At 46.4% G+C, this 54418-nt stretch overlaps 1 protein-coding gene across 2 annotated transcripts; it reads right to left on the bottom strand.

Annotated features, from left to right (window-relative positions):
- Positions 1-14785: 14785 nt before the first annotated feature.
- On the bottom strand, positions 14786-34067 carry CCSAP (centriole, cilia and spindle associated protein). Of its 2 annotated transcripts, XR_012158145.1 has the most exons (4): positions 33655-34067; positions 23630-23898; positions 20832-21258; positions 18924-18990 (listed from the first exon to the last, which is right to left on the bottom strand). XR_012158145.1 is itself a non-coding variant. In XM_073338057.1 (3 exons), the coding sequence occupies exons 1-3, from the start codon at positions 33992-33994 to the stop codon at positions 18817-18819; spliced, it is 783 nt and encodes a 260-aa protein (XP_073194158.1). In that variant the 5' UTR covers positions 33995-34067; the 3' UTR covers positions 14786-18816. The 2 variants fall into 2 exon arrangements, 1 of the variants encoding a protein (XP_073194158.1); XM_073338057.1 differs by lacking the exon at positions 20832-21258 and having other exon boundaries at positions 14786-18990.
- Between the last annotated feature and the right edge of the window lie 20351 nt (positions 34068-54418).

Genomic DNA, 54418 nt, shown 5'->3' with positions numbered 1-54418 from the left:
ATCCTCACTTGTTAAAGAACACAGGTAGAATATAAATGTTTCAATATTAAAATGAAACTGAATTATAGTGCCAGAGGGTATTGGCAGCACATGAGCACAGCTAGAGTGCTTGAGGTAGATACTAGAGCCCCTCAATGGAATTCTAATCCTACATTTAAAGATAGTGCATCTTGGGGCTTGGTGCAGTTTAAATGTTTTTCCAAAAGGGTGTGGGTCTGTATCTAAACTGAATGTAAAAGCAAAAGGATTAAATTGAATCATCTTACCATGCTTTGTACAGGGAAAATCTAACTTTGAAGTCTTGCAGGCCATTAGTCCAAGTAGCTTTGTATGATGTTCCTTTCTCAATAAAAATGGTCAGCATGCAGCATTAGACTTAAATGGCATGTAGAAAAGACGCTTATTGTATTATTCCTGGGGGGAATTCTGCACCCAAAAAATATTTTTTAATTCTGCAAAATTCTACATATTTTATTTTGGTAATTTATTTCAAAATACCTGTCAGCAAGTATGTCTGTAACAATGCATACTACAAAAAAGATTCAGGAAATGTTTTTTGACAAATAGATGCCTTACTGGGCATATTAATACAGAACTCAGTAATTAAACAACAATACAGAACTATTTCCCATACCCCTCAAAAGCAGTGCAAACGCTTGGGGGAATCAGGGGTAATGGAAGAGCTGAGGGAGAGGGAAGTAAATGGCTGGAGAGGAACCTGGATGTGAACTTAAAGGGTTGTTGGGTATGGGTGGGGAAAGTATGGAACAGGTTGGGTGGGGCGGGGAGGGATTGTTAGGGAGTGTCCCCATGCAGACCTTGAGTGACCCCTAGCCTCTACCATTCTTTCAGGCACATCTGCCCTGTCCCCATGTGTTTCTGTGCCCCCACGCTCCATCCACTTCCCCCCTGTAGCTCTGCATCTCCCTCCCCCATATCCCTGTGCCTCCACTCCCATTCAGCCCCTGCCCCAGTCTGTCCTCCCCCACTAGCCCTTAGGAGCCCCGATCTGACCCGCAGCAGCCCCACGCTGTCTATCTCCCCATATTTCCTGACCTGGTCCAACAGGCACTGTGAAGAAGGCAGGCTCTTTCTCTTCCCTATCCTGGCTGGAGCTTGCCAGGAGCAGCTGCTGTGCTCTAGTGCCACAGCGCCCTCTGGTGGGCAAAACTGCAGCAACTTTTCAGCAGAAGCTATTTTCTACCAAAAAATGTTTAAAATGTGCATGGTACATGAAAACATACACGCGCACAGTGATGCAGAATTCCCCCAGGAGTATTGTATAGCATAGATGTCTGACCATCCATTTCTGGTCTACCTAGCTGACCAGAAATGCTCCCAAGGAATGTTCCTCTCCTGGTATATTTGCATATATTTTTTGGAAACTGCCTAATACTGCATTTCAAAGCCTAAAATAACTCCAAAGAACCATAATATGTAAATATCTGCCTTGATCCCAATTTCTGGGTTGTCTTCTAGCACGTATCATCTGGAAGTGCTTTCTACCACAGCCCCTCTGTTTCTCCTCCCAGACAAGAGAGAGAATATAACTGGTGATTCAAAATAGAGGGAGTTTGCACATCAGACTTGAAAGATGCTGCTGATAGCTTTTAGTTTTAGATCCTGCAGTTGCCTGTCCTTTGATCCCAGACTCCGCTGGAGGTAGTCCAATGGGATATGTTGCCTTCATACCAGCTTCTTTAAGTTGGGAGAATTTGTGTCCTGTTTTCCACATTCCCAAAACAGGAATGAATGCTGGGAAATGAGTGTCTGGTTTTCACCTTTACACCTCCTGTTCAACTTTTTGGTAGATGGTGAAGAAAGGGGAAGGCCGCCTGACCTTCCTAGTTCTGAGATGTAGCACAAGCCGTGGTCTCTCTCCTGCCACTATTGCTGTGATCAAAGTGGGTAGGGCCTTTAATCATCCAGTTTTACTATTACTCACCAAGTTAAGGGTGCTGATAAGAGGAAGGTTTGCTTAATTCCAAGATTCTCTAACCCCAGTGCTACTTGCAGTGTGGTCTCAGGTGACTTTCTCCTCCTTGAGTGATAAACCTCATTCATTTTCCTTCTCTGCAGCTCTTTACTTTTCTCTGTTACAATGTAGTTTTCTTCAGTGTTACAAATGTGATCTTTTTGTTTTTTCCAAACAGTCTGAGAAATAACTGGTGCAGCTTTAGATTTGGAGTGATTAAAAACAGTATCTCTTCCTCCCTCCTGCCGTTCACATACAAAGCTGATAAAGAAGCCTTTTGTTTATATGAGAGTACTTTTTGAATAGTTTGGTCAATTTTCTGGAACTAAAAATAAGCTAAGCACAATTTTTTTCTGTAAGCTTCCAGATTCCCTTCATTGTAGAATAAGTAGCTTTATTACAGTAAGCCTTAGTGTATATACTTGATCTTAACATCTTAGTGTTTCTAAAAATAGTGCATTCAGACAGTGCACATTAACAAGGTTAAAGTGCATGACTTGTATGTTAAGATTTGTACTGTAATGCATATTTCATTTTAATGACCAATTGGTACTAGAGGTAAAGTAATAAGGTGTTTTAAAACTTAATGTAGTAAGCTTTGGGAAAAATGTAATCATTACAGAGGGTAGCTCTCCACAGAGTGTACGTTAGATTATCTATTATTCCACAGTGATAGACTTGAAGATCTCAAATGTTGTGCTAGGAACATCCCGAAACTAGTAGTTCAAGTTTGGCTCTAAAATTTTAATCATACATGTAACAAAGCAGATTGACAAACGTAGTGTTTACCTAAATAGTCCCCTTACCTTCCCTAAACATAGCGCATTCATTCCATGTGTAAAGTTCTTACTCTAAGGCCATGTCTACACTATGAAATTAGGTTGAATTTATAGAAGTTGGTTTTCTAGAAAGCGTTTTTATACAGTTGATTGTGTGTCCCCACACAAATGCTCTAAGTGCATTTAGGCGGCAGTGTGCATCCACAGTACTGAGGCAACTGTCAACTTCCAGAGCTTTGCACTGTGGGTAGCTGTCCCACAGTCTCTGCCGCCCATTTGAATTCTGGGTAGAAATCCCAGTGCCTGATGGGGCAAAAACATTGTCAGGGGTGGTTCTGGATACATATCCTCAGGTCCCCCCCTTCCCTTCCTGGCTGAGTGACTTAGCCAGGTCATTTCCCTTTTAAGTTTCATCTCATGACAGTTCAGTCCTGCCAGCAGTCCTACTGCACCGTCTTCTAATGAGCAGCCAGCAGACGACAACTGTCAGCAGTAATACTTCACCGTCTTTGGCTGAGCACCCAGAAGCTGATGATGGCCAGCAGTCGTACTGCACCGTCTGCTGCCAGCAAGATGTATAAAGATAGATTAAGTGGATCAAAACAAGAAATAGACCAGATTTGTTTTCTATTCATTTTCTCCTCCCTCCCTCCGTGAAATCAATGGCCTGCTAAACCCAGCGTTTTGAGTTCTATCCTTGCAGGGGCCATTCTGTTTCTACTTGATGCAAAGCCACCCCCTTTGTTGATTTTAATTCCCTGTAAGCCATGTTGTCAGTCACCTCTCCCTCTGTCAGAGCAACGGCAGACAATCGTTTCACGCCCTTTTCCCTGGATTGCCTAAGCAGACACCATAGCACAGCAAGCATGGAGCCCATTCAGCTCACCGCAGCAGTTATGACCATTGTAAACACCTCGCATGTTATCATGCAGTTTATGCAGAACCAGCACCTGAAAAACCAGGAGAGGAGGGGACGGCAGCACAGTGATGAGGATATGAACACAGATTTCTCTAAAAGCATGGTCCCCAGCAATTTGGAGATCATAGTGTTACTGGGGCAGGCTCATGCCATGGAAAGCCAATTCTGGGCCTGGGAAACAAGCACCGAGTGGTGGAACCACATGGTGTTGCAGGTTTGGGATGATTCCCAGTGGCTCCAAAACTTTCGCATGCGTAAGGGCACTTTTATGGAACTTTGTGACTCGCTTTCCCCTGTCCTGAAGCACAAGAATACCAAGATGAGAGCAGCCCTCACAGTTCACAAGCGAGTGGCAATAGCCCTGTGGAAGCTTGCAACGCCAGACAGTTACTGGTCAGTCGGTAATCAATTTGAAGTGGGCAAATCTACTGTGGGTATTGCTGTGATGCAAGTAGCCAGTATAATCATTGACCTGCTGCTGTCAAAGGTAGTGACTCTGGGAAATGTGCAGGTCATACTAGATGGCTTTGCTGCAATGGGATTCCCTAACTGTGGTGGGGCTATAGAAGGAATACATATCCCTATCTTGGGACCAGAGCACCAGGGCAGCCAGTACATAAACCGCAAGGGGTACTTTTCAATGGTGCTGCAAGCACTGGTGGATCACAAGGGACGTTTCACCAACATCAACGTGGGATGGCTGGGGACCCAGCCTACCCCTTAATACCATGGCTCATGAAGCTGTACACAGGCACCCTGGACCGTAGTAGGGAGCTGTTCACCTATAGGCTGAGCAAGTGCAGAACGGTGGTACAGTGTGCATTTGGATGCTTAAAGGGTCGCTGGCGCAGTTTACTAACTCACTTAGACCTCAGCGAAACCAATATTCCCATTGTTATTGCTGCTTGCTGTGTGCTCCGCAATCTCTCTGAGAGTAAGGGGGAGACATTTATGGCGGGGTGGGAGGTTGATGCAAATCGCTTGGCCACTGAACACACACAGCCAGACACCAGGACGGTTAGAAGAGCACAGCAGGAAGGGCTGTGCATCAGAGAAGCTTTGAAAACGAGTTTCATGATTGGCCAGGGTAGTGTGTGACATTTCTGTTTTTCTCCTTGATGAAAACCTGCCCCCTTGGTTTCCTCCAAATTCCCTATAAGCCACCCCCTCCTTCCCCCCTTCGATCACAGCTTGCTTGCAAAGGAAATAAAGTCACTATCATTTTAAAAAACATGTATTCTTTATTAATTGATTATAAAAAGAGGGAGATAACTCACAAGGTAGCCCCGGTGGGGTAGGGGAGGAGGGAAGGAAAAGGCCACGTTAAAACTTCTTGAATGACAGCCTGCTGTTTGTTGCTTGGGCTGTCTATTGGGGTGGAGTGTTTGGGTGCCCGGAGCCTCCCTCCCTTCCCCCCAATGTTCTTGGGCATCTGGGTGCGGAGCCTATGGAACTTGGGGAGGAGGGAGGGTAGTTAAACAGGGGCTGCAGCGGCAGTCTGTGATCCTGGTGCCATTCATGAACCTCCACCAGATGCTGGAGCATGTCCCTTTGATCCTGCAGTAGCCCCAGCATTGCCTCATGCCTCCTCTGATCTTCCGGCCGTCACCTCTCCTCACATTCTTTGGCCACTTTCCTTTGCTATTGTGTCCCTCCACACATTCTGCTGAGCTCTGTCAGTGCTGGACGACTGCATGAGCTCAGAGAACATTTCATCGTGTGTGCGGTTTTTTGCTGCCTTATCTGAGATAGGGATGGAGGAGGGAGGCTTGAAACATTTGCAGCTGCTGGAATTAAAAAAGGGAGTGAAGTATTTTAAAAGATACATTTTACAGAACAATGGCTGTACTCTTTCACAGTGAACAACACTATTCATATTACCTAGCACATATGATTTTGGTACAAGGTCGCATTTTGCATCTTATATTGAGTGCCTGCAGCTTTGGTGTTAGAGATCACACACGCAGGGCTGGGCAACACAATTCTGCTTGCAGGCGGCCATCGTAAGCCATAGTCTTTTGGCTTCTGCAACCTTCAAAACAGCAGCGCCCTCCTCTCCCATACCAAGCAAAGCACGTTGAGTTGGTCATTTAGTGCTGCGGTTTTCCTGTTAACATGCAGCAGCAGAAACCAAACTAACCCCCCCCATCCAATTCTTTAGGATGATTGCTTTACCACTCCCCCCACCACATGGCTGATATTAGGGGAGATCCCTGCTAGCCAAACGCGAACAGCTCAGCCACGCGGTGGGGGAGAGGGGGCATTCACGCTAACTGCGGGGAGAATTTCTTTTCAGCCACAGGCAAACAGCCAAGTAGGAACGGGCACCTCTGAATGTCCCTTTAATTAAATTCCCCTATTTCAACCAGGTTACCATGAATGATACCACTCTCCTGAGGATAACACAGAGAGATAAAGAACAGATGTTACTTGAATGCCAGCAAACACCGGGACCGTACGCTGCCAGGCTTTGTCATGCAATGATACCAGTTTACTTGCTACTAGCATGGCGTGGTAAAGTGTCCTAACATGGAGGATGGAATAAGGCTGCTCTCCCCAGAAACCTTCTGCAAAGGCTTTTAAAGTACCTCCAGGAGAGCTTCATGGAGATGTCCCTGGAGGATTTCCGCTCCATCCCCAGACATGTTAACAGACTTTTCCAGTAGCTGTACTGGCCACGAATGCATCCTAAGTCCTCAGGGCTACTTAATCATTAAAAAACGCTTGCTTTTATAACATGTATTATATTTAAAAATGTATACTCACCAGAGGTCCCTTCTCTGACTTTGTTGGGTTGGGAGAGTATTTCAGTCAGGGTGATAAAAAGATCCTGGCTTGTGGGGAGAACGGTGTGCTGTGCTCTCTCCTCAAGCTCGTCCTCCTCATCTTCCCCATCCACAAAATCCTCACACATGGCGGAGAGTACCCCATCATCAGAGTCCACGGACAGGGGTGGGGTAGCAGTGGCAGCCCCCCCACAGAATTGCATGCAGCTCAGCATAGAAGCGGCATGTCTGGGGCTCTGTCCCGGAGAGTCCGTTTGATTCTTTGGTTTTCTGGTATGCTTGTCTGAGCTCCTTAAGTTTCACGCGGCACTGTGTTGCATCCCTGCTGTAGCTTCTGTCCCTCATGGTCTCAGAGATTTTTTGAAATGTTTTGGCATTTCGTCTTTTGGAACGTAGTTCTGATAGCACGGATTCCTCTCCCCATACAGTGATCAGATCCAGTACCTCCCGTTCGGTCCATGCTGGAGCTCTTTTTCAATTCTGGGACTGCATGGTCACCTGTGCTGATGAGCTCGCCTGGCCAAACAGGAAATGAGATTCAGAAGTTCCTGGGGCTTTTCCTGTACACCTGGCCAGTGCATCTGAGGTGAGTGCTGTCCAGAGCGCTCACAATGGCGCACTGTAGGATAGCTCCCGGAGGCCAATACCTTCGAATTCCGTCCACACTAACCCTAATTTGAAACTGTGATGTCGATTTCAGCGCTAATCCCCTTGTTTGGGGGGGGGGGGTACAGAAATTAGTTTAAGAGCCCTTTATGTCGGAAAAAAATGGCTTTGTTGTGTGGACGGGTGCAGGGTTAATTTGATTTAATGCTGCTACATCAGACATAAACTCATAGTGTAGACCAGACCTAATTGACTTACCAAAGCAAAGTGGCTTAGCAAAGCTTTCCTACCACAATGTCAGGTATCTGAAGTCTATAATTCATTGTTCATGGAGGTTTTAGATGGTTAAAGTTTGTAAAGGTTTAAGTATTTTATAAAACCCTCTGTCCTACCTTTTGAGTTTGGTGCTGCACTATGCCATTATATTTGATGCTTGTATCTAATCTTGAATAAAGAACGTTTTCTGAAGAGTATAGGTGGTCTGTAGTGAGTAGTCTTATGTCTTGTACCTCTGTTATAGTGCAGAGCTGGTTTAACTCATTGTTAAGCAAGTTTTGACAGCAATTGTTAAACAAACTCTCGAGGGCAACTCACTTTTGCTAGAGCCAAAGTGGATAAATCTGATTTAAAATAAAAATTTTAAATTCATTTAAGTTAAAAACACTTTTTAAAAATAAATGCATCATTCACCATTTTCTAATGTAAAAATTAATCTGAATAAAGATAAGTTAAGCGTAAGGAACAAGACCGAATTGCAGTGAGAAAGGTCTCATGATAAAGCAGTTAAATGCCATCCTAGGGCATTGGATTCTGTTTCTGACTGAGTTCCTGTGTAGTGTTAAACAATTCACACCAAACTTCTGGTAGCCAGTAGTTGTGTCCCTAATGTTCTGGGTACCCAGCTTGAGATACTGAGAGCTGATGTGCAGAAGAGCTTGGCACTCATCTGCAACTGAGGTCGATGGGAGGTCTAAACTGGCCTGATTTATTTTTTTTCCCACCCACATGTGCTGTCTGATCAGCCTAGTTTGTGAAGACTGTGACAGACACCCACTGGTGCCAACTGGCCAAGGGTTCACTGTTGTAATAACAACTCCTAAAAAGCCTGACAATCTCACTACATTGCTTTCATGGTATATAGCCATAATTGATGTCATGTGAGGTCTTAAATGAAAGTCCATCACTATTGTTTTGTGCAAAGCTAGGTTTGGATAATGAAAATGTTTCTAAGATCATGTCTACACTTCCACTTATGTCAGCAAAACTATTACTTGGGGGGGGGGGGGGGGGAGAGAAGGGAAAAACATCCCTGAATGACAAATTTTGGCAGCGTAAGTGCTCATGTGTATGCTGTTACAGCAGCAGGAGATGCTTATTAGGTGATTTTATTATGTTGACTGGAGAGTTTGCTCCCAGCAGCTTAGAATGGCTATTTGAGCAGTCTTACAGCTGTAAGCTTGCTAGTGTAGACATGGCTTCTAAGTCTCCTGAATCAAGGCAGGGTTGATGTACAGGTTTTGTCCTATCTGTCTCAGTTCATGTGTAAATTAAGAATTGTAAGCCAGCACAATGAAAACCCTATTTAGATACAAAGGACAATCTCCAAGGGCAGACCATGAACTGTGGGGAATTTAAGGGAAAGGTAACAAGACACCCATTTGTCCTGCAGAAGATGACTTTACCTTCATGAAATGGAATCCTAAAGAGCCTTGCTTGGACATGCTATGAAGAAAAGCTGGTTTAGATGGATGGTTAGGCCCGGTGTAGTCTTCAGGAATTTTTTTTTTTTTTTTTTGCACTATAAATGTTATGTAGGTGCTGATCCTGAATCAGCAGAATAAGTTTATACAGTTTCTTTGCAGACAGGATATTAGGTATTTATTAGCAGTATTCAGTGAATGATAGAGAGGGATGTGTCAAAGGGGATTAGGGTACATCTGTTAACCTGCAAGACAAAGTAAAGGCTGCATAGTCTAAAGAGATGGTGGTGGCAGAGAGTGGATCTACCCAGTTAAGCACAAGCAAATCTCTCTTGCTAGAGGTAGAGGGATAAGTGATTCACAGTCCTGGGCACCCCAAAAACCATGCCAAAGACACTGCCACCAGATATTCCTTCCCTGCTTGATGTAGCATTGGTGCATCTGAGATGAAGGATGCTACACTAGTGCAAATGGCAGCAGACTTCTCCATTCTCCCCTTGCATCCGAAGAGAAGAATTCTTACACAAATGTAGCTTTGTGGCCAAGTCATTAGTAACATTTCTATAAGTAGAATCAACACTTGCTTAGGAAAGCAGCTTTTAGGAGTATGATACTGAAGTAAGAACAGCCTCAGGGCAAGAAGTAGGGGGAATGAGACTGATCAGTATTCCCATGAATGTTCAATGTATAAGGGGCTAGACCCTATAGGAAACCTGTGGCTTGGTGTATGTTATTCCCAAACCTATGTAGAAGCACCAAGCAAGGCTTCACAGGTAGTGCTTGTACTGCCCGAAGTGGATGGTTTCAGGGAGCTGATGCACAGAGGTACAGATTAAGACTCCTTCACATTAAGGCAGGTAGCTCACAATCCTGGGGAACATTAGATACCTATTGCTGGCATTTGGTCATCTTATTACCTAAATACGTTTCAACCTACATCTAGAAAAGTAACAGCTTGCTAAGCTCTAAGAACACTTCCTCTAGCCTTTCCTTTTGCAGTTCCCCACGTTGCCAGAACTTTAGTAGGATACCTGCATAAACTTCTGTAACTTCTTGGAAAGTTATCACCAACTGTTACACAGATAAACATCTCTGACTACTTGTAGAGTGGCCCTTCTTGGCAATGAGGATATCAGCATCAGGCCTGAGTAAGCACACCACTGTATTAAGGCCAGGCAGGTTAATGCATCCTTTCCAGAGCTCTCACCCCTTGGCACCAACAGCTACAGGGACCCGTTGAACTATTTACCTAGGCAAAAGAACTGATGCAATTTCTTCTTGCCCTTAACAGTGCAGAGCACTGAAGCCAGTGTTGTCCTGTCTGTTAAGCAAGAGAGGAAATGCTATTTGTGTGATGTAACATGATCCTTAACTGCTGTGGAAACAATAGCAAGAGGGGGTGGGGGGGAGAAAAGTAGAAGAGTCCAGTTCTCCAAAGGAATACTGGAAGGTGGCAAGCAGAAGATGGAAAAGCACCAATTTCATTTTCCATACTAGTACCTATTCCTAATGTGGTGTCAGAGTACAGGGTAGTTACCAGACAGCCAAGCTTACTGTATTTTTACATAGCAATAGGCTTTTTTCACTTTTAGGCCTGCAAAGTGGACCTAGACAAATTGGAGGATTGGGCCAAAAGAAATCTGATGAGGTTCAATAAGGATAAGTGCAGGGTCCTGCACTTAAGATGGAAGAACCCAATGCACAGCTACAGACTAGGGACCAAATGGCTAGGCAGCAGTTCTGTGGAAAAGGACCTAGGGGTGACAGTGGACGAGAAGCTGGATATGAGTCAGCAGTGTGCCCTTGTTGCCAAGAAGGCCAATGGCATTTTGGGATGTATAAGTAGGGGCATAGCGAACAGATTGAGGGACATGATCGTCCCCCTCTATTTGACATTGGTGAGGCCTCATCTGGAGTACTGTGTCCAGTTTTGGGCCCCACACTACAAGAAGGATGTGGATAAATTGGAGAGAGTCCAGTGAAGGGCAACAAAAATTATTAGGGGTCTGGAACACATGACTTATGAGGAGAGGCTGAGGGAACTGGGATTGTTTAGGCTGCAGAAGAGAAGAATGAGGGGGGATTTGATAGCTACTTTCAACTACCGGAGAGGTGGTTCCAGAGAGGATGGTTCTAGACTATTCTCAGTGGTAGAAGAGGACAGGAAAAGGAGTAATGGTCTCAAGTTGCAGTGGGGGAGGTTTAGGCTGGACATTAGGAAAAACTTTTTCACTAGGAAGGTGGTGAAACACTGGAATGCGTTACTTAAGGAGGTGGTGGAATCTCCTTTCTTAGAAGTTTTTAAGGTCAGGCTTGACAAAGCCCTGGCTGGGATGATTTAATTGGGGATTGGTCCTGCTTTGAGCAGGGGATTGGACTAGATGACCTCCTGAGGTCCCTTCCAACCCTGATATTCTATGAAAGTCAATAGGTACTTGGTTAGTGAAGAGGCAGTTACATTCACAAAGCTATACCCCCCCCCCCGCATTTTCTGTCTGTACCACTGTTTAAATCAAAAAGAAAAGGAGTACTTATGGCACCTTAGAGATTAACCAATTTATTTGAGCATAAGCTTTCATGAACTACAGCTCACTTCATCGGATGTATACTGTGGAAAGTGTAGAAGATTTTTATATACACACAAAACATGAAAAAATACCTCCTCCCACCCCACTCTCCTGCTGGTAATAGCTTATCTAAAGTGATCACTCTCCTTACAATGTGTATGATGATCAAGTTGGGCCATTTCCAGCACAAATCCAGGGTTTAAACAAGAACGTTTAGGAAAAAAACAAGGGGAAATAGCCACTCCCAGTATGTATTCAAGCCTAAGTCATTATGCAAGGTAACTTAAGTTAATTGTATCCAATTTGCAAATGAATTCCAATTCAACAGTTTCTCGCTGGAGTCTGGATTTGAAGTTTTTTTGTTTTAGTATTGCGACCTTCAGGTCTGAGATCGAGTGACCAGAAAGATTGAAGTGTTCTCCAACTGGTTTATGAATGTTATAATTCTTAAAATCTGATTTGTGTCCATTTATTCTTTTACGTAGAGACTGTCCAGTTTGACCAATGTACATGGCAGAGGAGCATTGCTGGCACATGATGGCATATATCACATTGGTGGATGTGCAGGTGAATGAGCCTCTGATAGTGTGGCTGATGTTATTAGGCCCTATGATGGTGTCCCCTGAATAGATATGTGGGCACAGTTGGCAACAGGCTTTGTTGCAAGGATAGGTTCCTGGGTTAGTGGTTCTGTTTTGTGGTATGTGGCTGCTGGTGAGTATTTGCTTCAGGTTGGGGGGCTGTCTGTAGGCAAGGACTAGCCTGTCTCCCAAGATTTGTGAGAGTGTTGGGTCATCCTTCAGGATAGGTTGTAGATCCTTAATGCGTTGGAGGGGTTTTAGTTGGGGGCTGAAGGTGACAGCTAGTGGCGTTCTGTTATTTTCTTTGTTAGGCCTGTCCTGTAGTAGGTGACTTCTGGGAAGTCTTCTGGCTTTATCAATCTGTTTCTTCACTTCTGCAGGTGGGTATTGTAGTTGTAAGAATGCTTGATAGAGATCTTGTAGGTGTTTGTCTCTGTCTGAGGGGTTGGAGCAAATGCAGTTGTATCGCAGAGCTTGGCTGTAGACAATGGATCGTGTGGTGTGGTCAGGGTAAAAGCTGGAGGCATGTAGGTAGGAATTGCGGTCAGTAGGTTTCCGGTATAGAGTGGTGTTTATGTGACCATTGTTTATTAGCACTGTAGTGTCCAGGAAGTGGATCTCTTGTGTGGACTGGACCAGGCTGAGGTTGATGGTGGGATGGAAATTGTTGAAATCATGGTGGAATTCCTCAAGGGAATCTTTTCCATGAGTCCAGATGATGAAGATGTCATCAATATAGCACAAGTAGAGTAGGGGGGTTAGGGGACTAAAGCTGAGGAAGCGTTGTTCTAAGTCAGCCATAAAAATGTTGGCATACTGAGGGGCCATGCAGGTACCCATAGCAGTGCCGCTGATCTGAAGGTATACATTGTCCCCAAATGTAAAATAGTTATGGGTAAGGACAAAGTCACAAAGTTCAGCCACCAGGTTAGCCGTGACATTATCGGGGATAGTGTTCTTGACGGCTTGTAGTCCATCTTTGTGTGGAACGTTGGTGTAGAGGGCTTCTACATCCATAGTGGCCAGGATGGTGTTATCAGAAAGATCACCGATGGATTGTAGTTTCCTCAGGAAGTCAGTGGTGCCTCGAAGGTAGCTGGGAGTGCTGGTAGCATAGGGCCTGAGGAGGGAGTCTACATAGCCAGACAATCCTGCTGTCAGGGTGCCTGAGATGATGGGGCACCCAGGATTTCCAGGTTTATGGATCTCAGGTAGTAGATAGAATATCCCAGGTTGGGGTTCCAGGGGTGTGTCTGTGTAGATTTGATCTTGTGCTTTTTCAGGGAGTTTCTTGAGCAAATGCTGTAGTTTCTTTTGGTAACTCTCAGTGGGATCAGAGGGTAATGGCTTGTAGAAAGTGGTGTTGGAGAGCTGCCTAGCAGCCTCTTGTTCATATTCTGACCTATTCATGATGACAACAGCACCTCCTTTGTCAGCCTTTTTGATTATGATGTCAGAGTTGTTTCTGAGGCTGTGGATGGCATTGTGTTCCGCACAGCTGAGGTTGTGGGGCAAGTGATGCTGCTTTTCCACAATTTTAGCCCATGCACATCAGCGGAAGCACTCTATGCTGTTTTGACCTTTAAGAGGAGTCCACCTAGAATCCCTCTTTTTGTAGTGTTGGTAAGGAGGTCTCTGTGGATTAGTATGTTGTTCAGAGGTATGTTGGAAATATTCCTTGAGTCGGAGACGTCGAAAATAGGATTCTAGGTCACCACAGAACTATCATGTTTGTGGGGGTGGAGGGGCAGAAGATAGGGCAGCTGCTTCTGCTGCACTGAGAGTATTGTTAACCTATCCAACTATATTGCTGGGTGGGTTGAGGGAATCATTGTTGTGACCTACTACAGGACGGGCCTAACAAAGAAAATAACAGAACGCCACTAGCCGTCACCTTCAGCCCCCAACTAAAACCCCTCCAACGCATTATTAAGGATCTACAACCTATCCTGAAGGATGATCCAACACTCTCACAAATCTGGGGAGACAGGCCTTTCCTTGCCTACAGACAGCCCCTCAACCTGAAGCAAATACTCACCAGCAACCACATACCACACAACAGAACCACTAACCCAGGAACCTATCCTTGCAACAAAGCCCGTTGCCAACTGTGCCCACATATCTATTCAGGGGACACCATCAAAGGGCCTAATAACATCAGCCACACTATCAGAGGCTCGTTCACCTGCACATCCACCAATGTGATATATGCCATCATGTGCCAGCAATGCCCCTCTGCCATGTACATTGGTCAGACTGGACAGTCTACATAAAAGAATAAATGGACACAAGTCAGATGTCAAGAATTATAACATTCATAAACCAGTCAGAGAAGACTTCAATCTTTCTGGTCACGTGATTACAGACATGAAAGTTGCTATATTACAACAAAAAAAACTTCAAATCCAGACTCCAGCGAGAAACTGTTGAATTGGAATTCATTTGCAAAATGATACAATTAACTTAGGCTTGAATAGAGACTGGGAGTGGCTAAGTCATTATGCAAGGTAACCTATTTCCCCTTGTTTTTTCCTACCCCCCCACCCCCCCAGATGTTCTTGTTAAACCCTGGATTTGTGCTGGAAATGGCCCAACTTGATCATCATACACATTGTAAGGAGAGTGATCACTTTAGATAAGCTATTACCAGCAGGAGAGTGGGGAGGGGGGGAAATATTTTTTCATGCTTTGTGTGTATATAAAAAGATCTTCTACACTTTCCACAGTATACATCCGATGAAGTAAGCTGTAGCTCACGAAAGCTTATGCTCAGATAAATTGGTTAGTCTCTAAGGTGCCACAAATACTCCTTTTCTTTTTGCGAATACAGACTAACACGGCTGTTACACTGTTTAAATCAGAGTCTAAGCCATTTAACAATCACTCAGTTTTATTCACATGTACAAGTTGACATAGTGTTAAATACAAATACAGAAGCTCTAAAAACAAAATACTGTTTAAAAACATTCTAAAAAAAGTCACATATTGCTTCAAGCTTAGATGGTATTTTCCCTATAGTTCTTAAAGTGAATTCAGTGCTCACAAAAGCTAACAAAACAGCATGAGGCAGCTTTCCCTCCTTCTACCCCTATTTTTAGAGGAGCTAACTGTAGAGTTGAGGGTCAGGCTCCATTTATGGCTTTGCTGCTGAGTGATCTAGGAATGGACTGAAACCAACAATTCATTGCACGTAGATCCTCAGATTAACAACTTGTGGTCACTATAACCATTTGTCCAACTCAGAGAGACTTTCAATGCTGGTGCATTACATTATAAAATTTATATATTTAAAGACAGATGTACTTTTGCCAGGATGAAAAATTGGATGGTGTACAGCTGCTGCCTCAATTAAAGTGGATCAAAACAAGTTACTAGGAATACAAGACTGTTCATTATAAGTCAAATTTGGCTCTACAGCTAGACAATGTACCTTTCAGCATCTTACACTGAAATTTAGATAATTACAGGATGCAAGGAAGATGTGACAGCATGATTCAACACAAGCATGCTACTCTATTGTATAAAGCCATTCTTTTACAGTTTTCATTGCAACACTGTACACAAAGTACACCAAACTAGTCTTCATAGAACTTGTGAAGTTGACAAACTGCAGCATTGTATTAGTGAAATCTATTGAGTGTCACATAATGCTGTTAAGTATCTGGTGAATGAAGGGACACCCTTCAGAGTTTTAGTGAAGACTTAGCAAAAATACTATGAAATATTTACCACAAAGTATAATAAACACAAGTCTTGTCTTCAAAACGAGGGTTCATTAAGCTGGTAGATTTACTTTTTCTTTAAAATCAACTCAGTGCAAGACAAGCTTCTGTCTCCTCTAAACAGAAGGTTGGGACATTTAGTCTAGCTAGATGTTTTTAAGTTTCTCATCTAAGAGAGAGTGCTTCAGCGAATCCATCTCTAATGCAGGCCGCAAGTGTTGTGACTGATGTGTTTATTTTCAAAAGGTTATCTTGAAGAGTCAGAGAAGGATCAGCAGCTTTCCCAATTAAAAAAAAAGTCTTCAGGAAAAACCTGCCTCTCAACTCAGGCTTTACCTGAGTTACCAAAATGTCAGTCAATGCACATAATTCAGTGCCGTTTTTAGCCACAGCCTTGTACTGCAGAACCATCCAACTGACAGGCATACGACCTGATTTTGTGACACTACTGCCTTTTAGCAAGTTAGCCAACAGCTGTTCCTGTCAAAACGAACTTGGCCAGAGGGTGAAAACAGAACAAGCCCTTTAAAAAAAAAAGTCAACGAAGAGAAACTGATGCTGTAGCTTAGGTAGGGCATAAACCTTATATAGGATATTTAAACAAATCTACTGAATCTTTAAATACTAGAAGACCAAGGCAGTAGTTTGGCTGATTTGATATCTGCACTGAAAGTATGGAACAAAAAGACTGAACATTAGGTACTTCAGAATATTCCAGCAAAGCCAGAGATGCACCCAATGTTCTGAGTAAAAGCAGTTTTTAGAGAAGGCAGTGGAGAAACGGGCACCACCACTTTTGTTTATCCAATGCAGTTGTTAGTATAGGGCTATTGGAGCTTCTGTGCTGCTGTCTGCGGGGAGATAAATTAACCCTGAGAACAGAAGAGGGCATTTGGAACTAGACCATGTTTTCAGCAGCTGTATCTTGAGGGAAAGTAAACTAGGCCCCAGATAGTGGAAAGATGTCAAGTTAAGTTAAAAATTTGACATGCAGTGGACTAGGATGGCCTCAATACTGTGCACTGATCTGGAGGAAGGGAGATCTACTAAGCAGCTCAATTTTAGTCAATGTTACTGGCCACAAATAAAGTTACAGAATATTTTCAATTGTAAGCAAATGGTGCGTCTATTAAAAAACCCTTTAGTGACTAGTTTTAGAAGGCTAGGCTTTTAGAAAGTTGTATAAAATCTATTAGGTGTTTTGATTCCTTTTTGTAATTCTATTGTAAGTGAAAAGTTTTTAAAGCCAGAAAATGAGGCCATGTCTTAGTGTTATTAAAATACAGGAGGATTTAATAAGTTAGTTTTAATTATCTCTGGCCTCAGTGACATACAACTTTCAAAATATTATTTAGCCTAATAGTAACCATTTAAACTTAAATATTACTGAGCAAGCATGGCTTTCAATTTGGCTAGTTTCAGCCAGCCTTTCATTGAGGAAAGCCTGACTATTCTAGACTGAGTCACACCAACTCCTATATTACTACTAACCTTAGATTTTTGGATTCCAGTTTACTTATTGCCATTTGTTTACTTTACTTTCTGCATTTCACTACAGTGAAGTTAAGCAGACTGCTCAAATGCATTAAGCACACAGTTACAACACTTCCAATAATAGGGGCATAACATTTCTCATAACAGATTTTAAAAGTTTTGTTTAAAACAATCTGAAATGTTAAGTGTAATCAAGCTATGTCAAAAGCGGTCAGTGATTCCAAAGCAGCCTGTAAAAGAATGAACCTCAGAACTATTACATTACCACCACCGCACTTCAAAGAGATCTCAAAAAGCGTGCAACTAACTATTGCAAGGATCTGTTTAAGCTCACATTTACTACAAAACTAAAAATTCCATTTAGAACTACTGAGTAAAGAAACAAATTGAGGAGCCAACCTCAATTACTGGCAGTCCTACATTGTACAAAAAACAGATCCACCAAGTAAAAATAGTCAAGAGATTTCATTAGTCTCCAGTTACTAAGGAGTTTGTTTTCCTTTCCCCTTGGTAGGGAGTTACGAATGCGCCTCCAGGACAGATATGACCCCATGAAAACTTCATTTGCAAATGTTTATCAAAATTGTTCTGCAAATCTAAAACCTCAAAGTATTATTAACCATACTAAACCAAATGGAATGCATACCAGTGAAATACTCTCTCCACTCTCCAGATACAAACGTTAAAAATAAACAAGACTAATGAATTGGCTGGTGTCTGGTCAATGAAGTGTATTTTGAAATATATACAGTCTTCATTGAGAGGCTGGTATTGAAATAATTAAGCACAAAATGGGTGTTTTTACTAACTCAGTATGATGGTATCAGGTCAAGACTGGTACAGCAAGCAACTGTCTATTGACCAACAGCCATCAGATAATGATTGTCAACATCCATCATTTGGTGTAATAGTCACAGTAATCGCAAATTAATCCTGTGACTTCTCACTTGGAAAATAAGTCACCACAATAACTAGATCATATTAATCTATTCCACTGACATTTTAAAAAACAGCAATGAAACTCAATTGAAGAATATCTGCATGATTCACTAATTACTGAAAGTTTAGACAAATATCAAGTATTTAAAAAAGTCTCCACTATATAATAGACAATCCCTAACAGCTGTTTTCATGAGCCCAGTATTCATTGGGTCTCAGATTATTGTGTACCAGAGCCACTAGCTTCCAGGTTAGATATTGGAGTCTACATGGTATTTTGGACATGTTGAATCAAGTATTTTAAATAATGCAATGCAACATACATCACACCCTACGAAAGGTTTCCAACACATCACTATGATCACATGATTTGGGAGTCAAAAAAGGGGGGGGGTCTTTTTATAGGGGCAGTTGAAAGTTTGTGAAATGAACCAATTCTATAAAAGATTTTGTAAAAATTCACTTAGACTTTCAGTATTTTGAAATTGTCTCAAAAGGTTCATTGAAATGCCTCTTAAAAAGACTTCAGAAAAGGAGAAATATTTAAAAATTTAAGGAACTATATTTAAAAACATCTTCAAATGTTATGGCTCCAGCTCTACGCTCTACTGATGAGGTAGGTAGCCAAAATACAAACAAACATTGTAACAGACTGCTGGAAACCCCCTATAAAAACCTTGCATAAGTAGTTTGCACCAATGTCCTGATTTAATATAAATATTTGAGAGATGTCCAAGCAAGGTTTGATTCACCGAGCTCTTGCCGAGTAGCATCTCATGTACTCTGTCATCCAGGGATTATCTGGCGGGGAAGGCTTTACTCTCCAGGTTTGATCCACATCTGTAGAGTGCACTCGCCTTTGAGACAATTTCCTTTTCTCCACTTGCCTTCTGTTCTTTGCTCGTAGTGCAGACTCATGAATCTATCAAGAATTTAGAATTACAGTCAATTTTGTGGAAAAAGTAAGAAGTCTAATTTTTATTCAAGAAAACAAAGTTGTTTAAAAATTTATCCTCAACCTTCACTCCCCAAGCCAACAAGGGAACAATTTGATTCCCCATTACTACAGGATTCCAAAGAGATTATAGAACAGCCTGGGGTAAATATGTTGCTGCCACTAATCACAAAAGGGAGGTATTTTAGTGTTTGTGGTCTCAGATTAGATTAAACTGAACTTTACAAAACAATTGGGATTTCCACCCTCACTCTTTTTCCTCCCTTCATGATTTCACTCCAAGGTAGAGTTGAGGTTGCTTGGTAGCTTTGAGTTTGCATTTCCATACCTTAACATGTTTGAATCTGTGACGCGTAATCCTAACTGAATTTCCTGCATTTGCAGTGCTTTTTTTTAAGAATTACAACACCCCTGTAATTTTATCTTACCCTTAAAATACAGTTACAGTCGAGTATATCTTTAACTTAATTTTCCCCTTCCTTTTGGAAATTTTCGTTTTTAAAAATTCATACGTAAATACCAAAACCCAAAAGAATGCAATCATAAGATATTTCTATTGATCTGAAGATGAATTAACAAGCTTATTTTTATTTTAACTTAAGGGCAGCTTCACCAGTACACCACAGCAGTCCTTAACGTTCAAAGCATACTGTACTTACAAAATTGATCCTTAGTTTGCAACTGACATATTGGTTTAAAGGGCAGTGTTTGGGAGACCAAAAGTATCTAAGTGAGAGAAATGGGAGCGAGCCCCCAAGTCCCAACATCTGGGCCTGCACTCCTTCCTCAGTTATCCCAACAGTGCTCCTTCTGTGCATAGCAGAGCCCTAGGGAACCTTTCAAACACTGACGCCCAAGTTAGTAGGCTGTTGGAGAACCTTGAAGGAGGAGGTGTCAAGTCTCCCTCATACTAATGAGTCAATACAATCAATAGAATGATCGCATGCAAGTAAACTGTAGAGTAAGGCTGACGGTTGGCTTGAGTTGCAGCCAGTGTGAACGGCCCCACTTCAGAGTCCCTTGAGCTGTTGAACTGACCCTGTAGAATCATAACAGTTAGATACGGTAATTAAATGTAGCTTAATTACAGCTTAATTTCTTCAAATATAATTATGCACAAGATTTCCATGAGCTTTAACTATATGGAAAATTAAGAGTGTTATTCTATTCCTAACATCATTCAGGAAAAAAGAAAGACTAACAGTGGGTCCTAAGAAATTTTTGCTGTAGTTAATTTTAAAACTCAAACTAACTGATTTGCTTGTACATTTTAAAAGAATGTCATGGTATACTTGAGTGCTATAGGCTCAGAGCATTTTTCACAAATCAAAGATAATCTCAGTGTAAGAGCAAGACAGAACTCAACCTTAACTATGGACTCACAACCAGCATCTCCATAATTTGGCCAGCATCCATGAGTACCCCAAGATTAGCCTAATAAGGTTCTACATTCTACAGGATAGACTAAGGAACATGCTGTAGAAGAGAAAAAACAAGCAAGCCTTTTTTATATTAAGAATGATTAATATGTGGACTTCCAAAAAGTTGATTTGGGGGATCATGCAGGCTGCTATGCAATAAAATACACATTTGCACCTATTTTCAGTGGCATTGGTCATAGTCAGCCTCCTCCCCATCCCAAAAACCTGTGGAACTATGGTTCTGGAACACATGTATTCAAGAACAAAGTGATACCATATCCCAGCAGATCTAAGTGGCAATAGTTACACCTAATTAAAAGGCAACATGACTGTACATAAAGGCCTTGTATGTAGAGAGATTATGCAGCTGCACAAACCACTACCCACTTGCAGCTGTTTGATCATAAGCCTTCAGAAACATCTGCTTTTTCATGAAGAGTTCTGGAAGAAAAGCTAGTCATCCCAGGTCTGCATGATGTGATCCCACCAATCCGTGCTTGTAGTCCTGCTCCAGAAGGATCAGCCTACATATGGGTAATCTGCGACTATGACAATAGGCATGAGCAGCTTCAGTCAGGTTGCAGCTGCCATATCTGTGACCCTCTGCCAAGAGATGCCATCAGTAGGACAATTACCGCTGCCAAAACATCCATCAGTGTATCTCAGATACTCTGCCCAATTCCCAAAATAGGAGAGAGTGTGAGCTGGAGAAGGTCTTCCTCCAGTGCTGGATCCAAGTTGCAGACCCAAATGGCTTGCCTGAATGCATTGGTAGGCTCCAGTCAAGTTCCACAGGATGGGCAGAGACGTTCTCCTGCAATACATAAATGACCCAAGCCCTAGAGTGTCTGTAGCTACCTAGGGTGCTGAGAAACCTGGGATATGCCCCAGAAACCTCAATGTCTGACTCTGGTCTAACTCTGGTCTCTGTATGCAGTGTGGATGCATCAGCATGCCTGAGAGACTCGCATAGCAATGCAATGTGGACATTTGCGTGAGAGCTTGGAAAGAATGGGTCCCAAAGACCCAGGTGTGCTATGCAGCATAGCCATACCCTTGGTCCACTGTCATGGGACATCAGGACTTGACATACTACGATGATGTAAAACCTAGTCTTTGTGCACCAAAACACACCCGTTGACTTGAGCAGGAGTTTTGGGTGAACAAGGAATAAAGGGCTCAGGCCCAAACAAGGTCAAGGTCAGCCATTCTGTAAGATAGTGTGTTACAACAGTCAGAAGTGTCACCATTTTGGAATAATGAGTTGTTCTTCAGACATAATAATATTTTACTATCCAGCAATACTATCAGGTTCAACATTTACAACTTCATAATGTTACTCAGCTTCCAAGGGACTGACGCAGAGGGATTCACTCATCAATAGCTGAGCCACTTATTTCTAGGCTTGAGCTTGTCTACCTGTCTGTTTGCTTTGGGACACTTGCTGCTAACTGCCCACTTCTGATCGACTTTCAGTTATGGAGTTCAGACCGTGGGGGTACATTTATTTCATCCACTTTGTCTTATTTCAGCACTACTGGAAAAAAAAAAAAAAAAAAAAGAACTATGCATTAATCAGAGGCTGCACCAAGGGGTCATTTAGTCTGGAACCTTTCAAAGCGATTGGCAGTTTAGAAATTAGGGGACATTTAAAGCTTCTATCTGCACATCTATGTCAGTCAGGGGGTGTGAAAAAACCACACCCCTGATTGACCAGATATGCAGACAAAAGCCCCGGTATAGACACAGCTGTACTGACAGAAGCGTGTTTCTGTTGGCATAGCTATCATCATTTGGGTGGGGGTGTTCCCATACCAGCATAAAAACTTGTCAGCACAGGCTGTGTCTACACTCGGGTAGGCTGCAGCAGTATTCTTAGATCCAACCAAAACCAGCTACAGATTTATTCACTAGTTTTCTTACAGTAGAAGTAATCTGTTTGCTTGAAACATTAGTGATGGGACCAAAGTATTGGTCCAAGTTCATTTGGATTCTTCAGACAGGAGACTTTGATTCTTCATAAGCAGTTGCTCTCCCCACCCAAGTTCTATAATGAGACATTATCATGTCCAATGACAGATAATTGACATCTACATAGATAACAGGACCCCATCTTCAGCATCTCACAGGAGCAGGCCCTTAATGAAGAGGGGAAGGGAGGGGAGGGTTGGGATGGGATGTGCGTTCACTATATTATTTGTCTAGGAAGGAGTTTATAAATTATGTACTGTATGACAGAGTGGCACAACCACTACAGTTAAGACCAAAGCATTTTAGTTCTTGTGGTCATCACTGAAATAAAGCCTTGATTGTGAATTTGATTTTCTTCAGGGTAGAATTAAGGTAGGTTGTGTTCCTTGTTTGAAGAGTGCAACCTTAACTGAATTTCCTGGAGTTTTTTAAATTCTAACATTCTTTAAACGTACCGTGCACCCAAACCATTGGTATGACTCCAACCTTAGAGTTTGAATTGAAATGTATATAAAGAATGTATGCATTTACACACTGGGGCAAAAGGTGAAAGCCAATGAAAGGAAAGGCATCTATTAGAAGAGCCATTCTGATGTCCTTAGGACAAGATTTTCCTAAAGCAATCAGTGATTTTGGGTGCCTATGTTTTTAGATGCCCAGTTTGTCACCTCAACAACCTGAGTTTCAGAGGGTGGGTACTTAACACTACCTGACAGTCAGGCCTGCAGGATGTGCAAGTGGGCACCCAAATATTTTTAGGAAGTGACTGATTTTTTGCTTCTTAAGCCTTAACGTTGCATTCATAGGGCAGGGGACACCTACTGTTTAACTGAAAGAACACGTTACACAGAACTCAATTTTCCTAAACTTGGAAAAGATAAGTCCAAGTGAGTCCTGTAGGATTCAAGCCTGGAGCTCTAGAGAATTTAGGTATTTCAAATCTAGTGTCTCCCAGTCCACCACTCCCAAAGTGTCATTCCTTCTGACTAATACAGAGTGACAAAATAGCATAGCACAACTAAGCGAGGAAAACTTTTCAAGACATTAATGCCCCAAAGAAGTCCTGGATGCAGGTTAAAGAAGATTATAACATTGGTAACTAGTAACAATAAGAGGATAGTGAATTTTATTTATGGATAATCAGTATTATTCCTCTTTCTCTATAGATGTGGGGGAAACTAAACTGTAAAAAAATATTTGAATGTTTTGCTTACTTCATGTGCTGAAGCAGAAGCACAGACGTTGTGAGTTTTCTGGCTCCCTGTATCTGTACGTTTTTCTCCCCAGCCATATAAAGCAAATGGATGTTTATGCTCCTTTGCTGCATCTGTCCTTTGAGGACTTTTAGCTGATCTTCGATCTTTCTGACTGGACAAGGCACTTCGACTTGGATGTTGTCCTGTACGGCTGGTTGATTTGTCAGTTTCTTTTACCAAAGTCTGTTCTGCATCTTTTTCTTGGTTGTCTCCCTCTGTTTCTTTCTCTAAGGAGAAAATAAGAAAGCAGTTTGACTTTAAAACATTTAGCGACAAAGACTGCATATATATACATGCCTGAACAACAGTTAAAAAAAAAAATCATCTCTTCTTGAAGTTGTATTGAAAGATAAAAAGGAACAGTCTGCAGTTGCATGACTGCAGATACACCCCCATTAAGTCTCATTTATACAAAACATCTTCCCCTCATTAGTGTCAGACTGGCATAAGGAGTATGCTAGTCATTTTGTAGTTTTGGACATCAAGTATCAAATACTTAAAACAAGTGCATTCAATATAAGCGCGTGACCAAAGCCACCTAGCAGCACTTGACGGCTGTCACGGTACTCAGTCTATCAGCAGCATTTCCACCGACTCCCTAGCCTACCTATTCCATCTTCTTGCAACTTTTTTCAAGTAGTTAACAAATATGTGGACATATGGCATTTAAACTCTACCAGGCACACTGAAGATAGCGACAGATTTGATCAGAGTATGTGAAACAGGACCTCACGCTTAATTTGGGCTTCCTCATGTGAAAGCTTTCGTGTTTCCTGATTACACACTTTTGCCAACTGTATCCTGCTGATATTTCCATGGGAAAAAACGCTTCCCAAAATAGCTTTCTGTAAGTGTCCCACTTAACACACTGTGCCATGCTTGACGCAGAGCCTATAATACTGCTTTCTGCAGATTCCTTTCAAAACACCAAAAGTCAACAGGGTTATATTTTTCCCCAGGTATTTGAGGGTTTGTTCTCTTTTTGCTGATGACGTTTTAAGTAAATTATTTTACACAAGTGTACTTAATATGGAATCAAAAGAATGGCCAGCAAATTCAACTGTCCAGCACTGCAGGACTTCAGTGTTAGAGAAGCCATCTTGCTCCTGAAAATCAAGTTTTATTTAGTTTCACAACCTGCCTTTGCAAGAAAAGTTAGACTATCCCTTGCCTTCAGATTACCTGAGCTTAGTTAGAAAGTCTATGCTCATTCTCCCCTACCTCCATCGGATCACGAACATTCAAACTGAGCCCCAGCCTCCAGCATGCCCAACTGTGTACACTGCTCCATCATACTCCACTCTAATTGGCAGCTCTGCTCTAGTGTTCACCTCATTCTTCCACCTCCACAGCTGTTTATTGTGCTCCACTTCCTCTCAGACATCCCCCACTCAGACTGCCAACTCATTGCTGTTGTCCCTGATGTTACCCATCCGTTGACCATGCACAGTGGGAAGGAAAAGTGACACTTTAGAAAAGCAGTTCGATACTCGTCCTGAGTGGACACTAGGATTTCTCCCCAGCCTGGTCAGCACAGTTCCAAAGAGCGTTCTACGTGCGTTCAAGAAGGGCCTTTCAAGGTTCTATCTGTGACACAGACCCCTGGTTCACAGTACACAGATGAATTAACTGTTAGAAAGTTTGCTCAAATGCCAGAAGGCTTCCCTCTTTCTTGTAAGAAAACAAAACCATTTCCATCCCAGAAAATGAACCCTCCCCCCCCAAAAAATCCTTGTGTAGTTCTCCCTGCCTTGAGTTGTTATATTTTGCCCAGACCAGTAACAAATATGTATAATGAAAATTTCTTTGAAATTTACAGTAAAAGCCAAACGGTTTTAAAAGTTAATGACAAAAATATTAGGGCACAAGAGGAGATTATGAAAGGACCTTAGAACAGACTATTCTGCGAGTTCTACTTTAAATAAAAGTCATTTTTCTGTTATGAAGACACAGTGATCACAATGTAAATCAAAGTACTGCTATCATGCTGGTGGTCTCTATGCCCAAATGCAAGCTAACCCCCTACCCCCAAGCATCCAGTTTTAAACTCCACAATGGCACCTGGTGGGCAGTGGCACATACATCCCTCACCCCAAGACTCATGAACTTATGCCAGGTTTGCGCTGTAGAGCAGACTGGGAGCTTGCCTTCCATTCCCGTTCTCCAGATGCCAACACTATGCACAGAGATCTACCCTCAAATCAGGAGGTGCGAGCAAGCCAATAAAAAAAATTCATCGAGATCAGAAAATTTAATGGAGTATTTTGGCTTTAAAATGTGTATGGGTATCTCTTTACCTTCAACCATAGTTTAGGCAGAGCTCCTATTGGACCCAACTTTCAAAAGCAAGCTTATGATTTCACTGAGCATGTAAACTCTAGTACAGTTTGGGTACTTAGCTAGCGCAGGAAAAGGCAGTCACGTAAGAGGAAATAGTCAACGTTATTTTTAGGCTTGGTGGTTTTGGCCATAGGTTGTCACCACAGCTTGCCAGCTTTTTCAAAGACACCATCTGCCCACTATGAAAATTAAGAACACAAATTCTGTAGCCAATAGAGATGAATTGCCTGGGAAGTGGGATAGCATATGCAAACATATGGTGTCCAATTATTACTATTTCTTAGCACTTTTAAACACCATGTGAAATGGGAAAATTCATCTAGCTTGAGGTTGGAGTAGCTAGTGGACTGGGGAAGTCAACGGGGGTTGGGGGGTGCGGAGGGGGAATTTAAGAAAGTTACCAAAAGAAGAAACAGATTCAGTAATATACTTGCCTGCAAAGCTTCACAAACAAAAGGGCAGCATGGAAGACTACAAGAAGGTAGGGGTGAGAGAAAGAATATCCTCCATACACATGGAGTACAGGATGCAGAGTCTGTAGAGTGCAATTCCCACAGTCAACAGCAGTCATTCTTCCCTGCCTCTTCTCCAGCACAGTGCTATCATCAGGTCAACACCTCTTTAAGCCACTTGACTGTGAATTGGGTCACACTACAGCTACACAGCATTTGAATAATTCTCCAGCACAGGCCTTGTCTGCACAAGAACCTGCACCAGTAAAAATTACACTTAATAAAACCGAGTCCTCATGTTAACACATCCATATGTTGTAGGAGGCAACAGGGGATTCTTTAAGGAGGATGAAAAGTGAGCCATCAATCTGTATCCATCAGTGCCATCAACACCTCCACACCAGAACCTTGTTTATGACCTGTATCTAATGAGTCAGTGTGGTGCAGTTGCTAAAGTGGTTTATATTCTGGGATGTACTAACAGGTGTGTGTGTGTGTAAGTAAGACATGGGAGGTAGCTGCCTGCTTAGCACTGGAGTACTGTATCCAGTTCTGGGGGCCACACTAAGATAGATATGGAAAAATTGGAGAGAGTCCAGAGGTGATTAGCAAAAAAGTGATAAAGGCTTTAGAAAACCTGACCTATGAGGAAATGTTTAAAACCTGGGCACGTTTAATCTGGAGAGAAGACAACTGAGTGAGGACCTGATAAGTCTTCAAATACGCTAACAGCTGTTGATCAATTGATCTCCATGTCCACTGAAGATAGAATCATAGAATATCAGGGTTGGAAGGGACCTCAGGAAATCTAGTCCAACCTCCTGCTCAAAGCAGGACCAATCCCCAATTTTTGCCCCAGATCCCTAAATGGCCCCCTCAAGGATTGAACTCACAACCCTGGGTTTAAGCAAGCCAATGCTCAAACCACTGAGCTATCCCTCCCCCCTTGGGACGAGAAGTAATGGGCTTAATCTGCAGCAAGGGATATTTAGGTTAGCTATTAGGAAAATCTTTATAACTAGAAGGGAAGTTAAACATTGGAATAGTCTTCTAAAGGAGGTTGTGGAATTCCAGTCATTGGCGTTTTTAATGAACAGGTTAGACAAACATCTGTCAGAAATAGTCTAGGTATACTTGATCCTGCCTCAGCACAAGGGGCTGAACTAAATGACAGATCCCTTCCAGCCCCACATTTCTATGATTCTATAGAACGTGTAATGTGGATGCAGACCATGTTAAGGAAAGAAACAGTTTTCAAGTTAGTTGACAAAGGCCATGCAGAAGGAATCTTTATTTGGCACTCCAACTCTTGTGTTAAGTGGCTCCCTTCCAAATGAACATAAGCCTGTGTGACAACTTTCTATGCGATAAGTTGTAAGACGTGCACTAACCAGCACTGAAATCTAAATAGGACTTATTTCTTCAGGAAAGACTGCTACACAAAAGGACCAAGGAAGAAGCAGTAGTCCCCATAAGTGTCGCTGCAACAGTGAAATATTCCTAAATTAGAACAAGAAGTGCTAACCACAAGCAATGCACAAATCTCACAATAGCCATACAAAAAAAGGCACAAGATTTTTAGTACAAAATTAAACTAATGAATAAAGTTGCAGTCTTAGCTCTTAAACAAAAATTAAAAAAAAAAGAGAAATGCATAGTACATGATAAACAAGCACATCTTCTTGTAAGACCCTATCATATAACTGCAGTGTGTGGGTGGATGTCAGTCACAAAGCTTGGAAGAGCTAAGTAAAGAAAATGCTGATATTTAGCTACCCACACAGAACTTCTAATTAAATTGTTCAAGAGAAGTGACTGGAAAGTGTAGATACTACCTCTTCATAAATTTTCCTCTCCTTGTGCTTTGAAAATACCCAGCATAACAGTTCACAGTATGACCAGAGAAGAGGGACTTTTCCTTAAACAAAAAAAAACACACGCACAAACAACTTATTCTGCCTTTATCGAGATGCTAAAAATCTCATTTGAAAAATTATGTTTCAGATTCTCTTGCTAAGGCTCATGAGTGCATGAACAGTTGCCACAAAAGGATGTCATGTAGTCAGTCATGGCAAGTTAGCAGGAACCATAGGGGTGTGTTTTTCTGGAAACCAGCACATCTTGTGAGAAGTGTGTGTTGCTTATTTGCATCATGTCAGCCTCGTGTGACAGGTTGTTTTCATCACTCAAAAGCCCTCCAAGCAGTTTTAAGGTGATGGCATCTCAAAGTGTTGGTTCATATAGTTCCCCAAAACATAAATTAGATGTTAATGTAGGGCTGCGTGCACCTCTAAATTAACAAGATGTGTATACCAACTTCTGCACTACATTGCAGCAAAGTATTCCATTGGAACAAATATCAGCGCTAAGACTGATGTTTGTAGAATATTTGCCTCTGCTCCCCAGGACGTTCCTGCTAGCTTCTGGATCAAGGCAGTGCAGGAGGAGATCTTTTCTTTAAGTGTTCTAGATGGGAACGATATGTTAGACTATGGTGCAATTTGACTCCTAAATGGGTGTCAACCGGCTGGAAAGGGAATGAACAATCCTCAACACAGATTGTAAGGGGCTGATTGGTCTGATGATGGAAAGTTGTGGCCACTATTTTAGATTCACTTAGTGTAAGTAGCCAAAGCATTCATGTCCTGGCTAAGCAACCCTTGGATATCGTGTAGATCAGAGGTGGGAAAACTACAGCCCGCGGGCCACATCCAGCCCATGGGACCGTCCTACCTGGCATTTGAGCTCCCAGCCGGGGAGGCCAGCCCTGGCCCCTCCCCGGCTGTTCCTTCTCCCCCACAGCCATGCCGCTGTGTGGACAGCGCTCTGGCCCACCATGCCTGTAGTGCTGCTTGTGCCCGCCCACGTCCCAGGCTTTCCAATAAGCCCGTCCTGCTGCTCTGAGCGGCATGGTTAGGGGGTGGGAAGCAGAGGGAGGCAGGGTTGGATAAGGGGCAGGAGGCCCTGGGGGGCAGTCGGCATTTCTGCGGGGGGGGGGGAAGTGGCACACGTGTGGTCAGAAGACAGGGAGCAGGGGGAGTTGGATAGAGGGTGGGATCGGGGGGTGGTCAGGGGACAAGGAGCAGGGTTGGATGGGTCAGAGGTTCTGAGGGCAGCAGTCAGGGGATGGGAAGTGGGAGGGGGCGGGGCCAGGCTGTTTGGGAAGGCACAGCCTTCCCTATTGGGCCCTCCATACCGTTTCAGAATCCTGATGTGGCCCTCGGGCCAAAAAGTGTAGACAGTTACCCACATCAGCGAGGGAGATCTACATATATGTACTTATTCTGTCACTCCCCTGCTGTGGGGAAAAACTCTAGCAGCTCCCTGCCACAGGGAAAGGCTCCAGCCACGGGGTAAGGCTCTGGCAGCTCCCCTCTACCAGAGTTTTTCCTCACTGCCTCCCCATACCAGAGCCTTTTACTGTCATGCGTAGGTACACACGGTAGTGTCAACACAGCCTGATTTCACAACAGCACATAGCTACACACACCATTGATGGTGGTATGTGGCATAGAGATACTCTAAAGATACAATGTTCTCAGAACTCCAGTAACTAGCATGTAGCTTTCCTTGCTGCTGCTTTTTGCCACAGAACCTGCTTATGTAATTTTAAAGATACACGGATACCATAGCAACAATTTACATAAGTAGCTGTGAATCAGGAGAAGAGTTTGTTTCTTTAAAGATACTCCACAAATGCCGCAGTTACAGTTTCCCACTAGCCAGGGTCATCACAACACGTGATTTACAGTCATCAATGTACCTGGTACTTCAATACCATATTCACTTTACAAAAAATGCTGCAAGAATAGTGGTGTTAAAAGGAATACGTGGAACTTCTGTGGTTAAAGCGTTTCACCTCACAAAGCACTTAATAGTATAGATGCCCTAATACATCCATATACATAGTATGACTGCTTATCACATCTTCTATTTTGAGTTTCATATTTTTACTTAATTTACATGTTATTATATTGTAGATCTGTCAGAGTCCGACTTTGAGGCACAGTAACTCCTCGCTTAACGTTGTAGTCATGTTTCTGAAAAATGTGACTTTAAGCAAAATGATGTTAAACGAATCCAATTTCCCCATAAGAATTCATGTAAATAGGGGGAGTTAGGTTCCAGGGAAAAAATTTTCACCAGACAAAAGACACATACATACACACAATTTTTAAGCAATTTAATACTGTACACAGCGACGATGATTGTGAAGCTTGGTTGAGGAGGTGAAGTCAGAGGGTGGGATATTTCCCAGGAGGTGCCTTAGTGCTAAATTATGAACTAGCAATCAGCTGAGCCCTCAAGAGTTAACCCATTGTTGTTAATGTAGCCTCACAAGCTACAAGGCAGCAGAATGAAGGGAGGGGAGACAGCATGGCAGACAGAGAGAGACACACACCATGTGAAAGAGATGCGCATTGCCCCTTTAACTACGCTGGCTCCACTCTGAGTACACTGCCTTTTTAAGTAGATCAGCAAGTTGAGACAGAAGCTGCTATCAGGAAGCTCTCTCTGTCCTGAGCCCGGTCCCTGTCCTGTCCCCACCCCTGCTCTATGGAAATGGGATAAGCTGGGTGCAGGAGCAGGGAGGAGGGGGACACCCTGACATTAGTACCACCCCCCGCCCACACACACACCCCCCAAGCAGGAGGCTCCAGGGAGCAGCTCCAAGGCAGAGGGCAAGAGCAGCACATGGCAGTGGAGGGAGGGACAGCTAAACTGCTGGCAACTGATAGCCTGCTGAGCAGCTGCTGCACAGGGAACTTAGGGGAACAGGGAGCTGATAGGGGGGCTGCTAGTCCACCCTGGTTCCAATCCCCCACCAGCTATTGCAAGGGGCTGCTCTTCCTGCAAGCAGTGGACAAAGCAGACAGCTGCCAAACGACATAAGGGAGCATTGCACAACTTTAAACAAGCATGTTCCCTAATTGATCAGCAACAAAACAACGTTAACCAGGACGACTTTAAGTGAAGAGTTACTGTATTGTAGGTGCCAGGTACCCATTCACTGCAATGGGAGATTCTAGTGCTCAGGAACTCCCAAGGATTAGGCCCTATGGTGTCTGCACGAATCACACTTGCACTTGTGTGACTGGCTAGAATACAATACAGTTCAGGAATAACTGAAAGTAGTTACTACACAATGCTGGGTGACAAGAATTGGTAGTGGACAAGGGTCCACACAGCCGGTTATCACAACTAGCACCTGTGTTGGCAGTCTTGACAGAACATAAGCAATGAATGAGCATGAGAATCAGCTGCACTTGCCCTAGAAATAGCCTCTCTGGGGTACGCAAGGCACATCAACAGGGCAGAGCAGGAAGATGTGCACAGATGCTGCCCATATGATGCACAGAGCGCTTCAATTTCCAAGATTATTGTGTTTATGAAACATACCAGACATTCGCTTAATCTGGAATTATATAATTCCCTGAGCTACAAACATACAATACAATGCAATTTAACATCCCATGCTGTTGTTTTTCGTAGTCTTATTATTGCAAGGATAAACTAGAGGATTGTCTATACTTCATTATAGATAGGACTCAAAAGAAAAAGACAGGATTTTTTAAAGAATTATTTACAGTGCCACACCACCAAGATTCATTGTTTTCACAAACCAAAATATTCTCAATATTAAATAAAATCTCTCCACATTTCTAATTTTGGAGTTTTCTAAATATATCACAGTAGCATGTGGACACTGAAAATAAGGTAAAACAAAAAATAAAAGACTCAAGCAGACCAGAGCCTAGGGTACAGTCACTTATACTTGCACTTCCCCATTCCATCCCAAATCACCACCTCTGTTATCAGGAATAAACTTCAACACTGCTCCTGCACCAGGCTCTGAAGGTGGGAAGATTAGAATACAATCTGATCTTTGGCAAACTGTTCTACAGTAATGGACTAGCACCTAAAATACTTTGTCTCCAGCTACCAGTGGCTTCATTCTGGGTTCTTCCAGATCATTAACACAGGGGTCTTGGAGGAGAGTTGGGAACCAAGTGGCAGGCACAGAGGTAGCTTGGTCCAAGCTCTTTAAGAATTATAATTTAATTGAACTCAGAAGCAAGGGGGAAAGCCAGCAAGAAGGTGTGGAAAATTGGTACAGTGTGTTCTTTGGTTAGCCAGGTAAAGGGTATTGAAACCTTACGAAAGGGTATTGAATTATGAAAGTAGGAGTCAACTGCTAGACCAATTAGCTTCCAAGCCAACAATAAGTTAGGAGGCTGCAAGTAACTAGAAATCGCTTGAGCCAGGGAGCTTAAAAAAAACACCTATTTGTGCATCACCCTTGGCAAGCAGGAAAGTTATGTCAAGTGGGGAGACCTACACAGGCAGTTCTTGTAGAATTTAAGCCTTACAAGGAAAAACGTGGGTCATAAAAAAGCCTTCCAAATGGGAACGTAGCATAACCAAAGCAGCATTATCTGTCTGAGCCTACAGGCAGTCCTCCCAACAGGCCCCAGCCAGGAACAGCTTTAAGAATAGTGAAATTAACAAAACCTTCACAGGGCAGCTGCTCTGGGCACCAAATCACCACATTCATGGGCACCAATTCACAGGAGGGTTGGGGTTGTTTGGTTTTTGTTTGCTTGCTCCTGCACCTTTTGCGTGGGGCACTGAAAGCGCTTGCTGCTTTGGGTGACAAGGGACCCGGATCCTCATCAGTTTCAGCGATGCCTTGCGGGCATCAGCCAAGCTGTCAAGAATCACATGATTCTCCTGCTGCGGAAAGCGGTGAGCGACAGCGGAGACCACCATGGCTGGAGGCCCCACCACAAGAGAGACGCAGAGGGGACAGTAACAGATTCTCCGCTCCCCCACCCACGGGCGAGCAGAAAGGCCCGTGTCTTACATCAGCCAGGCCAGGAGCAAGGGAAGGCAGGAAGCGCCTTCCCCTTGCACCACCCAGAGCAGGGATAGCGATGGGGGATTTTAATCAGAAACCCGCTAGTGGAGGCTGCTATGGCCGACGGAGCTGCAGAGTCTGGCAGCTTCCCAGGGGCCGCCCGACGCGCCCAGGAGCAGCCCGAGAGGGGGAGCCGGGCGGTTTGACACCTGCCTCCCACCCTGGCTCTCCCGGCCCGATACCACGGGCGGGGAGCACCTGCCCACGGGCAGTCAGGGCGCGGCCCCTCCAGAGCCGGGCTCCCGCCGCCCCCGGCCCCGCCTGCTACCTACCCGCCGCGCTCAGGGGCTCCGCCAGGCTCGCCTTCCCCGCTACTCCCGGCTCCCCAACGCGGCTGCGGCCGCCGGGACCGGACGCGATTGGCTCTGCCGCCTCCTGCTGCTGCTGCGCGGCCGGGGGGCTGGTGCTGGGGGGCGAGGGGGAGCCGGCGCTGCTGCCGCTGCTGCCCGGCTCCCAGCCGTCCCAGAGCCAGGGCCGGTGCGCCTGCTCCAGCAAGCGGCGGCTGAGGCGGTAGCGCAGCAGCTCCCAGTAGCAGGGGCCGCACGACTCCCACTTGGGCTCCTTGAAGCGCTTCATGTACTCGCTCTTCACGCGGGGCCGCGCGGGCACCATGCCGGGGCCGCTCCCAGGAGCCCGCTCGAGAGACCCCGCTCGGCTTCGCCGCCCCCCACCTCCCGCCGCAAACAGCGCCTAGGCCCGCCCCTCCCGCTGGAACGTTTAAACCCAAACAGCGACGTTCTGTGCCCGCCCCTGCCCTGCTCTGGCCAATCACCGCGGAGGCAGAGCGTCACACTCTCTCTCTCTCTCTTCCCCCCCCCCCCATCCACGTCACAAAGGGGCCCCGTGGAACAGGGCGGAGGGAGAACGCTACAACCTGCCTCTGGCCCCGCACGTTCTCCCTGCCGGGGCTTCCCTCCTACTAGGGCTGTGATGGGGGCTGCAGACACTGTTGTCCCGGCGGGCGTCGGGGCGACTGGGCCCCGTACGGGCTGGAGCAGCGCATCCCCCCATTCCTCCCCCCGTTACAGGCGGGACTGTCCTTGGACGACGGTCACGGGCAGATGCCCCCCCGCTGCCGATCAGGGGCTGCCCCTGAGCCTGAAGGGGCAGCCAGGGGCACTAGCAGTTGATACTGCTTGATAGCGGAGGGGGCTGGAGCTCAAAGTCGGATCAACGCACCAGGAGACAAAAGCGAAGTACAGCTGGCAGCCTGGCTCCTCCCTGACCTGCCCCTCTCCCTCCAGGGCCATGGGGTACAATCTACAGCCCCCCTCCTTTGTGTCTCCCCATCAGCCCTCTTTTAACATACTCTTTCATTAACGCTAGTCCCAGGGATAGAATTGGGCCCAGGTCAGCAACCCAGTGCTTTAAAAAAAAATGATGCCAACCTCTTCTCCAGAATTTCAGCTTTCACTTTAATAATAATAATAATAATGAAACCCTTTAGCCCTCACGATTGCAATGAAAACCTTTACAACTTGAACAGCATGTAAAGGATGCAGTGATGTCTGCCTGAGTCTGCAGGCAGCCTGAAACAATCGCTCTGGGAGGTTTAAGCTGCTCCATTGACCTCTTTGAGATAGTAACTGAGATGCCTTGCCTTTAAATGTCAACAGTGTTGACTATTTCACTACTGTTCAATGCATGTCAGACAGGAGGGGAACAATGAAATGAAGATCTGCACAATCTACAACTCAGTTTGGTGCCATGAATGAGTGGCACTTGGGAAAGTACTATTTCCCCCCATCAAAAAAAATTGCCCTGTGGGGGTCAAAGGGAAGGACTGGAGCCCAGGAGGGCATCTAGTGAGCCCCACTAAGTAAGAGCCGATCCTGTAGAGTCTAATGGGATAGCTAAGTCCTCCTCAACCAGCCCCTTTCTACCTCCTTAGAGCAGTGAGGGCCTAGCCTGCCCTGGGGTTGAGTGTGGAGCTATACAGTTTCCTTTCTGGCTCAGTGGGCGCTGTTCCTGGGTGCCTTCAGACTCAGGGGAAAAAACATTATGAACTTAATGTAATTGTTTTCAAGCCATTTTTTTTGCAACCCTGGAGACAAGAAACAATGATGCTGTGAGTGGAGACCCTAAAGCATTTGCCTAAAATGTAAGTCAGGTCTACACTGAAAACTTTTGACAGCACCAGCTAAATTAGTCACAGATCACACCCCTTACCAAAATAGCTAAGCTGGCAAAAGCCCCTAGTTTTACATTCAGTTATACCAGAAAAACTACACTTTTTGTGGTATATCCTATTTCACTTGGGAGGGGTGTAGTGTATGCTATACTAGCAAAAAGGAGTACTTGTGGCACCTTAGAGACTAACCAATTTATCTGAGCATAAGCTTTCGTGAGCTACAGCTCACTTCATCCGATGCATCACGAAAGCTTATCCTCAAATAAATTGATTAGTCTCTAAGGTGCCACAAGTCCTCCTTTTCTTTTTGCAAATACAGACTAACAGGGCTGCTACTCTGAAACCTGTCATTATACTAGCAAAAGCACAGTTTTGCTCATACAAGCTGCATCCACAGTAGAAGTGTATGATTGCTGGTATAGTATACCCCTATGGTTATTCCAGCAAAGTGCTCATCGCACAGGCATAGTCTTAATTGGGCTCTGCCTAGTATCAAAACTCCATTGAGGAGAAGCAAAAAGCCAACAGAGCACAACTGAGCTTATTTTGAATATCTTCACAATCTTCTGAGTGGTGTCTCATTTTAGTGTCTGCGGTAGGTAGAGCTTGCTTTAGGGGTGGAGTTTGAGGAAAGTACCACTACATTTTTTTCCTTCCCAGTTCAAGCCCTCACGACCTATTAAGTTGTGGAATAACCTAGGCTCACTGCTTGTAGCATTTTAAAATGGATTGGTCTAAACAATAGAAAATAAACCATAGGGCAGGGGTCTCAGACTCAATTTACCTTCGGGCCAGTGCCAGTCCTCAAATCCTCCCAGTGGGCCAATAATGTCCCCCGTGCCACCCAAAACTCCGCCCCCCACCTGCCGAAGGCTCTGGGAGGGAGTTTGGGTGGGGGAGGAGGTCTGGGGTAGGGGATTGGGGTGCAGGCTCTGGGAGGGAGTTTGGGTGCTGGATGCAGGCTCTGGGCTGGGGCAGGTGGTGGGGGTGCAGGCTCGGGGAGGGAGTTTGGGGACTAGGAGGGTGTGGGGACGGGGTGCAGGCTCTGGGAGGGAGTTTGGGTGGGGGAGGTGGTCTGGGGTAGGGGATTGGGGTGCAGGCTCTGGGAGGGAGTTTGGGTGCTGGGTGCAGGCTCTGGGCTGGGGCAGGTGGTGGGGGTGCAGGCTCGGAGAGGAAGTTTGAGGGCTGGGGAGGTGTGGGGAGAGGGTGCAGGCTCTGGGAGGGAGTTTGGGTGGGGGAGGAGGTCTGGGGTAGGGGATTGGGGTGCAGGCTCTGGGCTGGGGCAGGTGGTGGGGGTGCAGGCTCGGGGAGGGAGTTTGGGGACTAGGAGGGTGTGGGGACGGGGTGCAGGCTCTGGGAGGGAGTTTGGGTGGGGGAGGAGGTCTGGGGTAGGGGATTGGGGTGCAGGCTCTGGGAGGGAGTTTGGGTGCTGGGTGCAAGCTCTGGGCTGGGGCCGGTGGTGGGGGTGGGGGTGCAGGCTCGGGGAGGGAGTTTGAGGGCTGGGGAGGTGTGGGGAGAGGGTGCAGGCTCTGGGAGGGAGTTTGGGTGGGGGAGGAGGTCTGGGGTAGAGGATTGGGGTGCAGGCTCTGGGCTGGGGCAGGTGGTGGGGGTGCAGGCTCGGGGAGGGAGTTTGGGTGGGGGAGGAGGTCTGGGGTAAGGGGATTGGGGTGCAGGCTCGGGGAGGAAGTTTGGGGACTAGGAGGGTGTGGGGACGGGGTGCAGGCTCGGGGAGGAAGTTTGAGGGCTGGGGAGGTGTGGGGAGAGGGTGCAGGCTCTGGGAGGGAGTTTGGGTGGGGGAGGAGGTCTGGGGTAGGGGATTGGGGTGCAGGCTCTGGGCTGGGGCAGGTGGTGGGGGTGCAGGCTCGGGGAGGGAGTTTGAGGGCTGGGGAGGTGTGGGGAGAGGGTGCAGGCTCTGGGAGGGAGTTTGGGTGGGGGAGGAGGTCTGGGGTAGGGGATTGGGGTGCAGGCTCTGGGCTGGGGCAGGTGGTGGGGGTGCAGGCTCGGGGAGGGAGTTTGGGGACTAGGAGGGTGTGGGGACGGGGTGCAGGCTCTGGGAGGGAGTTTGGGTGGGGGAGGTGGTCTGGGGTAGGGGATTGGGGTGCAGGCTCTGGGAGGGAGTTTGGGTGCTGGGTGCAGGCTCTGGGCTGGGGCAGGTGGTGGGGGTGCAGGCTCGGAGAGGAAGTTTGAGGGCTGAGGAGGTGTGGGGAGAGGGTGCAGGCTCTGGGAGGGAGTTTGGGTGCGGGAGGAGGTCTGGGGTAGGGGATTGGGGTGCAGGCTCTGGGAGGGAGTTTGGGTGCTGGGTGCAGGCTCTGGGCTGGGGCAGGTGGTGGGGGTGCAGGCTCGGAGAGGAAGTTTGAGGGCTGGGGAGGTGTGGGGAGAGGGTGCAGGCTCTGGGAGGGATTTTGGGTGGGGGAGGAGGTCTGGGGTAGGGGATTGGGGTGCAGGCTCTGGGCCGGGGCAGGTGGTGGGGGTGCAGGCTCGGGGAGGGAGTTTGGGGACTAGGAGGGTGTGGGGACGGGGTGCAGGCTCTGGGAGGGAGTTTGGGTGGGGGAGGTGGTCTGGGGTAGGGGATTGGGGTGCAGGCTCTGGGAGGGAGTTTGGGTGCTGGGTGCAGGCTCTGGGCTGGGGCAGGTGGTGGGGGTGCAGGCTCGGAGAGGAAGTTTGAGGGCTGGGGAGGTGTGGGGAGAGGGTGCAGGCTCTGGGAGGGAGTTTGGGTGGGGGAGGAGGTCTGGGGTAGGGGATTGGGGTGCAGGCTCTGGGCTGGGGCAGGTGGTGGGGGTGCAGGCTCGGGGAGGGAGTTTGGGGACTAGGAGGGTGTGGGGACGGGGTGCAGGCTCTGGGAGGGAGTTTGGGTGGGGGAGGTGGTCTGGGGTAGGGGATTGGGGTGCAGGCTCTGGGAGGGAGTTTGGGTGCTGGGTGCAGGCTCTGGGCTGGGGCAGGTGGTGGGGGTGCAGGCTCGGAGAGGAAGTTTGAGGGCTGAGGAGGTGTGGGGAGAGGGTGCAGGCTCTGGGAGGGAGTTTGGGTGCGGGAGGAGGTCTGGGGTAGGGGATTGGGGTGCAGGCTCTGGGAGGGAGTTTGGGTGCTGGGTGCAGGCTCTGGGCTGGGGCAGGTGGTGGGGGTGCAGGCTCGGAGAGGAAGTTTGAGGGCTGGGGAGGTGTGGGGAGAGGGTGCAGGCTCTGGGAGGGAGTTTGGGTGGGGGAGGAGGTCTGGGGTAGGGGATTGGGGTGCAGGCTCTGGGAGGGAGTTTGGGTGCTGGGTGCAGGCTCTGGGCTGGGGCAGGTGGTGGGGGTGCAGGCTCGGAGAGGAAGTTTGAGGGCTGGGGAGGTGTGGGGAGAGGGTGCAGGCTCTGGGAGGGAGTTTGGGTGGGGGAGGAGGTCTGGGGTAGGGGATTGGGGTGCAGGCTCTGGGAGGGAGTTTGGGTGCTGGGTGCAGGCTCTGGGCTGGGGCCTGTGGTGGGGGTGGGGGTGCAGGCTCGGGGAGGGAGTTTGAGGGCTGGGGAGGTGTGGGGAGAGGGTGCAGGCTCTGGGAGGGAGTTTGGGTGGGGGAGGAGGTCTGGGGTAGGGGATTGGGGTGCAGGCTCTGGGCTGGGGCAGGTGGTGGGGGTGCAGGCTCGGGGAGGGAGTTTGGGTGGGGGAGGAGGTCTGGGGTAAGGGGATTGGGGTGCAGGATCTGGGCTGGGGCAGGTGGTGGGGGTGCAGGCTCGGGGAGGGAGTTTGGGGACTAGGAGGGTGTGGGGACGGGGTGCAGCCTCGGAGAGGAAGTTTGAGGGCTGGGGAGGTGTGGGGAGAGGGTGCAGGCTCTGGGAGGGAGTTTGGGTGGGGGAGGTGGTCTGGGGTAGGGGATTGGGGTGCAGGCTCTGGGAGGGAGTTTGGGTGGGGGAGGAGGTCTGGGGTAGGGGATTGGGGTGCAGGCTCTGGGAGGGAGTTTGGGTGCTGGGTGCAGGCTCTGGGCTGGGGCAGGTGGTGGGGGTGCAGGCTCGGAGAGGAAGTTTGAGGGCTGGGGAGGTGTGGGGAGAGGGTGCAGGCTCTGGGAGGGAGTTTGGGTGGGGGAGGAGGTCTGGGGTAGGGGATTGGGGTGCAGGATCTGGGCTGGGGCAGGTGGTGGGGGTGCAGGCTCGGGGAGGGAGTTTGGGGACTAGGAGGGTGTGGGGACGGGGTGCAGGCTCTGGGAGGGAGTTTGGGTGGGGGAGGTGGTCTGGGGTAGGGGATTGGGGTGCAGGCTCTGGGAGGGAGTTTGGGTGCGGGAGGAGGTCTGGGGTAGGGGATTGGGGTGCAGGCTCTGGGAGGGAGTTTGGGTGCTGGGTGCAGGCTCTGGGCTGGGGCAGGTGGTGGGGGTGCAGTCTCGGGGAGGGAGTTTGGGGACTAGGAGGGTGTGGGGACGGGGTGCAGGCTCGGAGAGGAAGTTTGAGGGCTGGGGAGGTGTGGGGAGAGGGTGCAGGCTCTGGGAGGGAGTTTGGGTGCGGGAGGAGGTCTGGGGTAGGGGATTGGGGTGCAGGCTCTGGGAGGGAGTTTGGGTGCTGGGTGCAGGCTCTGGGCTGGGGCAGGTGGTGGGGGTGCAGGCTCGGGGAGGGAGTTTGGGGACTAGGAGGGTGTGGGGAGAGGGTGCAGGCTCTGGGAGGGAGTTTGGGTGGGGGAGGAGGTCTGGGGTAGGGGATTGGGGTGCAGGCTCTGGGCTGGGGCAGGTGGTGGGGGTGCAGGCTCGGGGAGGGAGTTTGGGTGGGGGAGGAGGTCTGGGGTAAGGGGATTGGGGTGCAGGCTCTGGGCTGGGGCAGGTGGTGGGGGTGCAGGCTCGGGGAGGGAGTTTGGGGACTAGGAGGGTGTGGGGACGGGGTGCAGGCTCTGGGAGGGAGTTTGGGTGGGGGAGGAGGTCTGGGGTAGGGGATTGGGGTGCAGGCTCTGGGAGGGAGTTTGGGTGCTGGGTGCAGGCTCTGGGCTGGGGCAGGTGGTGGGGGTGCAGGCTCGGAGAGGAAGTTTGAGGGCTGAGGAGGTGTGGGGAGAGGGTGCAGGCTCTGGGAGGGAGTTTGGGTGCGGGAGGAGGTCTGGGGTAGGGGATTGGGGTGCAGGCTCTGGGAGGGAGTTTGGGTGCTGGGTGCAAGCTCTGGGCTGGGGCCGGTGGTGGGGGTGGGGGTGCAGGCTCGGGGAGGGAGTTTGAGGGCTGGGGAGGTGTGGGGAGAGGGTGCAGGCTCTGGGAGGGAGTTTGGGTGGGGGAGGAGGTCTGGGGTAGAGGATTGGGGTGCAGGCTCTGGGCTGGGGCAGGTGGTGGGGGTGCAGGCTCGGGGAGGGAGTTTGGGTGGGGGAGGAGGTCTGGGGTAAGGGGATTGGGGTGCAGGCTCGGGGAGGAAGTTTGGGGGCGGGAAGGGGTATATGGGGGGGTGAAGATTCAGGCTCTGGGAGAGGGTCGGGGTGTGCGGCGCTCACGTGGGGCTCCAAGGCGGGTCGGGACTGGGCGCATCCCTGCGCCGCTACGCCCAGGCACCGCCCCCACAGCTTCCCATTGGCCGCAGAGGCGCTCGGGGCGGGGGCAGCACGCGGAGGCACCGCCCCAGGCCGGCAGCCACTGGAGCGAGCAGGCAGAAGCCGCTCGGCTCCGCTGCGCTGCCGGAGACCCTAGCTGGGGAGAGCCCGGGCGGAAGGTGGGGCCAAGGAAGAGACCTGCCCCCAAAACTGCCACATTGGGGAGGTTCATGAGCCACAGATGGCCCGCGGGTCGGGAGTTTGAGACGCCTGCCATAGGGGATAACCCTACAGTGGCAGAAGGATGGATTGGATAATACAATACACTCATGAATTCAGTTCAAACTAAAGGGGGAATTTAAGGAAGCAGAATGTTATTACCTACGTGTTGCACACTCTCATGGGAAAAAAAGTTTGTAAAGTGCTTTGAGAGCTTCAGCAGGGCACAGTATTGCCACGTTAGGGAAAATACTGTAGCAAAACTGAATGTAACATAAATGGAATGACTTAGTTTTACAAAGGTGAGGTTAGATGGGAAGTGGAGACAGCTCCTTTGCACTGTAGGCCTTTCGCTGCTATCTTTTTAAATTGTGTTTCATGTTTATTTAGAACTTTTTATTGTTAGTGAATGCTGGCTGTATGTTTCAAATTTAGTTGATTTTGCTGGGGTTGGTCCTGCTTTGAGCAGGGGGTTGGACCAGATGACCTCCTGAGGTCTCTTCCAAACCTAATCATCTATGATTCTTCTATGAAATGCCATTTGTAAAGGGACAAAATTAGGTTAAAAATCACATTTAAAAGTACTTCCTTCCCTCTGCTACTAACACCATCTTAGATTAACAAAAAACGAAAAATTTTCAGATATAATTTTCTATTTAACACTTATGTGCTAATAAGGACTGGGCTTAATGACCCAAGAGTTCCCTTCAAGTCATATGTCCCATGGTGTGTGCATTTTGCCCTTCATTCACCATAGACCATTCTTTCTGTTGTTACATCATGAAAATGTTTCTTCTAAAATGTGTGTTCGTGATTTGGGCTAACAAAGCCCATATTTTTGGCCTTAGCCTGACAAGCATCCCTCTCCACAGATGTAGATCATATGAAAAAGCATTTTTTTTAAACCATGAAGTCCTATTTATTCACTGAATAAAAGGATAGGTAGAGAAGCAGAATGATGATATACCATCTTGCTTGTTTAACTTTATTTTATTTGCTCTTGAGTTAAAATAAAACTAGAAAGGCTCCATATCTTCCCATAAGAATCCTTTGCAAAATATACAACTGGGAAATAAAATGTTGTTTTTCTACAGCTTAACTCGCTATCATGAACCTGCTGTTGGAACCAGAACACGTTAAAATTTACCCACTTGAGGTCCTCAGGAGACTTTGCATTTCTTTTTCCTCCCACCATTGTTTCTACATTGAGTTGCACAGACTATGCAGTAGTACTTGACACTCAGTATTTATAATGTAAATTATGTTACAGAAAGTATCATAACTAGGTATCTGTTTCTTCTCTACTGAGTTTCTGAAGTAATATCCACTTAACCATGGTCAATAATTCATTGTTTCTCCTCTATAAATGACTTTAAATATCCCAAAGCTCTTTTGGATATGTCTGCATGAAAGGTACTATATAAGTATAAAGGTATTATTTATTATTCTTAGATTGGAGTAGGCATCTCAGTTGTCCAATACATTTATATTCAACTGTCTTGTCTGGGGTTCTTTTTTGCTGAGCAATGGATTGTTTCTCCTCTGCTGGCACAAAATATTTTGAAGTGTGGGAATGGCAGATTTCTCATAAAAATTATTCTAGATAGAATAGTGTTTTTGTAGCCATGTTGGTCCCAGGATATTAGAGACGCAAAGTGGGTGAGGTAATATCTTTTCTTCGACCAATTTCTGTTGGTGAGAGAGACTGACTTTTGAGCTTACACAGAGTTCTTTTTCAGGTCTGGGACTGAATAGAGACACACAGAGCAATATCAGTATAACCGTTGCTCAGGAGTGTGAAAGATCCACACCCCTAAGCGACGTAGTTATACCAACCTAATCCCCGGTGTAGACAGCATTATGTCAACGGGAAGGCTTCTTCTGCCGGCATAGCTACCGCCTGTCATGGAGGTGGAGTAACTGTGCCAACGGGAGAAGCTCTCCTGTCGGTGTAGGAGTGTTTTCACTTAAGCACTACAGAGGCACTACTGCCTGGAGTAGACAGGAGATATTGGATCTCCTGGGCCTGTGGGGAGAAGAGGCTGTGCAAGCATAGCTCCAAACCAGCCATAGAAATGTGGACATCTAGGAGCAGATTGCTCAGGGGATGCAAGAGAAGGGCTATGTCAGGCACCAGCAGCAGTGCCTTGTGAAAGCCAAGGAACTGTGGCAGGCGTACCAGAAGGGTGGGAGGCCAACAGCTGATGTGGGGCTGAGTCGCAAACCTGCTGCTTTTACAATGAGCTGCATGCCATACTTGACGGAGACCCCACCACGGCCTCACACACCACCATGAATACCTCCAAGAAGCCTGAGTCGGAGGCCCCTGTCGTGAACAGCAAAGAGGAGGAGGTAGACGAGGAAGAGAAGGAAGAGGAAGACAGGGAACTGGGGAAACCTGCTGTGTAGTGAGCCAGGAGCTGTTTTTGATTCTACTGCAGTCCAGCCCATCCCGCCACTGAGCACAGCTGAGCCCGATGCAGGGGAAAGAACCTCAAGTAAGTGTGTAAATAAATTTCCCATTCCAGGGATGGCACCCACAGATTAGCACGACACAGGTTTTGACTTTTCATTAATTTACTCATGCTAGAAGAGGACGCAATACAACCAAGAGTGGTAGCAGTGCTATCTACTTCTCATATGGAACAGTTTGTTTATGGACACAGGGATGTCCCTTGAATCCTCCTGAGAGATCTTGATGAAAACTTCCATGAAGGTACACTGCAATCCATCTCCTCGAAGGATGGCAGCCTTATTTCTTCCTCCACAGTAGGGCACTTTCCCACACTAGGCAGTGATCACTTCAGCAGGCACCACTGCAGTACATAGGCTAGCAGCATACGGGCCCAGGTGGCTTTGGGACGCCAGCAGCAGCTGTGCTCACGGTGCCTGTTTTACTCTCAGGAGTGAGATATCAGCGAACACCACCGTTGCCCGTGGAAAATGGTGCCAGTATTCAGTGACATTGCCCTATACGCATAGTTTCATACATCTGAGCAATACCCTCTTCGTTTCCTTTACCCCTGGTGACCACAGCTTAAGCTGAGAGTGGCACCAGGGATCAGGAACTCCAAAGCAGAAGTGTCAATGAGCTTGTTTTAACACTTTAGGAAGCAAGGGCAGGGAGGAGTTCTGAATCTTAAGTTTCATTTTCTGTTTCTACTATCCTGACAATGGTACTGTACCTTGCTGTGTTTTATCTGTAGCTGCGGCCTGGAGATGTACCCAGGAATGACTGACCCGGGTAAAGAGGAGGGAAAAAAAGGATGCAGGAGGACATGTTCTGCAAGATCCTGCAAGCCAGTGCCTCATTCGACCTTGGAGAGAAGGCCTGGAGTGTGAATATTGCAGACTGCATGGAGAAGGAAAGAGCACACAGGAGAAAGGCTCAGGAAAAGGAGGAGGTGGTGTGCTAGGACATAATAGGGCTTCTCCAACAACAAACTCAGAGGCTGAAGACTTTTATGGTCTTCTGGTTCAACAAACCCAGGCTCAACTCTCATTGCAGTCTGTGGACAACTGCAGCATAGTGCATCTCTATACCCCCCACCCTCAGAATCTCTCAGGGCCAGCATGCCTACACCTACCTCTCCACACTGGGGGGAAAGCATGGACAACCACAACTTCATGTACATTGACCTGTGAGAGCCACAGTTGATGTATGTGTAGCTACAGCGGCCAATGTTCCTTCCTCTGGTTTATTTATTAAGGTTCCTAAAATTTTTTTAAGTTAAAATATATTTACTATTATGTTCTTCAGGGGTATTTTTGGAGATGTTTTTGTTAGTGAATAAAACGCTTTTGTTTTGAAAGTGATTCATCTCTATTCGTTTACAACACATGGTGTATAATACCTGGGCTTGTTTAGTCTGCAGAAGAGAAGAGTGAGGCAAGATTTGATAGCAGCCTTCAACTACCTGAAGGGGGGTTCCAAAGAGGATGGAGCTAGGCTGTTCTCAGTGGTGACAGATGACAGAACAAGGAGCAATGGTCTCAAGTTGCAGTGAGGGAGGTCTAGGTTGGATATTAGGAAACACTATTTCACTAGGAGAGTGGTGAAGCACTGGAATGGGTTACCTAGGGAGGTGGGGGAATCTCCTTCCTTAGCGGTTTTTAAGGCCCGGCTTGACAAAGCCCTGGCTGGGATAATTTAGTTGGGGTTGGTCCTGCTTTGAGCAGGGGGTTGGACTAGATGACCTCCTGAGGTCTCTTCCAATCTTAATCTTCTATGATTCTATGACCTGCTGGCAGTGAAAGTAATGCTCTTGTTCACTCACTGCCCATCAGATCCGTGCCAAATAATGCAGTTGTCATAAATGTGCAGTAAATCCCCCAACATTAATAGGTACACTATCACTGATATATGCACAGGTATGCACCAAGCACCACAAAATTCCTAACAGTTCCCCAGAATGCCTCCTCAGGTAGAACACAGCACATCACAACACATTACTGTGGCTCACTGTTAAAGTGCTCTTTCAAAGCCTCCCTAAGCCATGTAGCACCACACTGAGCTCTTCTGATAGCCCTTGTGTCTGGCTGTTCATATTCAGCAGACAGCTACTCCACCTCCACCCCTGCGGCAAGCTTTCCCCCTTTGCTTCACAAATATTATGCAGGACACAGCAGGAAGTTTCAACCATTGGGATATTTTGCACACTGAGATTCAATCTGCTGCGTAAACAATGCCAGCACCTTTTCAATCTACCAAAACCACATACAGCTGTCATTCTGCACCTGCTGAGCCTGTAGCTGAGTCTTTCTTTAGTGTTGTCGAGGGGGCCAGTGTACAGCTTCATGAGCCAGGAGAAGGGGTAGGCTGGGTCCCCCAGGGTCACTACTGGCATTTCAAAATCACCAATGGTAATCATTCAGTTGGCAAATAAGGTCTCTGCTTGTAGCTTCCTGAACAGGCCTGTGTTCTTAAAGAAGCAAGTGTCATGCACCTTCCCATGCCAGCCAACATTGATGTCAGTGAAGCATTCCCATGCATAACCATGGAAAAGCAGCCCTTTCTGCTGATGTACTCTGTAGCATGGTGCTCAAGAGTCAAAATAGGGATATGTGTGCCGTCTATTGCTCCACCACAGTTCAGGAATCCCAGAGCTCCAAATCCATCCACTATGTCCAGCACATTGCCGAGAGTCACAGTCCTGCGTAGCAGGAGGTGATTAATGGCCCTGCACACTTGCATGACAACAGCCCCCACAGTGGGTTTTCCCACTCCAAAATGACTTCCCACTGACTGGTAGCAATCCGGCATGGCTAGTTTCCACAGTCATAGGTGCCGACGCTGTGGGGTATCCAGGGGGCCAGCAGCACCAGCTGCCAAGGGCCACTGAACAGCAGCTGCTCCAGCTGACCCTGGGGCCACCCACCTGCCACTGCTCTGGCCGTCCCCAGGACCACTGCCGGGGGCTGCTCCCACCACCCCTGGGACCACTGCTCAGGCGGTCCTTTGGGCCAGCTGCACCGGCCGCTTCAGAAGTCATGGAGATTGCAGAAATTCACAGAATCTGTAACTTCCACAGCCTCCCTGACAGACAAGGAGCCCTAATTATGATACAGCCTTTAGTTACATGCAAAAGTGACTACCTGTGAAAAGTCTGGTGTAAATGACAGTTTCACATAGGAACATGGTGGCAGAGGCCAGGATAGAGTCCAAGTCTGCAGAGTGGCATTCAGCTGCTCTATAAAGTGACTATAAAACAGCTTTGCAGGTTTTATTGGAATTGTACTGCTTCCCTATCACATTTACACTGTTTACAAGTAAAATGTTTACAAGTAAAATCACTCCTAGGCCAATAAATTCACTTTGGGATGGAGCATCAAGCTGGGTGTTTCCTTTTTATGCATCATCTCCAGTAGTAAAGATAATGCAGTGATGCCCCCAGTGACTTCTGGGCAATTCCCATTGTCTTCAGCTCATGTCCCCAACTGCACCTGTGCAATCCCATTGTCTTCCAGCTATGTCCTTAGTCACATCTTTTGCAACAGAGCATGTTTATTGGAAAATAAGAGGCTGCACAGCTGTATCTGAAGACATAATTTGGCCTCCAGCATCTTTACATTTGGGCAAACCCAGATGAAACTGAGAGAATAATCAGTGATTAAAGAGTGAAATAAGTTACTTCATTTGCAGTAACCTCCATAGGTTTAGGGGTGAACAGACTATTCTAATTAAGAGTGAGAGAGAGAGAGAGAAAATTATGGCTTGTTGCAGGCTGGTGACCTTCTGTGACGTTCCAGAAGGCTAGGGGATGAGGATTACTAACAGATTTAATGTAAGAGGGCAGGCCCCAGAACTAGCAATTTTTGTTTCATTTGTGGCTAGAAAAGATGTCAAGTTTATGAACAAAAGAGTACCAAATATCTCCCTGGCAGTCGTGACTCAGAGAAAGCCATTCATGGAATACATTATTTTAGAAATATTAATCACTCTTTTCCCTAAGAGAAAGCCCCCCCCAATTCCAGAGGAGATAGTGGCTGTAAGGTACAGGGATGCCATCGGGTGACTTACAGCTGACATTTTGCAAGCCAAATGTACGTCTTGTATAACTCTGTTAACTTGAGTGGACTCTACTGAAAACACACTTCTTCCAGGAAGCCTCTATATCCTAGTCCTTCCCTCTAAGTCATTAACAAAAATGAATGGTTTAAAACAAGTCACCAGACCCAAAAAGGTAGGAACAACAAGTGTGCACTAAACCTTACAGTTCTGTCACTTCCATTGTGTCGCTTCCCATTCCCTATCCTTCATCTATATGTCGTCTGTTTAGACTGGACGCTCTTCAGGACAGGTACCTTATCTCCATATTTGTCTGCAAAGTGTCAGCACTATATAAATAATGCAAAACTTTTGCTAGCTACTTTCATGAATCCTTTCCAACCACATACTATTTACCTTTATGTTGTTTTTCCTTGGTAGTATGAAAAATCAGGATTCATATAACACTGTCCACTGTAAAAAGCTGTGGTATCACTCTAGGACCAGTGGTCTCTCACTTTTATCCATACGCCTTTGGTTTTCCAAATTTACTGCTTGCATGTAGATACCACACTGATAGATTTCTTAGTAAAATCTAGGATAGATCATAATCAACTAACATGCACTTCAGAAGAGAACACAAAACCTTTTGTTCTAGAAACATAAGCTGCTGTTGGCTGAACTGAAAGAGCAGTTTTGTTAGCTCAGCATGAACAGGGACCAGAGACACATGAGGAAGCAAGTCTAATATATTCCACCCAGTAGATGGCAGCAGTAATCATGCACAAGCCACTACACATCATATTCTCCTGTATAGTAATTGATCAGTGCTGAAACAAGAGACGCTATTTTAAGATTTTATTTTTAATGGCTTCTTGAGCACCCTACAGAAACATGTGTCCACATGTGACTTGACAGCAATAACCCAGATACACAGCCCAGTGTGCTTTGTGACAAAGTTCTTCCCCTACCTTGGTGGGTCTGTCGCTTCTTGGCAGATTTGCTCGCCTTGGAGCTTCACGGCATCCCTTAGTTTGGCTGTTTTTGTGAACCCACAGTCCAGATCAACTCCTCCTGTGTCTGACCAGGAGTTGGGAGGTTTGCGGGGAATCCAGGCCCGCCCTCTACTCCAGGTTCCAGCCCATGGCCCTGTGGAATGCAGCTGTCTAGAGTGCCTCCTGGAACAGCTGTGCGACAGCTACAACTCCCTGGGCTACTTCCCCATGGCCTCCTCCCAACACCTTCTTTATCCTCTCCATAGGACCTTCCTCCTGGTGTCTGATAATGCTTGTACTCCTCAGTCCTCCAACAGTCCACGTTCTCACTCTCAGCTTCTAGCGCCTCTTGCTCCCAGATCCTTACACACGCACACCACAAACTGAAGTGAGCTCCTTTTTAAACCCAGGTGCCCTGATTAGCCTGCCTTAATTGATTCTAGCAGCTTTTTGATTGGCTGCAGGTGTTCTAATCAGCCTGTCTGTCTTAATTGTCTCCAGAAGGTTCCTGATTGTTCTGTTACCTTACCCAGGGAAAAGGGACCTACTTAACCTGGGGCAAATATATCTGCCTTCTATTACTCTCCTGTAGCCATCGGGCCCGACCCTGTCACAGCTTGTATCTATGGCACCCAAGAAGTTTCTGGTGAAAGAAGGAGAACCTTAGGGGGATGGATAAATTTTGACCTCCATACTTGCAAGGTAGAACAGCTTTCAAGTACTGATCTTTGGGGTGTATGGTGAACTTCTTGAGATAGACAGTATTCCTTTAACTAATTAAAATGTTTTCACTTTCCTGCCCACTTCATTGGGAATATGCCTTCGATTGCAATAGTGTTTGCACTGTTGTTGCACCCAGTATATTAGAGACACAAAAAGGTGAGTGAGGTAATATCTTTTATTGGACCAACGTCTGTTGGTGAGAGAGACAAGCTTTTGAGTTGCACTGACTGAAGAAGAGCTCTGTGTAGCTCAAAAACTTGTGTCTTTCACCAACAGAAAAAATGGTCCAATAAAACACATTACCTCATCCACTTTGTCTCCCATATTTCAATAGTCATCAGCCTTAGGAACATAGGAATTGCCAGACTGGATCAGACCAAGGTCCATCTAGTCCAGTGTCCTGTCTTACAGCGACCAACCCCAGTTGCTTCAGAGGAAGAGTCAAGAAACCCCACAGTTGGCAGTTAGGGAACACCCATGCTCAAAAGGAAGTTTCTTTTGGAACCCCTTCTGTAAGAGTTGATGCTTCAGTGAGTGTCCAAATCCCTTCCAATAGTTGTTTTCTCAGTCTTACTGCTGTAATTCTGGATGTTTTCATTTATTCATACAAATGTCCAATTTTTTTTAATCCTGCTGAGCTCAATGATATCTTGTGGCAGTGAGTTTCCCGTGCTAATTGTATCAAACTCTTAAGTAACTCCAGCTACATAGTTTCCAGGATAAGAAATGATGATACTGGGACACTTTCATAAATGAAGAGATATTAGAATTATGACATTAGAATTCAAATGATACTTAGCACTTTTACAGCACCTTTTATTTGAAGATATTAATCCACTTTACAGACCCTAACTAAGCTTTACAACACCCCTCTATTCTATTTTACAAGTGGGAAAACAACAGCCCAGGTAAGATAAGTGCCTTGCTAGGTTTGCACACCAAGCCAGCAGCAGAGCTGGGAACAAAACCAAGGAGCCATGACACCTATTCATGTCCTACCCAATTCTAAACAGAATACGGCTTCGCATTATAAAAGGAAGAGAGACAAGAAAGCTACATGGACTGGAAACAGTATCATTTGCAACTGGAAGGTCAGCAGATGCAAGGAGGATATAAAATGATTATTAGAAAGGGGAAGTAACAGAAAAGTAAGCACAGATCTCTTTTCTCACAGGTAACTTCTAGGAAGAGTAAATATAATCATGTATACTATATGCCAAAGTGCCTATTTGCAATCCTAAGTGATAAGAGAGGATAGCAGCTGCACTATATGTAGTAGAGGTGGAAAAATTATTTGTCATTATAACTTTTCAAGCTACAGCCTGGCTCGAAGCCAAAACCAGGAATGATGGTGATCTGAAATGGGACTGCTGAACAAGCCCTTTGGATAATGGCTGGGTGAGAGAGTGAGCCACAGAGGGGACAAATCATACTGTTTCTTAGAAACAGATTTTTTTAGTGCCTGCCTGGTTCACTAAGCAAATTAAGCAGCAGGAAAATCCAACAAATGAGCAAAATAAGGCCAGTAGATAGATAAACTGCCTGGACCTGCATCCACCAATTAAACTCTGCCAAAAACTAGAACAAGCTGTCTCAGTCCTAGGCAATCACACTGGTAATAGAAGGCTTGTTAATCCAGCAATCGCTGGGCTTTTCATTTCATGGGCTGTTTATCCCTTTAGGCTTGTACCAACTGTGCAAAGAGTAATGCTGTCCTGGGGGAAGGCTCAAGGGAGCTGCTGCAGGTACCGTACAAAGCAGTTTAGCAGAAAGCAATGTATTTTGGTGCAAAAAGTACCTCAGACACAGGGCTGGTTCTAGGGGTGAGCGAGCAGGGCAGTCCCTCTGCGGCCAACTTCCAGGGGGTGCTGAACTGCTGTGCTGTTTGGCTTCTTTTCTGTGCTCTGTTCCTAATTGGCCAGCTTGGGGAAGAGGGGTGCTCAGCTGCTCAGGGGGGTGCTGAAAATGTTTTCCACCCTGGCCAGCAAAACAGCTTGAGCCACTCCTTTCGTACAACAAACCAGAGAGCTTAGACATGGTAAGTGCAAGCTTATTGTGACCTGAACAAGTCACTTGTGACTCCACCATGCCTACAGTCTTTACCTAGCTAAACTCCTATGTCACAGTTATTGTGAATCTCACACTCTTTCCATATCACGGTCAAGCTTTTCACCCTCACCTTTACAGCTCTGAAGGAGTCTTTCCCTCCTTACATGTCTGATCATTGCTTCCTACTTCCCCTCTTGTTCCCTCCCGCTACAAGAACCCCCCAGGAGCTGGCCCTTGTGCTTTGATTTGGAGAAATTAGAAATGCAAAGCAAAATTCATCTTTCATTTAAACAGTCACACACACACATGATGCTAAGCACCCACCATTCCCATTAAAGTCTGTGGATCCAATTCACCAGTGCCTTGCACCTTAGCTAGTTTTCACATCAGTGCCAAGTAGGTAGAAAATGCTATCAAATGAGAATGGTGCCGTTTTACACTGGGCAACATGACAGCCCAGTGTGCTGGGCCCAATGGGGACACCTTGCAAGATTGGGCCCATTCTTCCCAAGAGGTAATGTGGCTGCTCTAATCTACATTAGCTTTGAAAGAGTTTCACTAGCAAGAGAGATCTCTTTGCCTGTCTCAAAAATGATTTACAATGGTATTAAGTGATGAAGGAAATTGCAATGGCTGCGTCTTGGACCATCTAAATTGATCTAGTTTACAGCAGTCTAGCCAGCCTTTGATCCTCCAAGCCTTGTCTGTAAGAGCTCGTTTTTCTGCATTGCATTTTTAAAAATGTGGAAACCATGAGAGACTCTAGGCCTGTGTCTACAGAAGACTTCATGGGGAAATCTCCCACCATTGTGCTGCCCTCTGGGAAGTGTATTAGCACAGGCACACCAGGTACAACTGCAAAAAGGGTCAATCATAAGACTGTCACCCTCCTCCAAGGATCTGGGACACGGTTTTAAAACTGTAGCCTCTGAAACAGCTTGTGTTTCTATAGCAACTGTCACAGCCATATCTCACACCAGGACATTGTTCTATTAACTATAACAGAATGATTAGCACTTAAGACAGTAGTTCAATTTCTTATTAACAGCCCTCTTTGCAATAACTTGGTGGCTAGGCATCCCCTTTACCTACCCCCATATCTCCCTGCACCATGAATTGTCTCTTATCGTCCATTCTTTCTTATTTTCTCTTTTATTCCCCCTGTTCATTCTGGTTATTTGCTCCTCTTGGCTGCCGGTTCCCTCTGTTACTAGAAGGCTACCAACTGCTATTAGTGACTCTGGGGGGCTGGCACAGGGGCTCTCACAGCTGGGCTGTGTATTGCAAAAGCAGAGACAGTCTGGCAAGCTGAGCTGCTTCCTGAGCGTGAACAGCAAGGAGTACTTGTGGCACCTTAGAGACTAACAAATTTATTTGGGCATAAACTTTCTTGGGCTAAAACCCACTTCATCAGATGCATGGAGCGGAAGATACAGTAGAAGGTTATATATGTATACATAGTACATAAAAAGGTGGGGGTTGCTTTACCAATTCTAACTAGACAATTCAATTAAAGTGGGCTATTATCAACAGGAGGAAAAATCACTTTTGTAGTGGTAATCAGGGTGACCCATTTCACACAGTGGACAAGGTGTGAGTAACACTAGCAGGAAATTAGCATGGGAAATTTAGTTTTTAGTTTTTATAATGACCTATCCACTCCCAGTCTTTATTCAGGCCTAATTTGATGGTGTCCAGTTTGCAAATTAATTCCAGTTCTGCAGTTTCTCGTTGGAGTCTGTTTTTGAAGTTTTTTTGTTGAAGAATTGCCACTTTTAAGTCTGTTATTGAGTGTCCAGGGGGTTGAAGTGTTCTCCTACTGGTTTTTGAATGTCATAATTCTTGACATCTGATTTGTGCCTATTTATTCTTTTGCATCGAGACTGTCCGGTTTGGCCAATGTACAGGGCAGAGGGGCATTCCTGGCACATGATGGCATATATCACACTGGTAGATGTGCAGGTGAACAAGCTCCTGATGGTGTGGTTGATGTGGTTAGGTCCTATGATGGTGTCCCTTGAATAGATGTGAATAGAGTTGGCAACAGGGTTTGTTGCAGGGATAGGTTCCTGGGTTAGTGTTTTTGTGGTGTGGTGTGTAGTTGCTGGTGAGTATTTGCTTCAGGTTGGGGGCTGTCTGTAAGCGAGGACTGGCCTGTCTCCCAAGGTCTGTGAGAGTGATGGGTCGTCCTTCAGGATAGGTTGTAGATCCCTGATGATGCACTGGAGAGGTCTAACCTTCTTGAGCACGTACTCCATAGGCAGGAGCAGTTTCCGGGGCAGCCTCAGGAGGGAAGGTGCATTCGAAAGGCTTGCCTGCTGCTTTCCCCACCCCACAGCACCACATTTTCAGGGGGGAACCATGGGTGTAGTTTGGCGGGTGTTGGAGGGGGGACATTGCCCCCCCCTCACTGGAAGCCTCAGGGAGGTGCAGAATCCCCACACACACACACGTAGCCCTGACTGGTGCTGCCCCACCAAAAGAAGACATCGAACTATGCCTGTGGGGGGGAACTGAAGAGGATCCAAGCCCATGAAGTTCTCCACACCCACATTGCTCCCTTCTTGTGCACCTGTCTCTTGCCCTCTCCTGGGCTGATCTGTCAGCACCCTGTCTGGGAAACACTGACTCAAATTAAAGTCATAGTAAACATGGGGTGGATTCTCTGCCCTGTTCTGCTCCATTTGTGCCACTCAGCCTCAGGCAGCACAAGGAGTGGAAATAACCCAGGCCTAGCAATCAGATATCCTTTATAAGAACTGAGGGTGAAATCAGCCCATGGTATGGAGGGCCCCAGCAGGAGGGTCTCCACACCACATATATCCCATGTAAAGGCTGCCTGACAGGGACCATGATTGGAGCAGTTGTACAAGGGGCTTTTGAACTTCCAGTGTGCCGCAGAAAGTTCTCTGTGCCAGCACCACATGGGCTGACCTGGAAAACTATGATGAGGCATGCTGGAGTCAGGCCTCAGGGCCC

The sequence above is a fragment of the Lepidochelys kempii genome, chromosome 3 (genome assembly GCF_965140265.1).
Source record: "Lepidochelys kempii isolate rLepKem1 chromosome 3, rLepKem1.hap2, whole genome shotgun sequence".
In the NCBI taxonomy this organism is placed as follows: Eukaryota; Metazoa; Chordata; order Testudines; family Cheloniidae; genus Lepidochelys; species Lepidochelys kempii.
Note: the sequence above shows the minus strand (reverse complement) of the source record. Positions and strands in the feature narration are given on the sequence as shown.

Bases quoted from the DNA above. Each gene is read 5' to 3' on its own strand.
- CCSAP (XM_073338057.1), bottom strand. From the start codon at position 33,994: ATGGTGCCCGCGCGGCCCCGCGTGAAGAGCGAGTACATGAAGCGCTTC. The intron at 23,899-33,654 runs GTAGGTAGCAGG...TTTTCTCCTTAG, and splicing joins GGAGCCCCTGAGCGCGGCGG to AGAAAGAAACAGAGGGAGAC. The intron at 18,991-23,629 runs GTAAGCAAAACA...AATTCTTGATAG, and splicing joins CTTCTGCTTCAGCACATGAA to ATTCATGAGTCTGCACTACG.